The 72,089-nt window shown below is 35.8% G+C and overlaps 6 protein-coding genes across 8 annotated transcripts; 4 read left to right on the plus strand and 2 right to left on the minus strand.

Moving 5' to 3' along the window:
• The first annotated feature begins 3,049 nt into the window (after positions 1-3,049).
• Positions 3,050-7,065, plus strand: LOC114166217 (TMV resistance protein N-like). Of its 2 annotated transcripts, none has more exons than XM_028050911.1 (5): positions 3,050-3,634; positions 3,728-4,802; positions 4,901-5,131; positions 5,242-5,973; positions 6,445-7,065. In XM_028050911.1, the coding sequence occupies exons 1-4, from the start codon at positions 3,150-3,152 to the stop codon at positions 5,680-5,682; spliced, it is 2,232 nt and encodes a 743-aa protein (XP_027906712.1). In that variant the 5' UTR covers positions 3,050-3,149; the 3' UTR covers positions 5,683-5,973; positions 6,445-7,065. The 2 variants fall into 2 exon arrangements, with proteins under 2 accessions (XP_027906712.1, XP_027906713.1); XM_028050912.1 differs by having other exon boundaries at positions 3,168-3,634; positions 3,805-4,802.
• Positions 7,066-17,809: 10,744 nt separating this feature from the next.
• On the plus strand, positions 17,810-18,785 carry LOC114165131 (disease resistance protein RLM3-like). The gene is made up of 2 exons (XM_028049798.1): positions 17,810-18,258; positions 18,362-18,785. The coding sequence occupies exons 1-2, from the start codon at positions 17,810-17,812 to the stop codon at positions 18,783-18,785; spliced, it is 873 nt and encodes a 290-aa protein (XP_027905599.1).
• A 4,647-nt stretch (positions 18,786-23,432) lies between these two features.
• Positions 23,433-26,111, plus strand: LOC114167129 (TMV resistance protein N-like). The gene is made up of 4 exons (XM_028052093.1): positions 23,433-24,016; positions 24,095-24,322; positions 24,448-25,173; positions 25,527-26,111. Exons 1-4 carry the CDS (start codon positions 23,489-23,491, stop codon positions 25,989-25,991), a joined length of 1,947 nt encoding a protein of 648 aa, XP_027907894.1. The 5' UTR covers positions 23,433-23,488; the 3' UTR covers positions 25,992-26,111.
• An 18,964-nt stretch (positions 26,112-45,075) lies between these two features.
• LOC114167153 (protein SUPPRESSOR OF npr1-1, CONSTITUTIVE 1-like) lies at positions 45,076-49,036 on the plus strand. Of its 2 annotated transcripts, XM_028052135.1 has the most exons (5): positions 45,076-45,655; positions 45,747-46,830; positions 46,930-47,154; positions 47,273-48,001; positions 48,499-49,036. In XM_028052135.1, exons 1-5 carry the CDS (start codon positions 45,171-45,173, stop codon positions 48,961-48,963), a joined length of 2,988 nt encoding a protein of 995 aa, XP_027907936.1. In that variant the 5' UTR covers positions 45,076-45,170; the 3' UTR covers positions 48,964-49,036. The 2 variants fall into 2 exon arrangements, with proteins under 2 accessions (XP_027907936.1, XP_027907935.1); XM_028052134.1 differs by having other exon boundaries at positions 45,747-47,154.
• A 4,043-nt stretch (positions 49,037-53,079) lies between these two features.
• Positions 53,080-56,912, minus strand: LOC114165057 (TMV resistance protein N-like). Its single transcript, XM_028049704.1, has 5 exons — positions 56,321-56,912; positions 55,148-56,231; positions 54,849-55,058; positions 53,998-54,723; positions 53,080-53,611 (listed from the first exon to the last, which is right to left on the minus strand). Exons 1-5 carry the CDS (start codon positions 56,803-56,805, stop codon positions 53,159-53,161), a joined length of 2,958 nt encoding a protein of 985 aa, XP_027905505.1. The 5' UTR covers positions 56,806-56,912; the 3' UTR covers positions 53,080-53,158.
• Positions 56,913-61,957: 5,045 nt separating this feature from the next.
• Positions 61,958-66,357, minus strand: LOC114166592 (putative disease resistance protein At4g11170). The gene is made up of 5 exons (XM_028051341.1): positions 65,741-66,357; positions 64,624-65,650; positions 64,442-64,513; positions 63,763-64,206; positions 61,958-62,449 (listed from the first exon to the last, which is right to left on the minus strand). Exons 1-5 carry the CDS (start codon positions 66,232-66,234, stop codon positions 61,967-61,969), a joined length of 2,520 nt encoding a protein of 839 aa, XP_027907142.1. The 5' UTR covers positions 66,235-66,357; the 3' UTR covers positions 61,958-61,966.
• Between the last annotated feature and the right edge of the window lie 5,732 nt (positions 66,358-72,089).

Consider the following 72,089-nt stretch of genomic DNA (forward strand, 5'->3'; position numbering starts at 1 on the left):
TTGTTTAAAATTGACCAATTTTGTCCCTCTAAAAAATTGAAACCAAATTTAATTTTTATATCAAAGTTATAATGATGTGAATTTTAATATATTATATAAAAATAGTTAATGAAAAATATTTTAGAGCACTTGATTATGTTGAGAGGACTTGGGTTCAAGTTCTGTGTATGTCATTAGTATGTTTATTTAATTCTGTTTTATTTTGAAAATATATTGTGAATGCGGAAGCCTGATTTAAGCTCGTATGAATGGGTGAATTGACATGAATAATGTGATGGTTTGTTGGTCTGCATGTGTTTGATGGGTTGGAAGGATGTGGGTTTGAATCTTGGCTAAAGAAAGTAGACCCTTTATATTTTTATATTTTTGTTAAGTGATGGAAAAATCTAGAAACTGTAGAAATCCCCTGAGAAACTAGAGAGGTGTCAGTTTGGGTGCAGTAATCAAAAGTAATGACCATTAAACTCTGAATTTAAGTTAATTTCGTTTTATTATTTGTATTATTTATTTTGGGCTGAATTTGTGGGAGAGAGAGAAGATGGGGTGAGGAAACAAATGCTGAGAATTGATATCCAGAGAGGGAATTGGAGTGGAGGTAAGGAAGAATTCATTGAAAATTGGTTGAAGCTAGGAAACCAGGTTAGGGGAGCTAACTTGCTTGTCTTTGAAATTGTTGTGTGATTATTCATCTCTGTGATTATTTATCTGTGTGATGATACTTCCATGTTAGCGTCACATATGCATAATGTGGTTGTTGGATAGAAATCGCATGCCATGATGTGTTGGACTCATCTTCTGTCTCTATCTCTCAAGCATGAATTAATTTACCAGAAATATATGTTTTTCATTAATTTTGGGTATTTGATTGCACATGCTATTCTATTTGGCAACAACCGATATGCTTTTGAATCTATACAATTTCATAAATTCAAATACTGACTCATTGTTTTCTTCTCACTCGTAAAAGTAATGTTTATCTTTTTTTTCCTTGTTACGTTACTCAACCTGGATAAGGATTATGTTAAAAAATAAATCAATCATGAATTTCATGTGAAGGACGAGAAAAACACTTTTATATGTTATATGAATTTGGAGTTTGGTGGGATTGTTTATTTGATTAAGGTTTGCAGTATTATTATATATATTATGTATAGCAAAGTTAAAAAGTCATGAATTTAGGGTTTTGATTGTAATGATTTCTCATGGATTTTAAATTGTTATAAGTTATTAGTTTATAGGAATGGTGAAAAGTTGGGGTTGTTGGGTTTCGGAGTGAAAAGAAAATTTATTTATATTTTTTTTTAGTGTTAGGTGTGGAACGCTGATGCATAATGACAGAGTGGGGCAGACGATGGGGGATTTTTCTCTAAGTTTTATTTTCATGCATTTTGTAATAAATTTGTGATGCTTTTCTCTATTACGAACGTGTAATAAAGATGGAGTAGTATGATCTAACACAATGAGATAAGTTTTAAATTTTTCTGGACTTGGGATCTTTATGTAATGTTTTAATTCCAAAAGAAATTTTATGATATATGCTTTATCTAGTAATATCCATCTAGGGTGTTACAGCAATCACTATTTATGACTGTTAATGATTTAAATGGAATTAGCAAAAGAGGACCCAATTAAATAAAATTGATGAAAATTGGGACCTATTTGAACACAAAACCAAAATTAGGATTTATTTGACAAAATTAGACAAAAATTGCGACAAAAAAGGTATTTTCACCATTTATAAACTCCTAAACTCAATGAACCCGAATTTACTACTGTTTTGATTGTTAATTACACAAAGTGCACATTGCATATACACAACAATGATACAACAATATCCTTTAATGTGGAAATTCTGTTTTTTTTTATATCATATTTGAGACATTGTTTCAGTCAAATAACAAATACTAAATATGCAATTTGTATCACCAATTTGGCAAGCATAGATATAGATGCGTAGAGAAGCAGAGACACATAGAACAGATAGCAGAGAGCACAGAGAGGAGGATTTTCCAAAAAATGTGTTGAGTGGTATAAACGCATATGCGTGAGACGTCAAAATTAGTGATTCTTTTTATTTCCTCTTTCATTGTTCTCGTTAATTTGTCAATTACTATAACTTTAACTTTAGGTTGTCACTTACATAATTTAGTGACAATTGTGAACTCTTTTTACACATTTATGCTTCGGTGGTAGTTGACAATATAAGAACAACATAAATAACAGTACTTGATTAAGGAAGTTGCGTAACATGACCAATGAAGATAAGGAGAGATACTTTTATAAGATGTATTTGTACTTTACGATATTTAATGTAAAGTTTATACATACCTCTTATGCATAATATGTTTAGCCGTCAGGAGTTTTCATATAAAAAACGTGGAACCTTACTCAATTGTAAATTAATAAAATTAAAATTATTGTATGTGATTGTTTTTTTCTCAAAAATGTAACATGTTAATAATTATTCAACTAAACTAATTATTTACTCTATATTAAAAATAAGTTGAGTTGTCTTGATGTTTTCCAAAACTGCATTTTAACTTTCTACGCTTTTTTTTTCATTATAAAAATAACCTCTTTCAGAAATATATTTGATGGGTTTATATGACATTAGTCTTAGTTATAGTAATTGAGAGATTATGATTTCATATGCTTATATGACATTAGTGTTACACTAAAGCATTTGATACCACTTTAACCCCAAAACCTTAATGAAATGGTGTTATAGGCCTTTGATCTTATACAGTGTTTAACTTTGTCTATATTATTCAATTTGAGACTTTTGACTCACACTTGACCATTCCCAACAATATGTATATCATGTACCGTGAAAGATGATCATGTCATTTAAAGCGATATTTGCATACTACAAAAAGAGACCCGATGATTTTAAAATAAAAGTAAAGAAAATATGTAATTTTAAATAAATAAAAAAATGTTTCATAGTGATTAGCGTAATATATTATTGTGTTTCGAAGTGGGTGGGTGTTGGTTCAAAGTAAAAACGGTTCTGCGATGGTCTTAACGTGCTTCCACGATAATTAAAAAGTATTTTGAATCGCTTTTTGTGTCTGTAAAGATAATCTCCTTTGAAGGGTTTCATATTGCATGCTCTTCTAACTCTTCACTACCTCTCATCAATTCCTTCCATGGAATTTGCATCTTCATCATCAAAACTCTCACGGAAGTACGATGTGCTCATCAACTTCAATGGAGAAGACATCCGCAGGAAATTTGTTTCTCATCTCGATTCTGCTTTCTCTGCTGTTGGACTTACTACTTTCCTCCCCCACGACAATGCAATGAAGTCAACGCACATACAACAACCTATTGTCGATCTCTGTCGTATAGCAATTGTTGTTTTCACCAAAACCTATTCTCAATCTGCCCGGTGTCTTCATCAGCTTCAACAAATCATCGAATGGCACGAAACTTATTGCCGACATGTTCTGCCTGTATATTACGAAACTCAGCCATCTGATGTACGTCTTCAGAAGGGTGATTTTGGAGAGGCCTTCAAAGCAACTGCACACCAAACATTCTCGGGACAAGAACTGGAGCATGGTATGTCCAGGTGGAGCTACGCACTCACCAAAGCTGCAAATTTCTTTGGATTGGATGACAGCAATTACAGGTAAATCACTCACTCAATCGAGCATATTTTATAAGCTTATGATTTAATTTTGTTAATACATGACTTGTTCTATAATTGCAATTGAACTTGAAGGAGTGATGCTGAACTCGTGGAAAAAATTGTTAAGAGCGTTCTTAATTTACCAATCTTGTCTGCTGCTAAATTTCCAGTTGGATTACAGTCCCGCGTGGAAGATGTGATTCAAATCATGGAAAAGAAATCCTGGAGAGTTTTTACGATAGTGATATTTGGGAGGGGAGGATCGGGTAAAACCACCCTCGCCAAGGCCATCTACAATCAAATTCATGGTACATTCACGGAGAAAAGTTTCATTGAAGATATTGCACAAGTTCGTCGAAACAGAGCGTATGCTCATTTACAAAAACTTCTTTCAGATGTCCTGAAAACAAAGGTGGAAATGCATAGCTTTGAGATGGGAGCAAATATGATTCGGGAAAGACTTTCTGGAAAAAGGATGCTTATTGTACTTGACGATTTAAATGAGTATACTCCATTTTTAGAACTATGTGCATGTTTCGGTGGAGGAACTGTAGTAATCATTACAACAAGAAATGAAAGCATACGGAACATATATCCAGTTGGTTCTGTATTTCGGATAAAGCTATTGAATGCAAATGAGTCACTTGAACTTCTTAGTTGGAACGCATTTAGAGAAGCAAAACCAAAAGAAGAATACAACGACCTTGCAAAAAGTGTAGCTTTTCATTGTGGAGGACTACCTCTAGCTCTTGAGATCATTGGAAATTGTTTATTTCAAAGTACAAAAGAAGAATGGAATAGTATATTGTGTAAATTAGCGAGAATTCCCCAGCACCATGTTGAACCGAAATTGAAAATAAGCTTTGAGGGATTACGTAATCAAATGGAAAAAGATTTGTTCCTTGATGTGTGTTGTTCCTTTGTTGGTGAAGGCAGAACCTTTGTTAAGAAGATCCTAAATGGCTGTGGAATATACGATGATGATAGCGGAATAAGAGTTCTCATAGAACGTGGTCTCGTAAAAGTTAAAAAGAACAACAAACTTGGAATGCATCATTTGCTACAAAAAATGGGAAGACAAATAATTCATGAAATTGATAAAGATGAAATGTGGAAGGAGCGGCAAATGCGGTTTGATGGTGCAGGATATGTGTTGACAAATAATAGAGTAAGAACATTCTTTACAAATGGTTTTAAAAGTTATCTTTGAAATGTTTGCTTTCTCACATTCAACACATTTGTTTTTATTTGCTCTTTTAATCACAGGGGACGAGAGTAACTGATCGATTGCCTGTTAAATTGCGTTCAACCAGAAGAGAACCATCAAGACTGCAGAAACTTGATGGAAATTCTGAGTACCATTCTAAGAAACTGAGATGGATCAGTTTGCAAGGGTTTCATGAAAATTACCAAATATTTAACGAGTTTAGTCTGCATGATGCAATAGCTATTGATTTAGATCACAATCTTCTTCAATTCGACTGGAAACAACCACAGGTTTTTACTACGTGCCACTTTCTTTTAAATTACAAAGCTTAACTAAAATCAAAATAGTAACCGGCTACTATTTTATTTTTTAATATTGTAACAGAATTGTCTTGGTGTAGGTTTTGAGGTGGCTAAAAGTCCTTAATCTTAGTCACTCTAAGTATTTAACAGAAACCCCTGATTTTTCCGGATTACAAAGTCTTGAACAGCTTTTTCTCAAGAATTGTCAAAGATTACGCAAAGTACACCGATCTATTGGATGTCTCTGCTATCTTATTCTGCTAAATTTGAAGAATTGTACAAGCCTAAGCAATCTCCCTCGAGAGATATATACGTTGAACTCTTTAAGAACTCTTATCCTCTCTGGGTGTTCCAAGATTGACCTCATGGAAAAAGATATTGTACGAATGAAATCCTTGATAACTCTAATTGCTGAAAATACAGTTGTGAAACAAGTGCCTTTTTCAATTGTAAGCTCAAAAGCCATTGGATATATATCCCTACGAGGATTTGAGAGATTTTCATGTAATCTTTTTCCTTCAATCATTATTCGGTCTTGAATCTCGGCAATAATGAATCCCATATCTTATATTCATTCAAGTTGTTTGGATATGGAGGATAATAGTTGGGATGATATTACGCCATTGTTTGGCTGCTTGGCAAATCTTCGAAGTGTTTTGGTACAATGTGACACAGAGTTTCAACTATCTAAGCAAGTAACAGATATTTTGATCGAAACTTGTTCAACTTTTACAGAATCAGGAATTTCAAAGAAGCACTTCAGATCTTCTTTGATTGGTGTTGGAGCATACCATGAATTCCTCGATGCTGTCAGCGATAACATATCTCAGGTTCTTCTTTGTTTATTACCTTCACCATCATTTTAGCTATTAATTAAGAGAACGTAAAATAATCCTAGTAAATTATATTATAGAAACTACAATTCTATACTTTTAGCACCCTTTGCTTCTACATCTACTCAACTTCATGCATAAGTATCTGATTTTAATAATCAAATAACCAAATGATCATGCTTATCCTAAGTTCTAGGAAATTGATTTCCTCTTTCTTGCTTGACTACTTTCTTACTCAATTATTGTATAAACTGAAAGAGAAGAAAACGGACGAAATGGATTCTAAATCTCTAACGACATGATGGGGATGTATACACAGCAAAACTACTAACCAAATTCATTTAAATTAATTACAATTGGTATGCTTTAATTATGTATTGCATTTTGTAATCTTTAACGACAAATAATGGTTGTAGAAGACAATGTGAATAGGAAAATTAGATAAATGACTAAGCTTTTTATCTACAGGTATTGGCAAGTAGTGAATCTTGTGATATCTCTCTTCCAAGTGACAATCATCCTTATTGGTTGGCCTATATGGGTGAGGGAGATTCTGTTTCTTTCATTGTGCCTCCAGATATTGACATGAAGGGAATGGTTCTGTGTGTTGTTTATGTCTCAACCACTGAAATTGTTGCAACTGAATGTCTTAGAAGTGTCTTAATTGTTAATTACACAAAGTGCACATTGCAAATACACATGCATGGCACACTAATTTCCTTTGAAGATATAGACTGGCAGGGTATAAGGTCAACTTTAGGATCAGGAGACAAGGTGGAGATTTTTGTGAGTTTTGGTCAAAGATTGGTGGTCAAGAATACATATGTCTATCTTATATGTGGTGAATCAAATTACTCGGAAAAAGAGCCTACGCCAAAGAAAAATTATCTCCATAGATTCATAAAAAAAATTGTAAAGTGACTTCTGGTAAGTCATTTATCTTCTTTAAGAACTGCAGGATCACGATCCCGATCCCGATCCCTTTAGTTATGGAATTAATCTGTGTCCTTGATTGCAGTTCATTTTTTTTTCATCATTTCCTTGTTTTTGGAGTATAGCTTATATATAATGAAATTCATGTTGACTTTATCATCATTTCCTTTAGCTATCGATATTTTGTTATCTGTTCTGTTTTGTTTCAACGTAGTAAGCACTGTAGCCTCGTCCATCCATTGAATTTAGACTAAATGAACCAAATTTTAATTTCACTTATCGTTGTTAGTCTGTTTTGAATTGTTTTAGGTATAATTTGTTGGGTATCAGAGTACCAGCACAAGTACTCACAACTAATATACAAGATGAAAATAAAGGAACAAAAATAGATAATAGGCAACGAATATAATTTATTCAAGAAAAGGAAAAATTACATATCATTCTCTCTAATCCCAAGGAGAAAACAATGACAACCTCTCTCTTGGAAATAGGAAAAACTAATACAAGGAGAACCTTAAAGGAGAAACTAACCTTCTCTCTTAGAGGAGAAACTAATATTCTCTCTTAATTCTTCTCTCAAGCAAGTAAAGTAAAAGGAATAGAAAGGGAGAGATGGGATGATTTCCTAAGGAAACACTGGACTCCTTTTATAACATTAAAAGTAAGCCCCAAAGTAAGTTCCCATCGATGTGGGACTTCTTTTCTCATAATCTCCCACTTGAAGATTTTGATGAAATTAATCAAATCTTCACACCATGCTTTATTCTCTGCCTTCATGTTGCTTGTTCTTCTGGTAGACTTCAGTAGGATCGAATCCACGTAGACTTCATTGACACATAATTCTGATCCTCCAAAACACAATGCAACACCTGAGGTTCCTCCTAAGGACCTCTTGTTAATACTTCACTGCTCTCCACCAAACCCGCCATGAACCTACTAACCACTCCCACTGCTTGTGCAATGTCTGGTCTTGTACACATCATAGCATTCATAAGGCTGTCCACCACCGATGCACTCGGTACTCGAGACTTCTCCATCCTCTCCGCTTCACTGCTAGGACTCATACGTGAGGAACAATTGATAGAAAGTAGGGTCGAAATTGGCTTGCAATCTTGCATGTTGAAGCGCCACAAGATTATCAGTAAGTATTTCTTTTGAGAAAGCCAAACCTTTCTATCTTTTTTGTCTCGGTAAATTTGCATCCCTGAAATCCTCGTTTGTTGGTTCCAAGTCCTTTTTCTCATACTTCCTAGCCAATTGTGCCTTCAATTCTTGGATCTGAACTTTGTTGGGGCCTACCTCCAACATGTCATCCACATACAACATCAATGGTCTAAACACCCAGTCTGTTGTAACTGAGGCTTATGAAGGAATCAAATCTCTTGTACGAACACCTGAGCGCTCTCTTTAAACCGTACTGAGATTTGTTCAACCATGCAAACCAAGTTTTCTTGTTCTTTAACGCCTTCTGGTTGGAGCATCATTTCATTTCTGCTTAACAATAACCTTGTGGGTAGTGGGACCCACAGGTGGTACCCCTTCACATTGTTAGCATAGCCCAAGCACTTAATTTTCCCCAGTTTCAAGCTCTACTCGTGCTTTGGATTCCTTGAACTGGTAACAACACATTTGACTTCCTCTTGATGTAGTACACCCACAATCTCCTGGAGTAAACTTTGATTCTCCTAGTGATAACTCTGGTGATTCCCTTACATCAGAATAAACCAAGTCTTCTTGTGTTTTCCTTTTTCTGGTAGTCAAACTAGCAATCTGCGATCTATGACTATGTTTGTTGGCTTACCACATAGTGCTCGCATAGAGGTAAAACAACCTTCTTGAGCCCGAGTAAGAGATTACGTTCCGCCTGGATTTGCAAATTTTGCTCTGACTTATACCCAAGTTTACGATGTCACATCAACATCGCTTCTTCTTGACTTGTCGATGCAACCATTGCATTAGCTTCCTGCAACGTATCTCCGCAAAAGCACATACACATCTGCCATGATCTTCTGAGCTTTCATGACCTACCAGATCTCTCCTCTTCTTCACAGAATATCTTCGTCCTCCGAGGTATTTGCCATACAACCTTGTGAGGTTGATGCCTCAGAGTTCTTTCCTCTATTCTTCAAATGCCAACAATCTTTCTTCACATGCCCTCTTTTGCCACAATGATAGCATTTGAGATGCTTCTTACTTTGATATCTATCATGAGACTGACTCCCACTAGATCCACGTTCTGTTGATCTACCTCTTGTCATCACCAAAGCTTCTATTTGCCTTGCACTTTCCACCATATCCTCTTTGTTCTTTCGCCTGGATTCTTCTTCAATAACAGCTTCGGCAACATCCTCAAAGCGTAGGAGGTCAATAACATTGTAATTTGTAATGTTGATGACAAGCTGATCATACGAATCAGGTAAACTCTGTAGTAGAAGCTCCGCACGTTCATTTTCAATTATGTTGAAATCTGCCGCTGAAAGTTGGGCAAACAATGTATTTAGATTGTTGATGTGGTCTGTCACCGATGTGGACTCACTCATTCGAAGAGTATATAGTTTTCTCTTCAAGAATATTCTTGTGTGAAGTGACTTAACCTCGTACAGGCTTGTGAGAGTATCCCAAATCTCCTTCGCTGTAGTCTTCTCCGCAATGCTGGATAAAACCGCATCTGCCAATGCTAAGTGAAAATTTGCTATAGCATTGTGATCTATTTCCTTCCACTTTTTATCTGTAATGCCCGCAGGTTTTTCTTCAATTGCTTCTAGACAATTGTCCTTTCTCAAAATTGCCTTCATCTTCAGTTTCCACAATGAAAATTTTTCCCATTGAACCTCTCTATCTCGTATCTTGTTGTCATGGCTTTAAAATCGACTTATGCACTTCTCACTATGAATAGTACTGTCTACTGGAACAATGGAAGCATACCGTGAATCAGTGCACCAGGTAATTCCCAGGAAAGAGAGGTGGGTCACTAATGGACACGCTTAAGTACCAAGTCTTTCCTAGCCAGAACTTTCTTAGACATGCACTTTCACACTACCACACTTTATCCACTATCACAGTACTATTCTAATGACAATAGCAGCGGAATATAATCATACGAACCAACAGCTCTGATACCACTGTTGGGTATCAGAGTACCAGCACAAGTACTCACAACTAATATACAAGATGAAAATAAAGGAACAAAAATAGATAATAGGCAACGAATATAATTTATTCATGAAAAGGAAAAATTACATATCATTCTCTCTAATCCCAAGGAGAAAACAATGACAACCTCTCTCTTGGAAATAGGAAAAACTAATACAAGGAGAACCTTAAAGGAGAAACTAACCTTCTCTCTTAGAGGAGAAACTAATATTCTCTCTTAATTCTTCTCTCAAGCAAGTAAAGTAAAAGGAATAGAAAGGGAGAGATGGGATGATTTCCTAAGGAAACACTGGACTCCTTTTATAACATTAAAAGTAAGCCCCAAAGTAAGTTCCCATCGATGTGAGACTTCTTTTCTCACATAATTTTCAATTGATATTCATTATAATTTTCAATAGTAAGTTTGTACCTAGTTTTTTTTTCAAATATAGGCATGATCTTACAATTTATTTTAATTTCTTAAGAAATGTTACAATCTTAATTCTTATAAATTAATATTCATTTGATATGTTATTCTAGAACGTATGTATGTCAAAAGCGTATTTTATGTTGTTACTTAAAACTGACTAATTGGGCATTTGTTTTATATCCTACAACAGAGATTAAGGACCTCTCAAAAAGTAACTGATTATTCAAGTTCATCAAAAACCCAGAAAATTATATATTACCCATAATAAAAATAATAATCATGCGAAATATAATTGATAAAAATAAATTATTTAATTTATTGATTAATGTTAATCCATAATAATCATAATAATAATAATAAAATAGAGAATAATAATTTTATATAATAAATTATATAAATACAACATCATCCCACTTGGATAACATTAATAAATTAATTAATTATATCAATTATAATACAAGCGTAAATCATAAATATGAATCACAAAGATAATATCCGATAAGGATACTTACCACATGCTTAGATTTCCTAAATAATGGATAATAAATAAAATAAAACCAAAACATAATAAATATGTGATCCCAAAATATTCATAAATTTTAATATGCTAAAAATGATGTAATGAAAATGATGTCATTAATAAATTTATATCTCACAAAAACCATAATAATATAAAATGTAAATCTGAAACTCCCACTAACCTAGTACATCAAAGGACTTAACCACACCCATATGAGTTACATGATTTTGAAAAAACTACAACAACTAAGCCTTTAGTAAGTTGGTCTACTAACATATTTTTTGTAACAGTATGCTCAATCTGAGTTTGATAATCCAAAACTTTCTCTCTAACAAATAGAAAATTTATATCAAAATGCTTTGAGCGAGTATAACTTCTATTGTTTTGAGATAAATACATGGAAACATTGTTTTCACAACATATCACAAGTGGCCTAGAAATACTTTCAACAATCTGAGTCAGAAATATATCAAATTTTTTCACATTATTTTTAATCAAATTTGAAAGTAACTTCATAACAAGCAACATACTCTACCTCCATAGTTGAAGTAGCTGTAAGAGTTTGTTTAACATTCTTCTAAGAAATGGCTCTTCCTGCCATCATAAAAATAAAGCCAAAAGTAGATTTTCGGTCATCGGGGCAACCAACAAAATCAGAATCAAAATAACCAATGACCTGAAGTTGATCAGACTTCTTAAAGGTCAATGTATGATCCTTATTTCCCTGCAAATATCTAAAGACCTTTTTAACGACTTTCTAATGATCCAAACCCGGGTCGCTCAAGTGTTCCCTAAAGCATTAACAACAAAAGCAATATCAGGACGATTACAAACTTAAGCATACATTAAACTACCAATAGCGGAAGCATATGAGACCTTTTTCATTTCAACTTTATCACTATCTTTTTGAGGACATTGAGATTTAGAAATAACCAATAACCTAAAGTTGATCAGACTTCTTAAAGGTCAACATATGATCCTTAGTTCCCTACAAATATCTAAAGACTTTTTTAACGGCTTTCCAATGATCCAAACTCGGCTCGCTCAAGTATCTCCCTAAAGCATTAACAATAGAAGCAATATCGAGACGACTACAAACTTAAGCATACATTAAACTACCAACAGCAAAAGCATATGGGACCTTTTTCATTTCAACTTTATCTTTATCATTTTGAGGACATTGAGATTTAGAGAGTTTGTCACCTTTTCGAACAGGTGTTACACATGAGAAGCAAGAATGCATATTAAACCTCTTGAGAACTTTATCAACATATCCTCTTTTAGACAATCCAAGAATGTCACGTGACCTATCACGAGAGATTTGAATGCCCAGAACAACAAAAGCATCACCAAGGTCCTTCATATCAAAGTGGCTATTTAACATAAATTTTGTCTTAGTCGAAATTCAACACTACTACTAGCAAGAAGAATATCATCAACATATAAGACAAGAATGATGAAATGACTCTCATTTTTCTTCAATTAAATGCATTGATTTGAGACATTTTCCTTAAAGCCAAAAGAAGTAACTACTTGATCAAATTTCAAATACCATTGCCTTGAAGCTTGTTTCAGTCCATAAATAGACTTCATGAACCTATAAACCAAATTCTTATCTTACTTGCCATTATTTTCACCTTTTCTTTCCCCTTTTTCATAGTATTGTTCCACTTTTGATGATAAAATGTCTTCTTGAAATTTCCTTTATGATAATGTCCACAACCATGATCCCTAGCACAACCATAACCACAACTTAGGCCATGACTATGATCATGAAAATATGAATAAGAAATATTGTTGCATTCACTAATGAGAATGAAGCATAACCAATTGGGCATATGTCATGATTTGTCATCAAAAGCTCATTTTTTTGTTCAGCCACAAGAAGACATTAAATAAATTAGGAATACTTGTGAAATCATTTTCACGGTATTGTTGTTGCAGGAGAAAAATAATTTCTCAAATGCTTTATTTATTTCTTTAATGGCATTATCAAGACTCATTGCATCTAAATATATTTCATCATATAATATCAACGTTAAGTAATTCTTCCTCATAATATCAAAGCTCACGAATTCAAAATTTTCAAGATTAGACATGTTTAGAACTAGCACACAAAATAATAATAATAATAATCACCACAATAATAATAATAATAACACATAGATGAAAATTGATAAAGCCAAACAATTCTTATAATAAAAATAAGAAATATAAGATAAAATTGTAAATGAATAAAATATTAAAAAGAGTCTAAATTGAGACATGTAGAGCATTGTCATTAGAGAGAGAAAACTCTCACTGACCCTCAACATTTGATTAGAGCATCATGCTGATAACGTGTTATTAAATAAAACTAATAATAGAGAGAAGAAGACAAAAAAGAAGAGAGAATGAGAAATAACTTTTCTTGTGTGTTTTTCTATATATCATTGCTAAAAGGAACCATCTTTATTTATAGATACAAAAGTCAATCTAAAGGATACAACGAATTATAATATCTAATGCATACAATTTAAATAACATCAATAATAATAAATCATGAATAACGGTTAACAAGTTGATGTACATACAGTTATTTCATAGCAATATCTTCAATTATGTTTCATAATTAATAATACTTTGCTTGAGCTTTAGTATTTTTTTTTGAATTTTTGTATAAGAAAAAAATTAATTTTATTGTCTTTGAAAAGCAAATATAATAATTAATTAATTAATTAATAAAAATTGTGGGATGTTACTTTTGATATCATCTTTAAAATATAATCTAAAAGACTTAAACGAGCTGATGAATATCTTTTAATATGCCATTGAACACCATAGTCATATTGGGATGGAGTTAATGGTAATTGTAAGATATAATTTATTCCTATATTTACTACTGTAGCTGGTGGTGGATTGAAGACTGATTTGACATATTAATAAACTTAGAGTGTTTTGGTCCTTAGTTTTATTTATTTTTTCTCTTAAATCAGACAAGACAATTAACGTATGTATTTATATATCACCACTTGTGGATGAAGAGTGATTTAACATATTAATAAACTAAGAGTGGTTTTATCTTTAGTTTTTTTTTCTCTTAAATCAGACACGACAATTAACGTATATATTTATATATTGGTGGTTAACAAAGGTTTTAGTCCATATATTTCTTTTTCATTTTAATTCTTGCAAATATAATACATTTGTTATATATGTCAATTTTTATTTTAAATCCAACCGCATTAGTTTGATGTTATCATGGTCTCTCACTTCAACAATTTCTAACATAAACTAAAAACAACACTCTAAAGTACAAAGATGAAAAAGATAAAAATAGAATTTCGGAGACCAAAAATAAAAATAGACAAGTCAGGGGAAAAACTATGTAGGAACGGGCAAAGTGATTGTTATAAAACTTTTGGGACATATAGTTAAAAGTTTGGAGATGATTAAGAAAGGAAATTTAGTACTCATAAGTTTCATTTTCTCTTCATTAATTTTATCGGTATTTTACATGCAAAGATGTAACAAAATTTTCACTAATTGTTTCAGTCTCACACAGTAACTTATTTTTTATGGCGGTATTAAATTAGTACACAAAAAATTCATTACATTGTTGAAAGTTATACAACTTTCCACGTTTTTCTTGAATTTAGATATGCTAGACTAGCAAGGTAGAATCAATATCGATACTTTAATTTAGACCACGTATCCGTGTCTGATACGTATCTGTGTCCGATACTTTAGGATATTTTAACGATACTTATCGATGAGATATATAATTTATGAAGTCATAGTACACTACAAGAAAAATCATTAAATAATGATTAATTTTATGATAAAAAATAATTATTCACTATATAGTGACCAATTTATGTACCAATTTAACTAACTAAATATTATTGGCAACTAAAATAGTTTCAAAAAGTTGTAATTAGTCTCTAAATTGATAATTAAAATAGTTTTCATTATGAATTGGTTTCTAAATTGGTCATTAACATTAGCTACAAAGGTTTTGACTACCAAAATAATTAGTTTCTAAATTGGTCAATAATATTAGCTACCAAGGCAACAAGTTTGATGAAGGCAACAAGTTTCTAAATTGGTCTACCTCCAACTCACTCATGAAGGCAACAAGTTTGATGACATCCAATCATGTGTGACCGGATGCTTTCAACGTGGAAAAGAAATTTATTTTGTCCCTTATGTTGTTGGGTAAGTCATTTTTGTTAACTTATGAATATAATTTGTCATTTTAATACATAATAATGAATTTATTTTCTTCTCAGACGTCATTGGCAATTACTTGTGGTTTCCCTGCAAGGGAGAACCTTGCTGTGTGGTTTTGCTCTTTGCACCGCCCTCCCCCCAACCATCTTACACAAGTGATAGATCGGTAAGAAACCTGAATCTCAATCTTATGAATATGACATGTTATATAAAATTATCCTAACTTATTTCCTTTATCATAGTTCAATTATTGGACATAACATGTTGTTAGGGAGATCAACGGCTAAGGCAAAATGTCTTGCATGGTGTTCCCTCTAGGTTTGATATTTCTATCCATATATTTATAATTGTTTGATTTGATTTTTTTCCTTAATTAATTTTAATGTTGTTGATATAACATAGTGTAATAGACAAACCGACTCATGTGAGTGCGGTTACTATATATGCAATGGATGACAACAATTGTGCATGCTCATATTACAACTAATTGGAAAACGGTAATATATATTTGAATTAAAACAATTACTTTGCAATATACTAAAGTTTGGTATACTAAAGTTGTCTTTCTATATACTAACTTAACTTAATGTCTTATTTTGCAGACATTCAAGAGTTTTTTGCCAATTCCCGCGAAGTCTATAAAGTTTGGTAGGATAGCATGTGCAATTCATAATTCAAATGTACAATAGTATTGATTAGGATATATGTATTTGGATTGAGTATATTTCAATTATCTTTTAAATGTTTTTGGATTGTGGATGTTTGAGAAAATATTATGTGTTGGTTTGTGCTGCTCTGTAAAAATAATATACATGTTTAAATGTGGGAATAATAATAAAACATAAAATTTATTTTAAAAAAAAGCAGTAGAATAGGCCTCGGTTGTTACCAAGACCAAAGCAAAAAACCACTATATGGCCTCGGTTCTTACCATAACCGAGGCCAAAGACCCTACAAAAATTTTAATTAAAAAAAATTATTTTAAACCTATGGCTTCGGCCCGAGGCAGAAAAGGAACCCTATTGCTCCAGTTTGTTTACAACCAAGACATAAAAGCGACTTTATGGCCTCGGGTGACAACCGAGGCCAACAGGCATCCCTTTTGGCTTCGTCTCAATATGCCTGGGTTCCAAACTCGAGGCAAAATGAGGAAAATAATCGGGACAAAAAGTTCTTACTGCACTGGTGTATACTCTCAACTACAAAATACACTTCTCCAACTACTACTTTCACACTCTACTATTTATACATTTTCTCTGTCCCTTCGTTATCCCTTTAACAACCTTAAAATACTAACATTATTAACTCCAATATACCTCCATAAACATTAATTATCCAAATAAACCGTTTTACTGTATATATGAAAGAAAGTGGTTTTTCTAGCAAACGAAAGTGTAATGTGCTTTATATTTTTGTTTTGCAAAACCCTACTTGAATTCGGCTCTTTGGGAGATGAATTCTAAGTAGTTAATTTTTTTATTAAAAAGTAAAAGAATTTAAAAAATTGTTCTTTTATTAAAATTTTAAAATTTTTGGTTTATTAAAAATAGTTTATTATAAATTTAAAATTTTGTTAGGCTGATGTGAATTTGAAATCAAAAGGATATATTTAATTTAATTTTTATTATTAAGTAAGGAGTAAATAATTTGAAGGAGAAAAATAATAAATAAGATAATTTAAATATATATGGTAATTATGATAATAACATATTATAGTGATGGTTGTTTTATGTAAAGTTAAATTTGAGAGATGTATATTTATTTGATTAAAATATTTATGTAATAAAATTTTTTTTGTTGAGTTAGAAAAAGAAATAAAATAATAATATGGTTGTAGGCGAAATTATTTAAAAGGAAAATTAATGCAAAATTAAAAATTAGGTATATGAATATACAAAACATTTAGAGTTATTTATATTAAAAAATATTTATAGAAAGTACAAAAATAAAAATTTAAATAGATATAGTAAAAAAATTATTTTTTATAGATATTTTAAATACAGAAATATATAGAAATGTTTAATAGAATTTAAAAAAAAACAAATAAAATAGAGAGAGTATAAAAATTTGTTAAAAAAAGTTATTTTAGACAAAAAAAAATGATGAAGTAGACTCGATGTATTTTTTAATATGAAAGTAAAGTTCATATATAATTTAAAAAAAGAAAACTAGAAAAACTTTCACATTCTTTTGTTGTTAAAGTGGGTGTTGGTCTAATTTCTTAATTGGCTAAAGTAAAAAAGGTTTTGCAATGGTCTTAACGCGCTTCCACTACTATTAAAAATACTACTTTTAATGCCTTTGTGTCTGAACATATCATCTATTTGATTGTGTTGTATTATTACTTTCTGTTCTAATACGTCATAGTTATTAGTGTAGGTCCAGTGGAGGAAAATTTTCTCAAAGTGAGTGTTGGCCTAATTTTTTTAACTGGCAAAGTAAAAAAGTTTTGCAATGGTCTTAATGGGTTTCCATGATTCTTCAAGAAGTGCTTTGAATGCTTTCGTGTTTTAGATATCATCGATTTGATTCTCTTCTTCTAACAGTTCATTACCTCAGAAATTCATTCCGTAGAATTTGCGTCTTCATCATCCAAACTTCCAGGGATGTATGATGTGCTCATCAACTTCAATGGAGAGGACATCCGCAACAAATTTATTTCTCATCTCGATTCTGCCCTCTCTACTGTTGGATTCACCACTTTCCTTCATCATGAGAATGCAGTGAAGGCAATGCACATCCAACAACCTATTCTCAATCTGTGTCGGGTAGCAATTGTTGTTTTCACCAAAACCTATTCTGAATCTTGTTGGTGTCTTCATCAGCTTCAACAAATCATTGAATGGAACGAAACTTATTGCCGACATGTTCTGCCCGTATATTACGAAATTCAGCCATCTGATGTACGACTTCAAAAGGGTGAGTTTGGAAAAGCCTTCAAAGCAACTGCAGAACAAACATTTTCAGGACAACAACTGGAACATGGCATGTCCATGTGGAGCCACACACTCACCAAGGCTGCAAATTTATTTGGATGGGATGAGAGCAATTACAGGTAAATCACTCACTCACTCACTTACTCAATAAGCATATTTTAAGTTTGTACTTTAATTTTGGTTATACATGACATTTTCTATAACTGCTATTTGAACTTGAAGGAGTGATGCCGAATTACTGGAGAAAATTGTAAAGAGTGTTTCTAATTTACCAGTCTTGTTGGCTACTAAATTTCCAGTTGGATTACACTCTCAAGTGGAAGATGTGATTCAAACTATCAAAAATAAATCTACGGAAGTTTGTACAATAGGGATATGTGGAGAGGAAGGATCTGGTAAAACCACCCTTGCCAAAGCCATCTACCATCTCGTTCATGGTACATTCATGGATAAAAGTTTCATTGAAGATATTGAACAAATTAGTGAAACAAGAGGGTATGTTCATTTACAAGAACAACTTCTTTCGGATTTGCTAAAAACAAAGGTAGAGATACTTAACGTTGAGATGGGAAGAAGTATGATTCGCGAAAGAGTTTCTGGGAAAAAGGTGCTCATTGTACTTGACGATGTTCCTAATGTTAGATAAACTTAAATGTGTGTAGTTGGTAGTTGGAAGGTGTGTAGTTGGTAGTTGGAAGGTGGGTAGTTAGAAGTTGTTGTATTAATTGTGAGTTTGGTAGTAGTTATATTTAATGAATGTAGTTGAAGGGTAATGTCCAAAGGCCTATAAAAGGACCATGTAGTGTTTCATTTCAAGACACAACAAATCTGAATACAAAGAGTGTTTATCTAGAGAGACTTGTTTGACAACAAATTGGTATCAGAGCTTGAGAGCCTGAGTGTTTGAGTAAGTTAGAGAGTTTGATCGAAATGGCCAGCTTAGCTAACAGCATGCCCCTGCCGAAGTTATCAAAAGGCGTCAGCTATGATAACTGGAGTCTACAAATGAAGGCTCTCCTTGGTTCCCAAGAAGTATGGGAGGTGGTCGAAAATGGGCACCAAGAACCAGAGGATGTTGGAGAAATGACGATAGCCCAGATTGCTACGTTAAAAACAACACGAGCAAAAGACAAAACGGCTTTGTACGTGCTGTACCGAGCTGTTGATGAGTCCGGCTTTGAGAAGATAGCAAATGCTACGTCTTCAAAAGAAGCGTGGGATATTCTGGAAAAGGCATACAAAGGGGATAACCGTGTGAAGCAAGTTCGGCTTCAAACTCTCAGAGGCGAGCTTGAAAGGATGAGGATGAAGGAAGATGAAGGGGTTGCCGAGTACGTCTCCCGAGTTGAGACCGTAGCGAATCAGCTCGGTAGAAATGGAGAGACGCTGCCCGCTTGCCGAGTGGTGGAGAAAATCTTGAGGTCGTTAACCGACGACTTCGAGAATATAGTTTGCGCAATAGAGGAATCAAAGGACTTGACAGCGCTCTCGGTGGAAGAGCTTGCTGGGTCGCTTGAAGCGCATGAGCAGTGGAGAAGGAAGAAGAAGGAAGAGTCCCTTGATCAAGCACTCCAAGCAAAGGCAACCATTAGGGAGAAGAAGGTTCCTTATACTCAGAACACTCGAGGCCGAGGTGGTAGAGGCAGAGGAGGATATGAAAGAAATCAAGAACAGGTCGGCCAACAAAACTGGCGTGGCCGAGGACAAGGTGGAGGTCGTGGTGGTAGAGGCCGAGGAGGCCAGTCGAACAACTCAGGAGTTGAGTGCTTCAAATGCGGTAAGTACGGTCATTTTGCTAAAGACTGCTACTCAGGAGTCAAATGTTACAATTGTGGGAAGGTTGGACATTTCGCGAAGGACTGTCGATCTGAAAGCAAGAAGGAAACGAACTTCCTTTCTGAGGATGCTGAGGAAGAAGGAATATTGATGATGTCCAGGAGATCAGGTGCCGAGCTAAGTCCGAGCTGTTCTGACAACTCAGTTTGGTACCTTGATACAGGAGCAAGCAACCACATGTGTGGGGATGAGAATCTTTTTAAGGAGCTCACCAAAGTTGACGCTGGACACGTATCATTTGGAGATGCATCAAAGGTGGCAGTAAAAGGCCGGGGTACAATCTGGTACCTGCAGAAGAACAACCGAGTTGGAGAAATCAGAGATGTGTACTATGTACCCGATCTCAAGAGCAACATATTGAGCATGGGCCAGCTGATGGAGAAAGGCTACTCGGTTCTGATGAAAGACCGAGTACTATACTTGAAAGATAAGTCAGATCGATTGATTGCTCGAGTAGAGATGAAGAAGAACAGGATGTACAAGCTGGACCTAAAAATAGTCCAAGAAAGGTGCTTGAAACTTGACGTGAAGGATGAAGCTATGATGTGGCACTTCCGGTTTGGCCACTTGCATTTTGGTGGACTAGCTGAGTTGGTAAAAAAGGAGATGGTGCGAGGACTCTCGACGGTGGAGTTTGAAAAGAAATTTTGTGAAGAGTGCGTACTCGGGAAGCATCCAAGGACCTCATTTCCGAGGACTGCCGAGTACCGGGCAAAGGAACAACTCAGATTAATTCACACAGACATTTGTGGACCAATTACCCCTGAATCCTTCAGTGGGAAAAGGTATTTCATTTCTTTCATAGATGATTTTTCAAGAAAAACATGGGTGTATTTTTTGAAGAAGAAATCCGAGGTGTTCCAAGTGTTTAAAAGGTTCAAAGCAATGGTTGAAAAGGAGACCGGCATGCCTATCAAATCTGTTAGGTCTGACCGAGGAGGCGAGTTCATCTCATCCGAGCTCATGAAGTATTGTGAGGAGCAAGGAATAAGAAGATTTCTGACAGCACCATACTCACCCCAACAGAATGGAGTAGCTGAGAGGAAAAATCGAACCATACTTGACATGGTTCGTACAATGTTGAAAAGCAAGAACTTGCCTAAGGAGTTCTGGGCGGAAGCAGTGCAATGTGCCATCTATGTGCAAAATAGATGTCCACATGCTAAGTTGAATGAAAAGACACCACAAGAAGTCTGGAGTGGAAGAAAGCCGAGTGTGTCTCACCTCAAAGTGTTTGGCAGCATTGCTTATGGTCATGTTCCAGCTCAACAAAGGACCAAACTTGAAGATCGGAGCAAGAAGTATGTGTTTATTGGGTACGATGAAAAAACCAAGGCGTATAGGTTGTTCAACCCAATAACAAAGAAGGTGATTATGAGCCGAGATGTTCAAGTTGATGAAGAGAGTGAGTGGAAGTGGAACAACTCGGAGAAAGAGTCTAGAAGCTTGGAAGTAGATACACCACCAGCTGTGAGAGATCATGAGACTTCTGATGAAGAAGATGAACCTCTACAGCCTAGAGCACGAAGCTTGCAAGACATATACAACTCGACTGACGAAGTACATGTTGTATGTTTCTTGGCAGATTCGGAAGACTTGAACTTTGAAGAGGCCGTGCAGGAGGAGAAGTGGCAAATTGCAATGAATGAAGAGATCGGAGCAATCGAACGAAACAACACGTGGGAGCTAACCGATTTGCCCAAAGGAGCTCGGCCTATTGGCGTAAAGTGGGTGTACAAGAAGAAAACAAACGCTGAAGGAGAAGTTGAGCGATATAAAGCTCGACTCGTAGTGAAGGGGTACAAGCAGAAGGAAGGAATAGACTATGACGAAGTATTCGCTCCAGTGACGAGGATGGAAACAATCAGATTGTTGATTTCCTTAGCAGCTCAACACAGATGGACAATCTTGCAGATGGATGTGAAGTCAGCATTTCTGAATGGAGTCTTGGAAGAGGAAGTATATGTTGAACAACCACTTGGATACATGCGAAGAGGCGAAGAGAAGAAAGTCCTGAGATTGAAGAAGGCACTTTATGGCCTGAAGCAAGCTCCACGAGCATGGAATGAAAGAATCGACACTTACTTCAAGAAGAATGGGTATGAGCAGTGCCCTTATGAACATGCTCTTTACATAAAGAAGAAAGGAGGAGATGTGATGTTCATTGCCCTATATGTCGATGATCTTATCTTCACAGGGAATAATGCTGAGTTAATTGAAGCATTTAAAGAAGTGATGAAGAAGGAGTTCGAGATGACCGACTTAGGTCTTATGAAGTATTTCCTTGGTTTGGAAGTCATTCAAGGGAAGGACGGTATCTTTGTGTCGCAGGAAAGGTATGCTGAGGAGGTCTTAAAGAAGTTCAAGATGACAAGTTGCAACCCGGTTTCCACCCCTATGGAACCTGGCACAAAACTTTCTAAGTATGCAGATGGAGACCGAGTTGATGCAAGCAAATACCGAAGTCTGATTGGAAGTCTCAGGTATCTTACAAATACTAGACCAGATTTAATGCTGAGTGTTGGAATAGCAAGTCGATATATGGAGGAACCAAGGTATACTCATTGGAAGGCCTTAAAGAGAATTCTAAGGTATGTGAGAGGAACTGTGTCACTTGGTCTGATGTATACTAGGACGGATGATTACCGACTAGTTGGCTACTCAGACAGTGATTGGTGTGGAGATGTTGATGACCGGAAAAGCACGTCTGGATATGTATTCTTCATGGGGAGCACAGCGTTCACCTGGCTTTCAAAGAAACAGCCCATTGTAACACTGTCAACATGTGAAGCAGAGTACGTTGCAGCATCCTGGAGTGTCTGCCATGCAGTTTGGCTTAGAAACCTTCTAAGCAAACTGGAATTGAAGCAAGAAAAGGGGACTGTGATCCGAGTTGATAACAAGTCGGCCATTGAATTGGCAAAGAACCCGGTCAATCATGAGAGAAGCAAGCACATTGACGTTCGATTTCACTTCATCCGAGAACAAGTGAAAGAAGGAAATGTAGAGTTGGAGCACGTTGAAAGTCGTGCACAAGCTGCAGATATGTTTACAAAGCCGCTGCCATCCTCTCTGTTTGAGAACAACAAGATGATACTTGGAATGAAGGACAAGAAGAGCATTTAAGTTTATGGGGGGATTTTGTTAGATAAACTTAAATGTGTGTAGTTGGTAGTTGGAAGGTGTGTAGTTGGTAGTTGGAAGGTGGGTAGTTAGAAGTTGTTGTATTAATTGTGAGTTTGGTAGTAGTTATATTTAATGAATGTAGTTGAAGGGTAATGTCCAAAGGCCTATAAAAGGACCATGTAGTGTTTCATTTCAAGACACAACAAATCTGAATACAAAGAGTGTTTATCTAGAGAGACTTGTTTGTCAACACCTAACGTTTATGAGTTATTAGACCTTTCGGAATGTCGTGAGTGGTTTGGTGAAGGAACTGTAATAATTGTTTCAACAAGAGATGCAAACCTACTGAGGATACATAAAATTGATTCTATCTTTAGGGTAAAGGTAATGAACCAAAAGGAGTCTCTTGAGCTTCTCAGTTGGCACGCATTTAGAGAAGCAAAACCAAAAGAAGAATATCATTACCTTGCAAGAAGCGTGCTTTCTTATTGTAGAGGACTACCTTTAGCTCTTGAAGTCGTTGGAAGTTGTTTATTTGAAAGGACCGAAGAAGAATGGGATATTGTATTGTCAAGATTACGAAAAATGACATATCATATATGGAAAATAAGCTTTTACTGTTTAGGCAATCAAATGGAAAGGGATTTATTCCTTGATGTATGTTGTTGCTTTGTTGGTGAAGACATAGCCTATGCTACGAGGATTCTAAATGGCTGTGGAGTAGACGCTGATAGTGGAATAAGAGTTCTCATAGATCGTAACCTCATAAAACTTAAAAAGAACAATAAACTTGGAATGCATCCTTTGCTACAAGAAATGGGAAGACATATTATTCGTGAAATTCGTCAAGAGGAAATGTGGAAGGAGCGGCGACTGCGGTTTGATGGTGCAGAATATGTATTGACAGATAATACAGTAAGAACATTCTTTTCTCGGAAACGTTTTCGTTCTCATGTTCAATGTATTTGATTTTCTTTGCTCTTTTAATCACAGAAGACAGGAACCATTGAGCGATTGCCTTTGAAACTGCGTTCAGGTAGAAGAGAACTATCAAGACTGCTGAAAGCCGCTGTAAATTCTGATTACCTTTCTCCGAAACTAAGATGGATCCGTTTGCAAGGGTTTTCTTCACAACACCTATCTAATAGCTTTAATGTGGATCATGCAATAGCGATTGATTTAAAACACAGTCTTCTCCGATTCGTCTGGACAGAACCACAGGTTTTCATTACGTTGCATTTTCTATGAAATACAAAGCTTAACCAAAATAAAAATAATAACTGACAACTCTTTCACTTTTATTTTCTTTTTTAATATTTGCCAAATAAAGAATTGTTTTGGTGTAGGTTTTGAGGGGGTTAAAAGTCCTTATTCTTAGTCACTCCAAGAATTTAACACAAACCCCTGACTTTTCTGGGCTACCAAGTCTTGAAAAGCTCATTCTCAAGGATTGTTCAGGATTGCGCAAAGTTCATCAATCTATTGGATGTCTCAGCCATCTAACACTGCTAAATTTGAAGGACTGTACAAGTCTAAGAAATCTCCCTAGAGATATATGTAAGTTGAAATCTTTAAAAACTCTCATTCTCTCTGGGTGTCCCATGATTGACCTATCGGAAAAAGATGTAGTGGAAATGGAATCTCTTATAACTCTAATTGCTGAAAATACAACTATGAAACATGTGCCTTTTTCGATTCTAAACTCGAAAAGCATTGGACATATCTCCCTACGTGGATTTGAAGGATTGCCCCGAAATCTTTTTCCTTCTATCATTCGGTCTTGGCTATCGCCAGAAATGAATTCCATATCTTATATTCATTCGTCGTTCATGGATATTGATAATTGTTGGGATGATATTGCGTCATTGCTTAGCAGCCTGAAAAATCTTCGAAGTATTTTGGTGCAATGTGATACCGACTTCCAACTATCTAACCAAGTAAAAAGTATTGTGGTCGAATATTTCGCAAATTTTACCGAATCAGGAATTTCAAAGCAGCAATTCAGGTCTCCTTTGATTGGTCTTGGAACATACCATGAATTCTTCAATGCTGTTACCGATAACATCTCCGAGGTTCTTCTCTAGCTTTCCCTTTGTTTATTACCTTCACCACCATTTTAGGTATTGATTAAGAGAACAGAAAATAATCCTAATGAACTATATCTAATAGAAACCAATTCTAAACTTTTAGCACACTTGGCTTCTACAGCTGCACAACTCAACTCACTCAAAAGTGTATGATTTTAATAATCAAACAACCAAGTGAATGTGCTTCATGATTGTTTTTTTTCCCAGTGATCGATATAGAAAAATAAAACTAAGAAGAAAATAGAAATGCATTACTGACCAAATTTATTTAACTTAATTACCTTTTATAGGTTTTAATTATGTACTAAATTCTGTAACTTTTATCTCTCATGGTACAGGCATTGGTAAACAGTGAGTGTAGTAATGTCTCTCTTCCAGGTGATAACCTTCCTTATTGGTTGGCCTATATGGGTGAGGGATACTCTGTTTCTTTCACTGTGCCTAGAGATCGTGACATCAAAGGATTGGCTTTATGTGTTGTTTATTTGTCAACCCCTGAAATCGTGGCAATTGATTATCTTAGAAGTGTCTTAATTGTTAATCACACAAAGTGCACATTGCAGATACACAACCATGGCACAGTAATTTCCTTTAATGATACAGACTGGCATGGTATAATGTCAAATTTGGGAGCTGGAGACAAGGTGGAGATTTTTGTTGCTTTTGGTCACGGATTGGTGGTCAAGAACACAATACTCTATCTTATATGTGATGAGTCAGATTACTTGAGAAAAGAGCTAGAGTCAAAGATGAATTCTCTTCTTAGATTTATAATGAAAATTGTAATGTGTGACTTCTCATAAGTCATTGATCTAGATTAATAGTTTATCTCTCTAACATGTGTGTCTGTGTAGTTGAAGATCTCTTGGACAATTGACTTTTGTCTCTGATCAGACATCTATGAAACCTCGTCTAGTGCATTATCAAACAATGTCTGACTTCAAAATTTTTCATGTATCCAAATCTAATGAACTTAATCAAGTCATAGTGATAAAAAATATTTGTAGATAATCAAATATATGTCAAAGGATTTCATAAACAATTTATATATATTTGTAAAATGAAGTGTTTTAAATTATGAACCATCTCTTTATTTCTGGACAAGGAAACACACATTTTTTTTAATCAAATTATCATATACGTGTTTGATTTCACTTAGTTGTGTACACCTACATATATTTTTGAATTGTTTCCATCAACATGAAAGAAGGCTAGATCTACAAAATGTATAAAAAATCTTATCAGAGCTTTCCCTTTTGAGCATCTACCATGCAGAAGATGAAGATGTGATTTAAAGCTTATACATGGATTTAATGAAACAAGAGATTTCAAGTTTAAAGCTCCAAAATTCATTTTCCAAAATATATAACCAGCTACAATAATAAATTGCAGGGAAACCAGATTCACAATGTTTCTTAAATGTCTTTTTATTAGTCGTGTAGTTTGTTCTTTGGTGGGAGTGAGAAAATCAATGTAATATTCTTCAAGCAATGATGTTTGTCTCTTTTGAGCTTAAACTGTGTTCTCTGTTGAGAGTTTCTCTTTTTTATTCTTCAAAGATTTTAATCTCAAGAGAAGATTAAGAAGGTATAATCTAAAGAGGTTTGTGTGCCCGATTTAACCTAAAGTGGTTTGTGTACTCGGTATAACTTAGAGACACCGTGTACTCATTGTAAATTTCTTTGATTAGTGGAACATCGTAAGTATGTCTAAGAGAGAACTAGACGTAACTCAAAGTTGCGATAAACTAATAAAAGTGTTTTTATATCATTTATCTACTTGGTCTCTAATGGGTCGCCATTAATGGCTTGAAGTCACTGTCCTTTACCGCAATTTCTGCGGACAGTTGTTGGACATCAATAGCAACCTCTTTCAAGCGTGATAACTCAGTGAAAATCTCCTTCAAACAAGTATTCTCCGCCATTAAAATGAAAGCACCAATGAAATATGGTATTTCAATAGAACAGCAATGAAGCAGAGAAAAAATATCTATAGAGAATAAAAATTATGTGATGGCTATTCTAGTACACTTGTTCAACCAAAAGAACAATAGAGAATAGAGTCAGAGAGAGAAAGAATTCTAGTACACGAACCCCCTTTCTCTAAAAGGTTACCACTTTTTAAACTAACGAATACCCCACTGAAAATCTTTAATCCTTGTGTTGACGCTCTTGGGTCATGTGTGCTGGGGAGTTCGGTTTGATGACAATTTGTCATTAACTACAACTTTAAATTTAGGTTGTCACTTACAGAATTTAATGACAATGTTCAACATGATATTGTAGTTGTATTTGTTGGGATGTAGTGCAGGAGATTGTAGAGTATATTGTTCGGGTGTACTTAGTTTGATGCTGTTGAATCTGTCATGTATAAGTTAAGTTTATCAATTAATGGTCACTTCTGGACTTGATCCTAATGCACTTAGTTTTCTCGTTTGTTTTACTTCTATTATCATATTTCAAATCACGTTTCATATCTTCTGAAACTGCAAACTTCTCAGCATCCTTTATTAGTGTATCTCATAGGTGCAACAATTGAAAAAGAAATATGTTGGTAAGTCAAAAATATTGTTGACTTCTATGAAATTAGTGCATTTATTAATTATATATGCTAATTAAGTCATCTTTATATATACTTAGTGTTATAAATGAATATTCAATATACCTCTATATTTATAGTGTTATAAATGGATATTTAGTGTTACACATCTACCTCTATCTATAGGTATTCCATATCTCTTAAATGTTGTCTCTCTTACGAACATCCTTCACCATCTTTTCCGTCACTTTCTTTCATAATAACGTCTTTCATCACTTAGATTGGTGCTTATGTTTGTTTACATAGTATCAAATAATCTTTTGAGAAGAAGGCCAAAATATGCTATATATGGGAAAAAAAATATAAGAAGAACAACATAAGGAAAAGGAAAAGTAGTTGAGTAAGGAAATTGCGTAACATGACCACTGAAGATACGGGGAGAGACTTTTATGAGATGTCAAAAGTTTGGCCTGAGGCAGATGGTCTCTCCCTAGTTAGAAGGTTTTGTTTATGGAGTCAACTTTCTACACCATCGTTGAAAAAGGAGACACCTTAACGAAATCATCTAGTTGTTCGTAGGATGCATCCTCTGCTTTTGCCTTATCATCAACTATCAAACAAAGTCAACAAAGGTCGTCTAAAGGACAGAGACACACGTTATCTTCAGGAAACCTAAGCACCTAAATTATATTTTGCTTTTTTTACTATGCATAGGCACAATTGTATCATGTTAGCCTCGTTTATCTATTAGTTGTGTAGGGGTGGACAAAAGATCCATTTATGCCAAAACTTTTACTCTAATCCGATTCATTTGAAATATATTTTATTAAATATTCAATTCATTTAAAGTCTATTTTATTAAATCTAGAATTTAATATGATCCAATCTAAAAATTTATTTTATCCGCCTTAGACCGAGAGTCAAAATAGGTTGATCCGAAACGAATGTTAAGATGGTTGGATCTAGACCAAGTATCTAGATGGATTCGCCGAGTCGAAGGCTGAGATGACTATCCTGATTGAGACAAGTTACGTTGGATCGACAACACAAATTTTACAAAATTTAATTTAATTTGTTTTTATTAAAAAAATAAATTTTAGATTTAAAACTTGATCCAAATATTTGAATCTTAATTTAATATTTAATCAAAATATTTTGATATAAATTTAAAAAAAAATCAAAAACTAGTTCTACAAGAAAAATATATTTGGATCCAAAATTCGAACCATAAATTATTTGGATTTCTATTGGATCCGAATTGGATCTTTAAAATTCCAATTCATGCCCACCATTTGCATTGTACCTATTTATTTTCTCTATGGCTTTACTTTTACGGTGTGAGAAAAATATGCAACACTATGGGCATTTTAGAAACACACCATCTACCCCTTTTATCGTTAGAAATATATATGGTGAATTTGGCAAGGAAAAGTTGCGCATAACAAGATTTCTCTTTTTGGTTATATATTGAAATTCTTCAAAATCCAATTTGAAATTAAAATTATTTACTCTCAATTTGAATTTCCCACATTATTATATGTCAAAAGGAAAATTGAAATCATTTCATATATGTGTATGAACACTGAAAATAAGAGCAAAGCATTAAAACCCATTTTCCACCCGTCCTTCTCCTTAGTTTTTGCTTATACATGGGACCATCTGTAATGTCCCATTTTAATAAATAAACTTAATTAAATGACACGTCATACATAAACAATATTCCGAGCAAAGGTTTGGACTATAACTCACTCCTTAAGAATATCCAAGAGTTTTAAAAGAAAATCCTAAGGCACATCACGATGCCAATACGCACAGGATACATAATCCAACAGTAATACAATTAAGATTGAAAACAAGTTAATACATAGGCCATATCCCTAAGAGAAAATCCACTAAGCGGGAACCAACCTAGGCGAACTAAGCAGCAGAGTCACAATTTCCATGTTGACCGCGAGAACCTCTCGCATCTGCTCACATCAATAAATTGATGATCATCGCAAGAGGAGAAGAACCGCATACAAGGCAACCAACAAGAAAACAAGGTAAGCTAGAGTAGAAAACAGTTTATCATACAGTCACATGCTATTACACAATCCAAGCAGTCTATATCATCCAAAACATGTTATGACTTCTCAAAGAATACACTAGACTCAGACTCGACTCATCCGGATACATATAATCTAGACAGATTCAGCGGATGCTTACACTTGTGGTGGATTATCCTGCTCACCTCCGAGCTAAGTGTTACAAGTGTTACAATGTCTCAATCCCCCACACACAAGGTTAGCCCTTAATGAGTTTCAGGCCTCTTGCTACTCTTACCACAAGAGTCAGTCCGCTCTATGTGAGACTAACTGACTCCTTAGAGCGTCAGGATGCAACCTTACCATGAATCCTTACCAAGTTATATACATGGGGCACCACCATGAACTCCCACTAACAAGGATCATGGAATTACGTTCCGACCACTAAAGCACCACCATGGGGTCTCACCTAGAGGCTCATGGGATTACGTACTGACCACAGACCAATCATACTCAATCAATCAAGTAATATTTATCATGCACATAAATCTCATGTCAACCTCTATAACCAATCCTCATTCACATCACATGTTGAGTCCATACCAACTCATCCTTCCCAAACCATGAATATAGAATTTCATCTCATACCAATATCATGCCACTTTAATTACCAACCATCTCATACATGCCACATGCCAAGGTCATGTTAAACTTATCAATCACAGACCATAAACAATTCTACTCATACCCATTCGCCCAATTCATGCTTTTAAAAGTAATTGAATCAATCCACAAGTTCAAGTTAAAGTAAGGAATTAAAATTCTGCAGCAATTCTCGCTTAAGCTAGACTGATCTCGCTTAAGCTAGAAATTCTCGCTTAAGCTAGACTGATCTCGCTTAAGCTAGACTGGTCTCGCTTAAGCTAGAAATTCTTGCTTAAGCTAGACTGATCTCGCTTAAGCTAAAATCTCTCGCTTAAGCTAAACTAACAGCTTTTCACTAGTTTCAACATGTAAGAAAACAAAATACCAAACAATAAAAACTAAAGAAAACACAAACACGTTGCAAAAAACGTTGGCATCATATTTTCATACTTTAAAAGGGTAAACAAATCAATCATGGGAGCATACAAGTATTTAAACAACTTTGTTATCAATCTCGTTTAAGCTAAGGAGATCTCGCTCAAGCGACAGGGGTCTTTCGCTCAAGCGAAAAGCTTTCGCTTAAGCGAGTCTGAAAATAGAGAGCACTTCGAGTTCTCGCTCAAGCTAGCCCATCTGACTCAAGCGAGAGGCCTTCGCTCAGACGAGCACTCGAAACCAGAGGGGGGCGAGTTTCTGCCATTCTCGCTTAGGCGAGCGTGTCTCGTTTGGGCGAAAAACAACTCACTTAGGCGAGCATAGCAGATCTCTCCTGCTCTCACGCATGCCAAGCCAAAAATCCATCCATAAACAATCACTAGTGCAGATTTGATAATTTACCTCGCCTTATAGGCTTCGGTTATGGCGGAATCGAAGCCTATAAGTAGGCGGTGGTAATTTTGCAATTTCAGCAACCTATATTGGTTCGGTTCTACAAACAACCGGTGCCGTAAGCAGCTTTAGGCCTCGATTCCTTAAGAACCAAAGCCTATTAGGCAGCCCAGAAATGAAAATTTTAAAAGTGGCACCAGCGAGAACACATTTGGCCTCGGTTGCTTTTCGATCGAGGCAATATTGGGCAGTTTTAGGCCTCAATTGAAATAGAATTGAAGCCTATAACCCTGCCCAGAAACCCTAATTTATAAATTTTATCAGCGCCGCCCCCTTTGGCTTCGGGTCCCCTTCGACCAAGGCCATTGATCCTGTTAAAATCCCCAAATCGCGAACCTCGATCACTATTCATCTTCTTCCCCAATTCTCTTTGCGCGAACCCCAAGTGTGATGGATTGCCTGTTGCTGTTGCGTTTGGGTGGTGGTGTGGAAGCTATGTTCGCTGCTGCTACTGTTGTCAATGGCTGAATGATGGAGTTCTCGTCACTACTTGGTGGACTGTGCAAAGGATTCGCGATGGGTGTTGCCGACGAGATGAAGAACGAAACTGCAGTGGCTGAACTCACGTCTCTGGTGTTTGCTCGCGTGATTGTTGTTGGCGCTGTTCTGGTTCGCTGCTGCAATGGAGGATACGTCTCCGCTGCTGCCATGGTGGTCATGAATCTGGTTCGATGTGCAAAGGTGGAGCTCGCGCCGGCGTTGCAGTGGAAATGATGGTGGTGATGCTGCGTGTTCAATGGTTATGGTGGCAGCGTGAAGATGAACTCTCGATGGTGATGGCAGCGTCGAGATGATGCGCGGCTGCGTGGCTGAAAGGTTGGATGCAGTGCAGATCTGTGTCACAGTGATGTTGGTGTTGCGTTCGCGTTTCCGCAGTTGTTTCACTACTGCAACTGTTCCGGTGTGATGGTTCATTCTCGCTGCTTCCATGGTGGAGCGTTAATGGTGTTTTGTGTAACATCCCAAGGGAATATTACTTAAAAATAAATAATAAAATAAATGAATTCATTAAATGACCATCTCGATAAAAATCCCAACGCGGGAAAACTTTTAATTTGACAAGATAGCGCTCCAAAATTTATAACTGAATCCAAAAACTGATTACAAGTTCCAAAATTGTATTTAAAAACATAAATTACATTTCATCATAAACCCTAGTACTACTCCCAGGCTAGCCCCTCACTCCGCCATCTGAGCATCCTCAGCACCACCTGTATCAACATCTGCTCCCGTGTAACGAATTACACGATCATCGCCACATACAAACAAGCAAGGGTGAGCTGAGAAAATAAAATAATAAGCATATAACACAAAATAGTTCATTCACCCATCTTGCACATTATCTATGAATCTTGGCCAAGACCCTAACCCCAAGACTTAACAGTCTTCAAATCATACATTTTGTTAGCCTTGGACTCGGGAATCTGATGCTCACACGAACCTGCCCGCTCGTGGTCCTGCCTCTACGAACCTCCCCGCTCGTAGTCCTGCTCTACGGACCTGCCCGCCCGTAGTCCAACACATGTGATCCACAAGCCCCCGTACCTCCCCGCACGTGGCATCTCTCAACGTGAGCACGGAACATACGAACCTCCCCGCTCGTATCCCCACGTGAGAGTAACTTGATATGAACCTCCCCGCTCATATCATCACATGTCACACCATCCATGAACCTACCCGCTCATGGCACAGCATCTCCCGATCCAAGCAAAGCATCATTGTCAATTAAAATATCACACACAACTCATAACCTGCCACGCAGGCGCCTGGCGCACCAACCAGAACTGCCTGGCGAAACAGGTCCAGACCGCCTGGCGGTTCACGTCCCACCGCCAGGCGCCAGCGCCCTTCCAGCGCCACTGGATTCCACACACCGCCTGGCGGAGCACTTCCTTGCCGCCAGGCGCTCCACGATACAGGGACCTCTGTAGTGGTTTCTATCGCCTGGCGCACACACCCGTGCCGCTAGGCGCTGTACCAGTGTCTACACACTGGCTGATGTTCTTACATAGGTCAGTTTGCACGAATTTACACCACTAATAACACAAAGTTAAGCTTGTTCCCTTACTATTCAATTTTAAATGAAGAATTAGTGGCACCCCACTCTTGATCCATTACTATTGTCCACATCCTAATACACTCTAATCATGGCTTGACATTCAAACACTTTGATATCACCTGCTCTTAGGTCTGTTTAGTTAATGCTCTTTTCACTTAATCTGGCACTCTCATTCTGGGATTCTTTAGCATCAAACTGTTATTACCATTTCATCACAATACTATTTTCAATTCAATCATGGTAGTTCAACTTACTCATCTACTTGTACCTCTCAATTCCCAATCCATCTTTCCCAACAACCTAATATAGTGAAAGACGCCTAATCCAGTCCTCGCTGAGTCTGCTCCACACCCACCTCAAAGGCACTCCCACTCTGAATGTCATTGAGTCACAATCATTTCGGCCCCCATAGTTGGTCAATCCATATATTCTTACCTCAACCAATTATTCCAGATCCAACAATTCCAACTTCCTATTTTAATTACTGTTTCATGTCTATTTCATTCACAATCCAATAACAGCTACGTTCCTACCTCAGACCACCCTACCAACTCCCTATCATCCTTGTAACGCCGCTACCGCCTGGCGGTCAGTAAGAAACCGCCGGGCGGCGCATCAGATTAAGGTTACAGCCCCAATTCACTTTCCTACTCGCGAACCCTTTCTCCCCACTCACAGATTCAGTCATCTTATTCAATATGGCTTCGCACTAATGCATTCCCAGACTGTCCAACCCCAATACTCACGCACCCATCAAATGGTGAAATTACACATTTTATTAATAATTCTCCATGTCTGACTCACTCTATATAATCATCAACACTCAATACCAAGCATATCATTCAAAAGAAAACAACCACCCATCGCAAAATCTACAATAAAACGTCAGAAACAACATCATACCGCATGCACCGCCTGGCGGGTCGAACTGACCGCCAGGCAACTCAAACAACAACACCCAGAATTGGGTTAACTCTGATGCACCGCCTGGCGGCACATACATGCCCGCCAGGCGGTTTCTGGGCAGATTTCCCAGAATTCGCAAACAGCAGCATAATTCATCACGAAAACTCATCCAATTCAATCGTTTTCAGCACAGTACATCATTTATGAATTAAAAACATCAAAAGCAACTCCCCTTACCTGAATTCTTGCCCAAATTCGAATAGTGCGCTTATCCCTTCACAAAACCCCTCTAGCTTTGCTTCCCTCTTCCTCTTTTGCGTTTTTCAGCCCCTAATACCTTACTGTATCAGTCCCAAATTCTCAGAAAAGTCTCGGTTTATGTGTACCACGAACCCTAAGTGTTATTTCCCTCTCTTTTAACCCTTGCTCTCACTATCTCACTCACTTATTACCCAAATTAAAGGTACTAAGTGCTAAAAACGAAAATGCTTTAAGTGTCCTAGCTAATGACCACTCATGAATTATTATGGAATGATTTCCTACCCATTGGGCTGCCTTCATCTGCAGCTAGGTTTTTCTACGTCCCTTCAATACCATGCAAACCCAAAATTGCCAAAAAAAGAAAATTAGTTTTGTTCTTAGCAAGGATTGAACCCACAACCCCTCAATCACCATTCAAATGTATAACCACTTCATCCAACACATATTTCATGCTAAATCCTACAATTTTAGGAGTTTATCATGATCCATACAATTCAATATATAATCGCACAAAAACATATAATTTAAATAACATTCAAGTGACACACATAGGACTCGAACCCAAGTCCTCACACATAATAAAGTGCTCTCAACCACTTGAGCTAGCACCTTTCCATGTCATAGCTCCTCACATTTATTGCTTTAAATATTCTCATTATCCGTCTTAATTAAATAATTAATTAAATAACTATTTAATTTTCCCGGATCTTACATTACACCCCCCTTTTTAAGATTTTCGTCCTCGAAAATAAGACTTACCAGGAAATAGGTGCGGATAGGATTGCTTCATGCGATCCTCCATCTCCCAAGTCATCTCCTGGGTAGCCTCATCCCACAACACTTTCACAGTCTTAATTTCCTTCCCCCTCAGCTGCTTCACCTGTGAATCTAGAATTCGCACTGGTCCAGTGCTCACCGTCAAATCCTCCCGAATCTGTATGTCATCCGACTCTAGTATGTGTGACGGATCTGCAACATATTTCCTCAACTGAGAAACGTGAAACACATTATGCAGATTCGTCAGGTGTGGTGGTAGGGCTATCTCATAAGCTGCAACCCCAATTCTCCTCAAAATCTGATAAGGCCCAACAAACCTCGGTGTTAACTTCCTCGATTTGATGGCCCTCCCAATACCAGCCGTCGGTGTCACCCTGAGGAACACATGATCTCCAGCCTCAAACTCGAGAGGTCGTCTCCTCTTATCCGCATAGGACTTTTGTCTGCTCTGTGTAGCCCTCATTCTCTCCTGGATGACCCTAACCTTCTCAGAGGTTTGCTGTAAAAACTCAGGACCCAACACCACTGATTCTCCATCCTGGTTCCAACACAGTGGCGTCCTACACCGCCGTCCATACAATGCCTCATACGGAGCCATACCGATGCTGGTGTGATAGCTGTTGTTGTATGTGAACTCCACTAAGGGAAGCATCTCACTCCAACTACCCATGTGGTCTAATACACAAGCCCTCAATAGATCCTCCAAAGACTGAATGGTACGCTCCGACTGACCATCAGTTTGAGGATGGTAGGCAGAACTCATCCTCAACTGAGTCCCCAATGCTGCCTGTAATGACTGCCAGAAACGAGATGTGAATCTCGGGTCTCTGTCTGACACTATGCTGGCCGGCACACCATGCAACCTGACCACTTCTCTCACATACAACTCCGCCAATTTGTCCATTGACCACTTCTGATTAATAGCAAGAAAGTGGGCACACTTTGTCAATCTGTCTACAATTACCCAGATAGAGTCGTGCCCCTTCACAGACTTCGGCAAGTGAGTGACGAAGTCCATGGCAATACTATCCCATTTCCACTGAGGAATGTCCAATGACTCAAGTGTACCCCCTGGTCGCTGGTGCTCAATCTTGGCCTTCTGACATACCAAGCATGATGCCACAAAGTCTGCAATGTCAGTCTTCATCCCATTCCACCAAAAAGACTGTTTCAAGTCATGATACATCTTAGTCATACCTGGATGTATGCTAAGACGGCTTTTATGGCCTTCCTCTAGAATCTGTTTCCTCAACCTCCAATCCCCAGGCACACAGACTCGATCTCTAAACCTCAGAATACCATCAGTCCCAATCCGGTAGTCTTTCCCCTTCTCAGTCCCTATCCAACTCACAAATTGCTGTAACTCAGCATCATCCTTCTGTCCATTCCTGATAGCTCCCAGTACATCACTAGTCAAGGTAAGCACTCCACATTGGATGCAATCTTCACTCAGCTGCATACCCAGATTCATATCCCGGAGCATCTCAATTAATTCCAATTCCTTCACCATCATAGCTGAGATGTGCATCCGTTTCCGACTCAAGGCATCCGCAACCACATTAGCCTTACCAGGGTGGTAAAGCAACTCGAAATCGTAATCCTTGAGATACTCCATCCAGCGCCGCTGTCTCATATTTAGCTCCTTCTGATCAAATAAGTATTTCAGGCTTTTATGATCACTGAATACCTGAAATTGGGAGCCATATAAATAGTGTCTCCACGTCTTAAGTGCGAACACTACAGCAGCCAACTCTAGATCGTGGGTAGGGTAATTTTTCTCGTGCACCTTCAACTGTCTAGAGGCATAAGCCACCGGCCTCTTCTCCTGCATTAGTACACAACACAGACCCTGATAGGATGCATCGCAGTATACCTCAAACACCTTGCTGGTATCTGGAATAATCAGAATCGGAGCGGTAGTCAACCTCCTTTTCATCTCTTCAAAGCACTCGTCACACTTATCAGTCCACGAGAAGGGTTGATCCTTCCTAGTGAGTTGAGTTAATGGACTCACCATCTTGGAAAACCCTTCCACGAACCTCCTGTAATACCCAGCCAATCCCAAGAAGCTTCTGACTTCTGTTACAGTTTGAGGTCTCTCCCACTTCAACACTGTCTCAATTTTACTCGGGTCCACTGATATACCACGTGAAGAGATTACGTGCCCCAGAAATTGCACCTCGTCCAACCAAAATTCACACTTGGACAATTTACCGTACAGCTGATGCTCCCTCAATACCTCCAGCACAGTTCTCAGATGATCAGCATGCTCTTCTTTAGTCCGGGAGTAGATGAGTATGTCATCTATAAACACCACCACGAATTTGTCCAGATACGGTCTAAAGATACGGTTCATGTAATCCATGAAGACAGCTGGGGCGTTCGTCACTCCAAAGGGCATCACGACATACTCGTAATGTCCATATCTCGATCTAAATGCTGTCTTCTGAATGTCTTCTGGCTTGACTAAGATCTGATGATAGCCAGACCTCAAGTCAATCTTGGAGAATACTCCTGCCCCTCTGAGCTGATCAAGCAAATCGTCGATTCTAGGCAGTGGGTATTTGTTCTTTATCGTCAACTTATTCAACTGACGATAATCGACGCACAGCCGAGAACTACCGTCTTTCTTCTTCACTAATAACACTGGGGCTCCCCACGGTGATGCGCTGGGTCGGATGAATTTCTTCTCTAGCAGATCTTCTATCTGACTCTTCAACTCTGCTAATTCAGCTGGTGCCATTCTGTATGGCGCTGCCGACACTGGACCCGCTCCAGGGATTAGATCAATTGAGAAATCTATATCCCGGCTGGGTGGTAACTCGGGTATCTCGTCTGGGAATACGTCGGCATATTCATCCACCACCGGTATCTTACTGATCTGCTCTTCTGTACTCATCTTCTTCTCTTGGGCCACTATCACAAAACAAGTCGACCCATTTTCCATCTCTTTCACTACCTCTCCAGATGTCACCAACTCTATCCCCTCTGTTTCTGGGAACACAATTCTGCGCCGTCCACAATCAAGTACCACGTGGTTGATAGACAGCCAGTCCATCCCCAGTATGACCTCCAATCCCTCCAAGGGCAAACAGACTAGATTCACCTTGAAACGTCTGCCCTCCACTTCCATCAAGCATCCAATACAGGCTATATTTGTTGAAACCTGTCCAGATGCGGGTGTCGAGACTATCAACTCGCATCCGAGGTCACGAGTGGACAACCCCAATCTCTTCACACAGTCATGGGATATGAAGGAGTGCGAAGCTCCTGAGTCAAACAACACTAGCACACTGTTACCATAAAGCAAGCAATGGTCTAGAATCAGGTTACCTGACCGGGTGGCCTCTGTGCTGGTCATGGCAAAAACCCGGCCTGCGGCCCTCGACCTGTCTGAAGAGGATGGCTGAGGTCGTGATGCTGGTGCAGTCTTCCTATTAGGACACCTATCAGCAAAGTGTCCTGGCTGGTCACAGGCATAGCACTTACGAGTGCTCATGCCACTACCTCCGATGCGGGCGGGTCTAGTACAATTCCTCTGCAGATGTTCACCCCCGCAGTTATAGCATCTGGGTTTCCATGAAGACGCAGTGGGTCTACTGTAGGGCTTCTTCTGGAATCTGCCCTCAGTACTACTCCTCTGTGTACGGTTCACCTGACTGGGTCCTTTCTCCAGCTGCTCCACACTCTTGGCCTGCTCCACCAAGATAGGGAACTCTCGCACCCTCAGTGGCACGATGAAACGCCTCAGTTCATGCCTGAGACCGCCCTCAAATTTTCTACAGCGCCATTCCTCTGTCACTGTCTGGGAGTAGAATCTTGAGAGGTACTCAAACCTCTCCACATAGTCCTGCACGGACAAGTTCCCCTGCTGCAGGGTGAGAAACTCTGCCTCACGCTCATGTTTAGCGCTGTCCGGAAAGTATTTTTCCAGGAACCTCGTCCTGAAGCTAGTCCAAGTCACTTCTTCAGCTCGGTTTGTCATCTGCTGCTGCATACCTATCCACCAATACTCAGCCTCGGTCACCAGTAGGAAGGTGGCAAAATTCAACTTCTGTGCTTCAGTGCACTCTATTACCCTGAATATCTTCTCACATTCTCGGAGCCACGCATCCGCCTCATCCGGGGTGGCTTTCCCAGTGAATTTAGCCGGTTTGTGACGCATGAAGTCCTCCATGGTCACTGGTCTGACTGGTGGGATCATAGCCCGCGGGGGCGCTGCCACGGGCTGCATAGCATCCACCATCCTGTGGATTGCGTTAGCAATCTCGTCAGCTCCGACAGTGTTTCTACGCCTCCTGTTTGCCATTGCCTGTGCACGCCACATATTTCAGCTGTTAAAATCAAACAGCTAAGGATTAAATCATGCTCTATTAATTCTAGCAACTAACACACATCAATCAATTTCACACAACAAACGTAAGCTCACTCCCCAGTTTGCCCCAAAAGCATCAAAACGTTTGCTCTGATACCAAATGTAACATCCCAAGGGAATATTACTTAAAAATAAATAATAAAATAAATGAATTCATTAAATGACCATCTCGATAAAAATCCCAACGCGGGAAAACTTTTAATTTGACAAGATAGCGCTCCAAAATTTATAACTGAATCCAAAAACTGATTACAAGTTCCAAAATTGTATTTAAAAACATAAATTACATTTCATCATAAACCCTAGTACTACTCCCAGGCTAGCCCCTCACTCCGCCATCTGAGCATCCTCAGCACCACCTGTATCAACATCTGCTCCCGTGTAACGAATTACACGATCATCGCCACATACAAACAAGCAAGGGTGAGCTGAGAAAATAAAATAATAAGCATATAACACAAAATAGTTCATTCACCCATCTTGCACATTATCTATGAATCTTGGCCAAGACCCTAACCCCAAGACTTAACAGTCTTCAAATCATACATTTTGTTAGCCTTGGACTCGGGAATCTGATGCTCACACGAACCTACCCGCTCGTGGTCCTGCCTCTACGAACCTCCCCGCTCGTAGTCCTGCTCTACGGACCTGCCCGCCCGTAGTCCAACACATGTGATCCACAAGCCCCCGTACCTCCCCGCACGTGGCATCTCTCAACGTGAGCACGGAACATACGAACCTCCCCGCTCGTATCCCCACGTGAGAGTAACTTGATATGAACCTCCCCGCTCATATCATCACATGTCACACCATCCATGAACCTACCCGCTCATGGCACAGCATCTCCCGATCCAAGCAAAGCATCATTGTCAATTAAAATATCACACACAACTCATAACCTGCCACGCAGGCGCCTGGCGCACCAACCAGAACTGCCTGGCGAAACAGGTCCAGACCGCCTGGCGGTTCACGTCCCACCGCCAGGCGCCAGCGCCCTTCCAGCGCCACTGGATTCCACACACCGCCTGGCGGAGCACTTCCTTGCCGCCAGGCGCTCCACGATACAGGGACCTCTGTAGTGGTTTCTATCGCCTGGCGCACACACCCGTGCCGCTAGGCGCTGTACCAGTGTCTACACACTGGCTGATGTTCTTACATAGGTCAGTTTGCACGAATTTACACCACTAATAACACAAAGTTAAGCTTGTTCCCTTACTATTCAATTTTAAATGAAGAATTAGTGGCACCCCACTCTTGATCCATTACTATTGTCCACATCCTAATACACTCTAATCATGGCTTGACATTCAAACACTTTGATATCACCTGATCTTAGGTCTGTTTAGTTAATGCTCTTTTCACTTAATCTGGCACTCTCATTCTGGGATTCTTTAGCATCAAACTGTTATTACCATTTCATCACAATACTATTTTCAATTCAATCATGGTAGTTCAACTTACTCATCTACTTGTACCTCTCAATTCCCAATCCATCTTTCCCAACAACCTAATATAGTGAAAGACGCCTAATCCAGTCCTCGCTGAGTCTGCTCCACACCCACCTCAAAGGCACTCCCACTCTGAATGTCATTGAGTCACAATCATTTCGGCCCCCATAGTTGGTCAATCCATATATTCTTACCTCAACCAATTATTCCAGATCCAACAATTCCAACTTCCTATTTTAATTACTGTTTCATGTCTATTTCATTCACAATCCAATAACAGCTACGTTCCTACCTCAGACCACCCTACCAACTCCCTATCATCCTTGTAACGCCGCTACCGCCTGGCGGTCAGTAAGAAACCGCCGGGCGGCGCATCAGATTAAGGTTACAGCCCCAATTCACTTTCCTACTCGCGAACCCTTTCTCCCCACTCACAGATTCAGTCATCTTATTCAATATGGCTTCGCACTAATGCATTCCCAGACTGTCCAACCCCAATACTCACGCACCCATCAAATGGTGAAATTACACATTTTATTAATAATTCTCCATGTCTGACTCACTCTATATAATCATCAACACTCAATACCAAGCATATCATTCAAAAGAAAACAACCACCCATCGCAAAATCTACAATAAAACGTCAGAAACAACATCATACCGCATGCACCGCCTGGCGGGTCGAACTGACCGCCAGGCAACTCAAACAACAACACCCAGAATTGGGTTAACTCTGATGCACCGCCTGGCGGCACATACATGCCCGCCAGGCGGTTTCTGGGCAGATTTCCCAGAATTCGCAAACAGCAGCATAATTCATCACGAAAACTCATCCAATTCAATCGTTTTCAGCACAGTACATCATTTATGAATTAAAAACATCAAAAGCAACTCCCCTTACCTGAATTCTTGCCCAAATTCGAATAGTGCGCTTATCCCTTCACAAAACCCCTCTAGCTTTGCTTCCCTCTTCCTCTTTTGCGTTTTTCAGCCCCCAATACCTTACTGTATCAGTCCCAAATTCTCAGAAAAGTCTCGGTTTATGTGTACCACGAACCCTAAGTGTTATTTCCCTCTCTTTTAACCCTTGCTCTCACTATCTCACTCACTTATTACCCAAATTAAAGGTACTAAGTGCTAAAAACGAAAATGCTTTAAGTGTCCTAGCTAATGACCACTCATGAATTATTATGGAATGATTTCCTACCCATTGGGCTGCCTTCATCTGCAGCTAGGTTTTTCTACGTCCCTTCAATACCATGCAAACCCAAAATTGTCAAAAAAAGAAAATTAGTTTTGTTCTTAGCAAGGATTGAACCCACAACCCCTCAATCACCATTCAAATGTATAACCACTTCATCCAACACATATTTCATGCTAAATCCTACAATTTTAGGAGTTTATCATGATCCATACAATTCAATATATAATCGCACAAAAACATATAATTTAAATAACATTCAAGTGACACACATAGGACTCGAACCCAAGTCCTCACACATAATAAAGTGCTCTCAACCACTTGAGCTAGCACCTTTCCATGTCATAGCTCCTCACATTTATTGCTTTAAATATTCTCATTATCCGTCTTAATTAAATAATTAATTAAATAACTATTTAATTTTCCCGGATCTTACATTTTGAACGCTGCTATTGCTGCAAGTGCGGTGGTGATGGTTCAGCTGCTGTAAATTTGAACTGCGGGCAGCTTGCTCATGGTGGTTCAATGGGGTATGGTGCTGCGGTGGCTGCGCGTTGCAGAGAAGATGGAGAAGCGGTGGCTGCCGACAATGGTGGAACGTGAACTGCCATGGTTGGTGCGCGAGGAAGCTTTGCGGAGGCTGTGATTTTTTTTTATAAAAAAATATTGAATCTATGGCTTCGGTCTCTCTGCAACCGAGGCAGAAAAGAGATCTATGGCTTCGGGTAATGACCGAGGCCAAAAGGGGTGCCTTTTGGCCTCGCTTTAATATGCCTCGGTTCTTAAACCGAGGCAGAATCTCGAAAATAACCGGGGCCAAAAGGGGTACTGCACTAGTGAATACACAAATTATTTTCACACCATCAAAAGCACATCAAATCATCAAGAGTACCCAGCAGAACCAAAACAGGCACATTATTTATAAAAGCATAAAAAAATACTAGCCCTTGACATCTTATGGGCCAGCCTTTAGGCCCAATTGATTAGGGTGTGCCTTTAAAAATAAGAGCAGAAAATAAAGTTCCTTCTCCTTAGTTTCTGCTTGTACATGGGACGATCTATCTCACCACCTTTCCCTTTCTTTTTGTCCTATTTTAGCATAAACAAAACAGTGATGATGCGCACTCCCCATCATAAACAATATTCTATTAGAAACAAATGCAACGTTCATGCTTTTTAGAGTTTAGCATATACCAGCAACCTAGAATTTAAAGTGAATAGAAGTAATTACAATGACCTCTTTTAAAGATTTTCTTTCAAAGATATATCAGTAATGTCAAAAGAGAATGCCTTTAACACTTAGAGGGATATGTCCATAATGTAAAAAGAGAGGCAGTGTATTAAAATGGCTAAAGTAAAATGGGTTATGTGATGGTCTTAACGCGCTTCCATGACTGTAAAGAAGTATTAATCTTCCGCTTGATTTGATTGAATGTGTCCTTAACTTAAAGATCATCAATCTCACTGTACATGTCTCATTGATGATTTCTCTTCTAACACTTGTTTCATGAATGCTTTATTCCCAGTGATCTTAGAAATATAACCTGAAAGAGATGAAAATTTAAATGCATATTAAACCACTAACGACATGATGGTGATATGTACACAATAAAACTATTAACCAGTTTTGTTTAGACTAATTACCGTCGGTATATTTTAATTATTTATAACATTATTGTTGATTACAGATGCTCATTTTGTAGTTTTTTAACGACAAAAATAATGATTGCACAGATTGGAATTCGAATAACAAAATTGGATAAATGAGTAAGCTTTTTATCTCATGATACAGGTATTGGGAAGCACTGAGTCATGTGATGTTTATCTTCCAGGTGACAATTATCCTTATTGGTTGGCCCATATAGGTGAGGGACATTCTGTTTCTTTCACTGTGTCTCAAGATCGAGACATGAAGGGAATGGCTTTCTGTGTTTTTTATTTATCAACTCCTGGAACGTGACGACTGAATGTTTCACAAGTGTCTTAATTGTTAATTGCACAAAATGCATATAAGATTTTGGGGTTAAAGTGGTGTCTAAGGTCTCATATGTGTAAGACTAAAGTCATATAATCATATAGAGGTCTTACATGTGTAAGACTAATATCATATAACCATATAGAGGTCTTATATGTGTAAGACTAATGTCATATAACAATATAGAACCACGATATATCAGAGTAATTTCCTTTAATGATGAAGATTGAGATCGCATAATAATGTCAAATTTAGAATCTGAAGACAAGGTGGAGACTTTTGTCTCAGTACTTTACGGTATTTAATGTAAAGTTTACACATATGCATAATATGTTTAGCCGCCTGGAGTTTGGCATATAAAAAAGGTGGAACCTTATTCAATTATAAATTAATAAAATTAAAATTTGTATGTGATTGTTTTTTTTCCCAAAATGAATAAATATTAATACTTATTCAACTAAACTAATTATTTACTCTAATTATTTATTGAAAATAAAATGAGTTGTCTTGATGTTTTCCAAAACCGCATTTTTACTTTCTACTTTTCTTTTTTAATTATAAAAATAAGAGATATATGCGTATCGTGCACTGTGAAAGAGCACTGTGAAAGATGATGATGTTATTAAAAGCTATATTTGCATACTATAATAAGAGACTCGATGTTTTTAAAAGAAAAGTAAAGTTAATATATTTTAAAGAGAATAGTGTAATATATTGTTTGTTGGTTCAAAGTAAAAAATGTTCTGAGATGGTCTTAACGCGTTTCCACCACGATGATTAAAAAAGTATTTCGAATCGCATTTGTGTCTGTACAGATAATCTCTTTGAGAGTGTTTCATTATTGCTTTCTCTTCTAACACTTCATTATCTCATTATTTCCTTCCATGGAATTCGCGTCTTCATCGTCCAAACTACCACGGAATTATGATGTGCTCATCAGCTTCAATGGAGAAGACATCCGCAGGAAATTTGTTTCTCATCTCGATTCTGCCCTCTCCTCCGTTGGACTCACCACTTTCCTTCACTATCAGAATGCAGTGGAGTCGATGCACGTCCAACAACCTATTCTAAATCTGTGTCGTGTAGTAATAGTTGTTTTCACCAAAACCTATTCTCAATCTGCTTGGTGTCTTCATCAACTTCAACAAATCATTGCTTGGCACGAAAGTTATTGCCGACATGTTCTGCCCGTATATTACGAAATTCAACCCTCTGATGTGCGTCTTCAGAAGGGTGATTTTGGAAAAGCCTTCAAAGAAACTGCACAACAAACATTTTCAGCACAACAACTGGAGGATGGCATGTCCAGGTGGAGCCACGCACTCACAAAAGTAGCAAGTCTCTTTGGATGGGATGAGAGCAATCACAGGTAAACCACTCACTCACTCAACCATATTTCGGGCTTGTGATTTAACTTTGTTAATACATGATTTCTTCTCTAAATGCTACTTCATTTGAAGGAGTGATGCTGAACTAGTGGGCAAAATTGTTAAGAGCGTTCTTAATTTATCAGCTTTGACTGCTACCAAATTCCCAGTTGGATTACAAGACCAAGTGGAAGATCTAATTCGAACTATAAGAAATAAGTCCACGGATGTTTGTACAATAGGGATATGTGGAATGGGAGGATCAGGTAAAACCACCCTTGCCAAAGCCATCTACTATCAAATACATGGTACATTCATGGAGAAAAGTTTCATTGAAGATATTGCACAAGTTAGCGAACCGAGAGAGCGTATTCATTTACAGCAACAACTTCTTTCGGATGTCCTAAAAACAAAGGTGGAGATACATAGCGTTGAGATGGGAAGAAGTATGATTCGAGACAGACTTTTTCGGAAAAGGGTGCTCATTGTACTTGACGATATAGATGACTATTTTCCATTATTAGATCTAAGGAAAAGTCGTTCATGGTTAAGTGAAGGAACTGTCATAATCATGACAGCAAGAGACGAAGACCTACTGAGGAAACATCAAGTTGATTCTGTTTTTCGGATAAATCTAATGAATGAAAAGGAGTCCCTTGAGCTTCTTAGTTGGCACGCATTTAGAGAACCAAAACCGAAAAAAGAATACGATTACCTTGCAAGAAGAGTAATTTCTTGTTGTGGAGGACTACCTCTAGCTCTTGAACTCATTGGAAGTAGTTTATTTGAAAGGAGGGAAAAGGAATGGCATAGTGTATTGGTTGGATTAGAGGGTATTCACATGGATGATGTTGAACAGAAATTGAAAATAAGCTTCGATTTATGCAATCAAATGGAAAAGGCTTTATTCCTTATTGTTTGTCGTTATTATATTGGTAAGGACAGATCCTATGCTATGAAGATCCTAAATGGCCCTGTAGTAAACGCTGATAGTGGAATAAGAGTTCTCATGGAGCGTAACCTCATTAAAGTTAAAGCGAACAACAAATTTGGAATACATCGTTTGCTACAACAAATGGGAGTAGAAATTTTTCGTGAAAATTTAAAAGAGGAACCGTGGAAGCACGGGCGACTGTGGTTTGATAAAGGTGGAGAATATGCATTGGAAGTGGATACGGTAAGAGCATTCTTTATATGTGGTTTGAAACTTCCTTTGAAAGTATTTGCTTTCTCATGTAGTCAATACATTCGCTTTTCTTTGCTCTTAAATTCACAGGGGAGAAATGCCTCTCAGACATTTCCTCCGATATTGATTCCAAGTAGAGAACCATCAGGTTTCCCAGAAGTTGTTACAGTTTCTAAGTACATTTATACGAAACTGATATGGATCAATTTGCAAGGGTTTTCTTCAGAACACCTACCTAAAGACTTTAATATGCATGGTGCAGTAGCAATTGATTTAAAACACAGTCTTCTTCGATTCTTCTGGAAAGAACCCCAGGTTTTATTACGAGCCATTCTTCATTAAAACACAAAGCTTAATTAATATAGTGACTTGCTACTGTCTCATTTTTTATTTCCGTCACTAATTTTTATAAAAAAAAACTATTTTGGTGTAGGTTTTGAGATCGCTAAAAGTACTTAACCTTAGTCACTCCATGTACTTGACAGAAACACCTGACTTTTCTAGACTACCAAGTCTTGAACAACTCATTCTAAAAGATTGTCCGAGATTACGCAAAGTACACAGATCTATTGGACATCTCTGTTATCTTATACTGCTTAATTTGAAGGACTGTAAATGTCTAAGCAATCTCCCCAGAGAGATATATAAGTTGAAATCTTTAAGAACTCTTATCCTCTCTGGGTGTTCCAAGGTTGGCCGAATGGGAAAAGATATAGTGCGAATGAAATCCTTGATAACTCTAATTGCTGAAAATACAGCAGTCAAACAAGTGCCCTTTTCAATTGTAACTTCAAAAGCCATTGGATATATGTCAATACCAGGATTTAAGAGATTGTCATGTAATCTTTTTCCTTCAATCATTATTCGGTCTTGGATGTCGCCAACAATGAATCCTGTATCCTATATTCATTCATTGTGCATGGATATCAATAATAGCTGGGATGATATTGTGCCATTGCTTGGTAGCGTGGCAAACCTTCGAAGTGTTTTGGTACAATGTGAAACCGAGTTTCAACTATCTAAGCAAGTACAATACATTCTGGCCGAATATTTTTCAAATATTACAGAATCAGGAATTTCAAAGCAGCACTTCAGGTCTTCTTTCATTGGTGTTGGAGCATACTATGAATTCTTCAATGCTGTCAGCGGTAACATATCTGAGGTTCTTCTCTAACTTTTCCTTTCTGTATTACCTTCACCATCATTTTAGCTATTAATTAAGAGAATGTAAAATAATCCTACTAAAGTATCTAATAGAAACTACTGTCCTATACTTTTAGCACTGTGTGCTTCTACAGCTACACAACTTCATACAAAAGTATCTCATTTTAATAATCAAGTAACCAAATGATCATGCTAATACTAAGTACCAGGAAATTGATTTCTTCTTTCTTGCTCGATTAGTTTCATACTTGTTTTATACTCAATGATTGTATAACCGGAAAGAAACGACAACAGAAATGGTTCTAAATCCCTAACGACATGATGGTGATTTTTACACAACAAAACTATTAACCAAATTTATTTAAACTAATTACCATTGGTATGCTTTAATTATGTATTGCATTTTGTAATCTTTAACCACAAATAATGACTGTAGAAGACAATTTGAGAAGGAAAGTTAGATAATGACCAAGTTTTTTATCTCATTGTATACAGGTATTATTGGCAAGTAGTGAATCCTCTGATATCTCTCTTCTAGGTGACACCCATCCTTATTGGTTTGCCTATATGGGTGAGGGAGATTCTGTTTCTTTCACTGTGCCTCCAGATATTGATGTGAAAGGAATGATTTTGTGTGTTGTTTATTTATCAACGCTTGAAATTGAGGCAACTGAATGTCTTAGAAGTGTCTTAATTGTTAATTACACAAATTGCACATTACAGATATACAAACATAGCCCAGTAATTTCCTTTAATGATATAGATTGGCATGATATAATGTCAAATTTGGGACCTGGAGATAAGGTGGAGATTTTTGTTACTTTTGGTCACAGATTGGTGGTGAAGAACACAATACTCTATCTTATATGTGGTGAATCAAATTACTTGAGAAAAGAGCCAGAGTCAAAGATGAATTTTCTCCTTAGATTTATAATGAAAATTGTAATGTGTGACTTCTAGTAAGTGATTTTATCTTCTTTGAGAACTGCAGGATCCCTTTAGTTATGGAATTGATCTGTGTCCTTCATTGAAATTCATTTTTTTGCATCCTTTCCTTGTTTTTCTTTAGAGTATAACTTATAGTTTAGAAATTCATGTTTAGTTTATCCTGTTTGTCACTCCTCACATTGTGTTTCCTCGGCTTCACTTGAGCTGTTAATTGTATTTGTTTTCTTGTTACTTTTTCTCAATTCTTTTCCCTTTAACCATATAAGAATTCCTCTTAAAAAAAAGACATGCATTATGAAATAAAGGCAGACGGTGTTCGATATTCTGTTATGTGTTCTATTTTTGTATCTGCTAGGTAGTCTCTGTTTTCGTTTCAACATTATAAGCACCGTTGGAGGATCTGTTTTCGTTGTTCCTCTGTTTTTATTTGTTTTATGTATAATTAAATATATCAATTTTTTTAATTGTCATTCATTATAGTGTTCAGTTGTAACTTTTTAATTTTTAGTTTTTAACTATTGTTTTTTCAAATATAGTCATGATCTTACAAATTATTTTAATTTTGTTAAAAATGTTTTAAACGTAATTCTTATAAATTAATATTCATTTGATATGACCAAATTAATATAATCTTTTAAAAAATCCACTATTTCTACAAGTAAAACTAATATTTATACTATCGACGGGAACATTTTCATTGATATTTTAGACTTTTTTCCGGCGGTAAAATTCACTCATGCTATGATAACTGAAAAAAAAATGCTTTTTCGAATGTTGTTTGCATAGAAAGTTCATTCACTGTAATTTGTTCTTGTAATCCCTTTTAGAAGTAAGGTATCAAGCTTCTCTTGTAATCCTTTTGAAGATCGAATAAACTTTAATTTTGCTAAATAATCTTAGATTATGAGATTGCTTTTATTTAACAAAGTGATAGGTAGTCTATATTTGATGAATTAGATTTAAATTAGTTAGTTAGAATATTTAAGATTTAGTTTGGTTTGTTAATATTTGATTTGTATGTAACTATTTAATATTCTCTATCAATGAAAATATCATAGTGAATTACTTGCATATTCTTCTAGTGTGCTTAAGTTTTTTTTCAACACCTTCATGCCTTTCCTTAATACACTTTCCATTATTTTTCCTACATGTGCTTGTTTCTTCATTGTTTTCTTGTATGAACACCATGACTACATGTTTCTGCAACATTCTTTGTTCGATCATGATTGTTTTGTCTTGTCCAACACCTCTTAAGTTGATCAAGATCCTCTCATCTTCTTAATGATGCATTAACTACAAGGGCTCAAGGAGGTGGTTGCTAAGATGAATATATTATATAAAAATGCCGAAGAGGGAGTCTTACAAAATGATTGATGACCAAGAAGGTGTTGCAAAGCATTTGGGGAATTTAGAGAAGGTTTATGAACGTGTTTTTGATATGCTATTCTTATGCATTTTTGTCACCAAGAGAAGGTTTATGGAAGGTTTATGAACGTGTTTTGACATTACTATCTATGATGGACTTAAAGAAGGTCTATGAACTCGAGTGATTTTTTTCATATAAGTTTTTATGATAATTTAGTTTTTTTAACAAATTTTGTTTTCCATAAAATATTATCTTTTAATAGTTTTTTTATCAACAAAAAATAAATATAATTAAAGAGAGCCTTTGAATGGTACCCTAACCCATATACAAAAAAAGCACAACCTGTATATATAGATGCAAAAAACTTAGTATCATAGTCTCATCAAAACAAAAAGTCCTCAATCAACCTAATAAACACAATCAAAAGCATCACAAAGATAACATACAACAAAAACTCTAGATACTACTATATGATCCAATCAACATAAATGGGTTAACCCCCTTCTCCTTCCATCAGATCCTAAATGGGTTAACCCCCATTTTGTTGAGAAAATCTTCGTTCAACTTTTTCTATGCCACCCTTTTTTTCTGACGTGTTCTTCTAAATTAAAGCTTAACTTAAGATTTCGTGACAGAAAAGCTTGAACATTTTGCTCGAATTCAAAAACATTATATTAAAAACCTGACTAATGTCTTCATACACTATAAATTTTATAATTTAATCATTAAATATAATTGATATAAAATTCTAACAAAACTATTGCATGAAAATAAAGAGTTCTTTTAAACTAATTTTAATAAATTTTACAAGAAAATTTTTCAAACGTATAAACATTACATAGCAAGAGTTTGAACTGATGAGGTTTGAACTGTTACAAGAGAGAGCAATAATGCAACACGGTCAAAGAGATGATCTCTACAGACGCAAAAGTTATTCAAAGTACTTTTCTAATTATCGTGGAAGCGCGTTAAGACCACTACAGAACCTTTTTCACTCTGAACCACAAAAAATATATTACACTAATTACTATGAAATATTTTCCATTTCATTTAAAATTACTTATTGACTTTACTTTTATTTTAAAAACATCGTGCCTCTTTTTATTGTATGCAAATATCCCTTTAATTAACATAATCATCTTTCACAGGACACAATACACGTATATGTCTGAAAGCATTCACAGTACTTTTTTAATAGTGGTGGAAGCGATTTAAGACGATTGCAAAATCTTTTTGACTTTAGCCAGTTAAGAAATTAGACCAACACCCATTTTAACAACAACAAAAAAAATGAAAGTTTTTCTATAGTAAAATTACATATAAGCTTTACTTTCATATTAAAAACATACATCGAGTCTATTTTTATTTTTATATTATACAAATATTCCTCAAGGTTTTAAAAGCTTATAAAATCATAATGTTTCACATTACACATATATCTAAAAGGTATAAATACAGTTTAGAAAAATCACGACAGCTGAATTTATTTATTTTTTTAAATTATAACTTTTATTTCAATACCATTTTTATATTAACTAAACAGTTTTTTTTTATTTATTTATATGGATTTTGAATTCTATCTTTTTCATTTTCTAATTTAGTCATTACTTTATAGCGGTAAAAAATTACTTACACTAAGACTGAAGCAATTAGTGAAAAATTTACTGTAAACTCAAATGCATCTTGAAGTCATAGCAATTGTGCTTGTCAACCGACAGTTAAATATTCCCTTAACTTATCTATTTTTATTATTAATCCATGTATATATTTAGTCCCTGTACTTTTAAAAATGTTGTTTTAGTTTCTGTTAAAATATATCACTTTCAAAATTTAGTTCCTAATAACATTGTCATAATGTTATCATTACTCAAAATTAATTAAAAAAATAATATTTTACGGAAAACAGAATTTGTAAAAAAAAACTAAATTATCATAAAAACTTTTATGAAAAATATCACTCATCATAGATAGTAATGTCAAAACACGTTCGTAACTTTCTTGTTGACAAAAATGCATAAGAATAGCATATAGATCTTCATAGCAAAATGAAATAGAAACGTTTATCACATCGCTTCATGAAAGCCAAGTCTTCTAAGCATTTAAGGAAGAAATCCACAAGGAATCGAATTGTAGAGTTACACATAAAAATGTTACCGTCGGATAGTATAAATATTAGTTGTACTTGTAGAAATAGTATTTTTTTTTGGATTTTTTAAAAGATTATATTTGGTCATATCAAATGAATACTAATTTATAAGAATTACGTTTAAAACATTTTTAACAAAATTAAAATAATTTGTAAGATCATGACTATATTTGAAAAAAAAATAGTTAAAAACTAAAAATTAAAAAGTTACAACTGAACACTATAATGAATTTCAATTAAAAAATTGATATATTTAATTATACATAAAACAAATAAAAACAGACGAACAACGAAAACAGATCCTCCAACGGTGCTTATAATGTTGAAACGAAAACAGAGACTATCTAGCAGATACAAAAATAGAACACATAACAGAATATCGAACACCGTCTGCCTTTATTTCATAATGCGTGTCTTTTTTTTAAGAGGAATTCTTATATGGTTAAAGGGAAAAGAATTGAGAAAAAGTAACAAGAAAACAAATACAATAAACAGCTCAAGTGAAGCCGAGGAAACACAATGTGAGGAGTGAGAAACAGGATAAAGTAAACATGAATTTCTAAACTATAAGTTATACTCTAAAGAAAAACAAGGAAAGGATGGAAAAAACAATGAATTTCAATGAAGGACACAGATTAATTCCATAACTAAAGGGATCCTGCAGTTCTCAAAGAGGATAAATGACTTATCAGAAGTCACTCTACAATTTTCTTTATGAATCTAAGGACAGAGTTTTTCTTTGACATAGGCTCTTTTTCGTAGTAATTTGATTCACCCCATATAAGATAGAGTATTGTGTTCTTTACCACCAATCCATGACCAGATGTCACAAAAATCTCCACCTTGTCTCCATATCCAAAGTTTGACATTATACCTTCCCAATCTATATCATTAAAGGAAATTCCTGTGCCATGCATGTGTATGTGGAATCTGCACTTTGTGTAATTAACAATTAAGACAATTCTGAGACATTCAGTTGCCTCAATTTCAAGGGTTGATAAATAAACAACACACAAAATCATTCCTTTCAAATCAGTATCTGGAGGCACAGTGAAAGAAACAGAATGTCCTTCACCCATATAGGCTAACCAATAAGGATGGTTGTCACCTAGAACAGAGACATCACAAGATTCACTACCTGCCAATACCTGTACCATGAGATAAAAAGCTTAGTCACTCATTTTTCTATCCAATTTGTCTCCAGCAATCAATACTTGTCGTTAAAAAATTCAAAATGTAATACATAATTAAAACATACCAAGAGTAATTAATTTACATAAATTTGGTTAGAAGTTTTGTTGGGTTCATACATCATCATCATGTCGTTAGGGACTCTGTCTCTTTCAGTTTATACAATCATTGAGTATGAAACAATCATGAAACTAGTCAGGCAAGAAAGTGGAAATCATTTTCCTAGTATTTAGTATAAACATGATCACTTGGTTACTTAATTATTAAAATCAGATTCATTTGGATTATTTTATGTTCTCTTAATTAATAGCTAAATGGTGAAGGTGTAAAGGGAGAGAAGAACCTGAGATATGTTATCGCTGACAGCATTGAAGAATTCATAGTATGCTCCAATACCGATTAAAGAAAACCTCAGGTGCTGCTTTGAAATTCCTGATTCTGTAACATTTGCAAAATATTCGACCAGAATATTTTTTACTAGCTTTGATAGTTGAAACTCGGTGTTACATTGCACCAAAACACTTCGAAGATTTGCTAGGCTGCCGAGCAATGGCGCTATATCATCCCAAATATTATCGATATCCATGCCAATCGAATGAATATAAAATATGGGATTCATTGTTGCTGACATCCAAAACCGAATGATAGAAGGAAAAAGATTAGAGGACAATCTCTCAAATCCTCGTTGGGACATGTACCCAATGGCTTTTGAGCTTAAAATTAAAAAAGGAACTTGTTTCAAAGCTTTAGTTTCTGCAATTACAGTTATCAAGGATTTCATGGGCACTATATCTTTTTCCACGAGGTCAATCTTCGAACATCCAGAGAGAATGAGAGTTCTTAAAGATTTTAACTTATATATCTCTCGGGGGAGATTGCTTAGACATTCACAGTCCTTCAAATTTAACAATGTAAGATAACAGAGAAATCCAATAGATGGGTGAATTTTGCACAATCTTGGACAATCCTTGAGAATGAGCCGTTGAAGACTTGGTATTCCGGAAAAGTCAGGGGTTTCTGTCAAATACTCTGAGTGACTAAGATTAAGGACTTTTAGCCACTTCAAAATCTGCACCAAAACAGTTTTATTTTGACAAATATTGAAAAAGAAAAATAAAAATGAAACAGTGGTCAGTTATTATTTTTATTTTAGTTAAGCTTTGCGTTGTAATGAAGAAGGGCTCATAATAAAACCTGGGGTTCTTTCCAGACGAATCGAAGAAGACTATGTTTTAAATCAATTGCTACTGCACCATGTACGTTAAAGTCTTCAGGAAGGTGTTCTGAAGAAAATCCATGCAAATTGATCCATCTCAGTTTCGCAGAAAGGTACCCAGAATTTACAGCAACTTTCGGCCGACTTGATGGTTCTCTACTGGTTGAAATCAATTTCACAGGTAATGTCTGAGCAAAGAAAAGCAAATGTATTGCGTACATGAGAAAGCAAACACTTTCAAAGGAAGTTTTAAACCACATATAAAGAATGTTCTTACCGTATCCACTTTCAATGCATATTTTCCATCTTCATCAACCCACAGTCGATTGTGCTTCCAAGGTTCCTTTCTCAAAATTTCACGAATAATTTCTATTCCCATTCCTTGTAGCAAATAATGTATTCCAAATTTGTTATTCGCTTTAACTTTAATGAGGTTACGCTCCATGAGAACTCTTATTCCACTATCAGCGTTTATTCCAGAGGCATTTAGGATCTTCGTAGCATAGGATCTGTCCTTACCAACAAAGTAACGACATAAAACAAGGAATAAATCCCTTTCCATTTGATTGCATAAATCGAAGCTTATTTTCAATTTCTGTTCAACATCATACATGTGAATACCCTCTAATCCAACCAATACACTATGCCATTCCTTTTCCCTCCTTTCAAATAAACTACTTCCAATGAGTTCAAGAGCTAGAGGCAGTCCTCCACAACAAGAAACCACTCGTCTTGCAAGGTAATCGTATTCTTTTCTTGGTTTTGGTTCTCTAAATGCGTGCCAACTAAAAAGCTCAAGGGACTCGTTATCATTCATTTCATTTATCCGAAAAACAGAATCAACTTGATGTTTCCTCAGTAGGTCTTCGTCTCTTGTTGTAATGATTATGACAGTTCCTTCACTTAACCATGAACGACTTTTCCTTAGATCTAATAATGGAAGATAGTCATCCATATCGTCAAGTACAATGAGCACCCTTTTCCGGAAAAGTCTGTCTCGAATTATACTTCTTCCCATCTCAACGCTATGTATCTCCACCTTTATTTTTAGGACATCTGAAAGAAGTTGTTGCTGTAAATGAATATGCCCTCTTGGTTCACTAACTTGTGCAATATCTTCAATGAAACTTTTCTGCATGAATGTACCATGTATTTGATGGTAGATGGCTTTGGCAAGGGTGGTTTTACCTGATCCTCCCATTCCACAAAAACCAATAATGCAAACATCCGAGGACTTATTTCTTATAGTTCGAATTAGATGTTCCACTTGGTCTTGTAATCCAACTGGGAATTTGGTAGCAGACAAAACTGATAAATTAAGAACGCTCTTAACAATTTTGTCCACTAGTTCAGCGTCACTCCTTAAAGTTAAATAGAATTTAGAAAAGAAATCATGTATTAACAAAGTTAAATCAGAAGCCTGAAATATGGTTGAGTGAGTGTGGTTTACCTGTGATTGCTCTCATCCCATCCAAAGAGACTTGCTACTTTTGTGAGTGCGTGGCTCCACCTGGACATGCCATCCTCCAGTTGTTGTGCTGAAAATGTTTGTTGTGCAGTTTCTTTGAAGGCTTTTCCAAAATCACCCTTCTGAAGACGCACATCAGAGGGTTGAATTTCGTAATATACGGGCAGAACATGTCGGCAATAACTTTCGTGCCAAGCAATGATTTGTTGAAGTTGATGAAGACACCAAGCAGATTGAGAATAGGTTTTGGTGAAAACAACTATTACTACACGACACAGATTTAGAATAGGTTGTTGGACGTGCATTGACTCCACTGCATTCTGATGGTGAAGGAAAGTTGTGAGTCCAACGGACGAGAAAGCAGAATCGAGATGAGAAACAAATTTCCTGCGGATGTCTTCTCCGTTGAAGTTGATGAGCACATCATAATTCCGTGGAGGTTTGGACGATGAAGACCCGATTTCCATAGAAGGAATTTATGAGATAATGAAGTGTTAGAAGAGAAAGCAATAATGAAACACTCTCAGAGATTATCTGTACAGACACAAATGCGATTCGAAATACTTTTTTAATCATCGTGGAAACGCGTTAAGACCATCTCAGAACCTTTTTTACTTTGAACCAACAAACAAGATATTACACTATTCTCTTTACAATATACTAGCGTAACACAGGCCCGAGTGGAAACGCGTTAAGACCATCTCAGAACCTTTTTTACTTTGAACCAACAAACAAGATATTACACTATTCTCTTTACAATATACTAGCGTAACACAGGCCCGACACATTAATATTTATTAAAATAAAGTTAAATATATCATAACAGATAAAAGAATAAATATTGATAAATAAAGAATAAGAGAAGAAGTAGAGACATATATAAAAAGTTTGTAAAAGTAACGGTCAATTTTTAAAAAATAAAGGGTAAAATCGGTATTTTTGAAAAGTGGACACAAAAAGGGGAATCCCCTTTATATATTATATATTATTATAGATTATAGATAAAATAATTAATTTTTAAAATAACTAAGGATAAAACGGGTATTATGAAATGTGGACACAAAAAGAGGAATCCCCTTTATTGTTATAGATTATTAACTTTACTTTTATTTTAAGAACTTCGAGTCTCTTATTATAGTATGCAAATATCGCTTAACATCATCATCTTTCACAGTGCACGATACGCATATATCTCTTATTTTTATATTGATAAAAGAAAAGTAGAAAGTAAAAATGCAGTTTTGGAAAACATCAAGACAACTCATTTTATTTTCAATAAATAATTAGTTTATTTGAATAAGTATTAACATGTTTCATTTTGAGAAAAAAAAATCACATACAAATTGATTTTAGGCTTAAATACCTTTTTCATCCTCATTTTCGTAGTATTTGTTGCAGATGGTCCTCATCTTTACCAAATGTTTAAAATGATCATCATTTTTACCTAATGTTTAAAATGATCCTCATTTTTACCTAATGTTTAAAATGGTCCTCATTTTCGCAATTTGTGTTTTATTTGGTCTTTTTTTGTGATGCCGTTTAAATCAATAATGGAGCACTGTATAGGTGGCATTGTTTGTATTATGGTGTGTTACGTGTATTATACAAGTGTGATAATTAGATATTTGAGGATAAATAGGTGAACTAGGATTTTGGTAAGGAATGTTTGGGCAGTTGGTGAGTTTTGGCAATCTTATTCCTCTATTCCCAATTGGTGTTGCTGCAATCTTCTTCTTCCTGTAATCCCATTATATAGGTATGTCACGGCCCCAATCTTCTTCCTTTACCTCTTGTTGTAATCGTTGGAGGCAACCGTGTTGTATCACTTCGTGCACTGTTAGTGGTTCAACGAGAAATGGATTAACCCCGATTTGTAGCTGCGGAGAGATGGCAGCTTTGAGCAATGGCGGATCTTGATTAATTTTTTAGGGGGAGCCAAAATAATAGAATCAAAATTTATATATTTAATTATTGTAACTACGGTAAAGATAATAAATACATAATTTAGTATAACCATAACTATATAAAGAAATAATAATTATTGTCATTCGTTTTTTTATATTTTTGAACTCATCAATAATTGAACCATAACTAAAATTTCCAGTTATTTCTTTTTTAATGTAAATAAACAAATTGTCAACAAAAAAAATCCACCTTCCATCTTTATTCAATAATCTTATTTTAATAATTTTCATTACAAAAAATATTTTTTCTATTATAGTAATGGCTCACCTGTAATTCTTTGAACTTTAAGAAAAAAAATTTATAATTGGACAATTAAGTGAGGTATCATGGTTCAGAATATATGTGAAAAAGTTGAATTTGTCTTGTTTTCATCACACAATTTCCTTTTTTATCATTTTTAAAATATAATTTGTTCTTTTATTCTTTACCAATATATATTTTTTTAAAGACTAAGACTAAAGAATAATTTGTCATAATCTAATACAAAATTGCAACATAAATACTAAAATAAAAATTCATGATAATTAAGCTACAAGTAAAAATTAGTTATGAAAAAAATACATAGTATAATATTTTTTTCTTCTATATTCTTAAAAATAGATATACAAAAAGCTCGTTAGATAAAAAATAATTTTAACTATTAAACTAATATTTTATTATTAAATAAGACAAAAAAGTATTTTTTTTCAAGAAAAGAAGAAAACATATATAAGAGATAAGAGTAGAGACAACGATTACTTTTTCTCTTTAAAAATACAAAAAAAACAAACAAGTAAAAGTAAAAGATGATAACAATATGTGAAAACTCATGAGACAAAAAAAAATATCTAAATAATTTTTTTTATTCTTTATTATATTTGATTTCAAATTTTATTATCAATTAATATTAAATATTATGATTTATAAGTCAAATAAAAAAATTAATTTAATTTTCTTTGATTTTTGATATACTACACATAATTTTAAAAAATTTAAATACTATACATAATTTAAAAAGTTTAAATATTTTTAATTGCATAAATTATAAAAAAAATTAATTTTTTTAGCATATATAATTTAAAAACTTTAAAAAATTTAAATACATAAATTTTAAAAAAATCAAAATTTGATGGCCCCCCGCCCCTATAATAGTCCACCACTGGCTTTGAGAATGACAAGAACTCAAGAGAATATTGGTAGAAAATTTTGGGTACAATTTGTTTTTATTTTTGTGTCAATAATAAATTGGTTTTAATTTTTGGTTTATTGATTTACAGAGTGGTGGTTCCAATAATGTGGGCTGCAACTTTTTCAAATGGTGGTGTGAAGAAGATGTTGATGAAAAGAATGTCATCATCATGACACAAAGGAGGCAGATTAATGATTTGGAGAAGTCATTGAAGATTGAAGGTTGCTGAAAAGAGGCTGCAATTAGTAATAGGGTTCACTTATGTTGTTATTGTATTATTCGTATTGTTATTGTGTGTAATCTTTTAAAGTCCAATATGTTTTGTACTATTGTTAAATGAAGAAATGAATTAGTTTGATTATATTGTTATTAGTCCCAACCTATTCAAAATGACATCTTAATCTGTTCAAAATTAAATTGATCTAAGTCTGAAAGAAGTTAAATTCATAACATTAATTCATCCTCATCAAAATGCACTACATCAATGCAGTACATCAATAATGAACGAAGTTTAAGGAAAGTTAAAATACATATAATTGCCTACATGGCCTCTTCCAAAAATGCAGTACATCAATAATGAATCCTACATTAGAAATTCCAAAAAATAACTAAGACGTTTGTAGCTGTTATCACGGCCTCCTCCTAAGCTGTAATTTCATCCTAAACTGCTGAGATGTTTCGTCTGGTGCTGGTAGTGGTGTTGCTTGACTCTCCACTTTATTCCTTGATTGTTGAGTTGTTTGAGTTTCAACAGTTGGTGCATTCTCAACAATTTCAGTAGTTGGTGCATTCTCAGCAGTTTGGGCATCTGATGCAGTCTCAGTAGGTCTTGTAGTCTGCTCATCCACAAGCTTATATGGGCAATTGTTCCTGTTATGTCCAATCTGACGACATATGCTACATTTTTTTCTATGACCTCCTTTGCTGATTTGTGTGTTATCCTTTCTCAACCCCCACTCTTCCAACCTTCTTTTTTTCTTGGGTCTTCCTGGTAAGATCCTCTTACGTGGTGGATGGACGTTAGGGTAGGGAGTTCTTTCCCATAAGACTTCACCATTGTCTAGAAAGATGATGGATTGATATATTTCTTTGTAGGTGGGTCTCTGAACAAGATTGGTATGAAGTCCTCAACATTGACATTGATGAAATTCATTGTTGCAATAGCATGGCAGCAAGGGATAGCAGTCAGAAGCCATTTCCTGCAGTTGCAATGTTGAGCATCCACATTCACTGTGTACTTATCTTCAACCATGGATATGTGCCTCACTTCGAATAGTTTTTCTTCTGATCAGCTAAAAATATCATTACACATATCAGTACACGAATAAGTTGATTGTGTTAAAAAAAAGACAAAAACCTAACCTTGGGATCCAATATTTGGTTAACTCCTTTTTCTTATGTAGTCTCTCAAGGTCCTTGGGGTAGATTTTCCTTCAAAAGTTGTAACATTTTTTCTCTTGGTGGCCCACCTTTCTATTAAATAAACTTTGATTTCCTCGAGCATGGTGATTATGGGTTTGCCTCTTGCATCCACTATGACACTATTAAAAGCTTCACTCATGTTGTTGACAATTGTGTCGTATATGGCTCGACCACTAAAATAATACCCCATTGAACCCCACCTACGGACACAAACTACACAAAAATCAGGGAAGTAATTTAGAAACCATGCAGAACATCACAACAATCCAAGCAAAAACAAACCCCAAAATAGAATTACGAAAACCCTAACCCACGAGCAAACACAACCAAATAAACCCTAAACCCACTTACCTCGTTGATGATGATAACTGGAAAATTGAAATGAAGAGCGTGACTGCAATCCAACGATGAAATGACAAGTATTAATTGCTTCCTTTGCAAATCTGAGTTCAAGAAAGATGAAGATGAAGATGAAGAAATCGCCTCCGACGATGAAGAGCGCGACTGCAATATCCAACTCAAGCCCTAATTGCAAAATTTCCCCAAAATTGAAAAGTTAACGTTAATTAGTCATTTGTACAGTACATGTAACACACCCCAATGCAACGTACTACCTGTACAATGCTTCGTTACTCATTTAAATGGCGTCACAAAAAAGGACCAAATAAAACACAAAATGCGAAAATGATAATCATTCTAAACATTATGTCAATGCCTTATTTTATGAAAATTTCTTAATAAAACATCATATGCTAAAACAGAAAAGAATCAAAAGAAGTAGCATCCAGAAAAGAAATGCAATAAACAGCTCAAGTAAACATAAGGAAACATGAAATTGTTCACTATAACCAGCACAGGAGAACAAACAAAGAAAGGAAACAAAAACTTAAAAATTCTTTAATTACTGATAGAATTTTACCGATCCAAGTAAATCTATTGGCAAAACAATATTTGTCAACAAAACTTTAAACGTTAAAGACAGATTTCATAATATCAATTTTTCTTGAAGTAAAATAAAAAAAGAAATCAAGGACACCAGAATTAATTCCATAATTAAAGGGATCTTGTTGTTCTCAAAGAAAATACATGAATAAACAGAAGTCACACATTACAATTTTCTTTATGAATCTAATCAGGGAATTTTCCATTGGCGCAGGCTCTCTTTCCAAGTCATTTGATTCACCATATATCAAATAGACACCTATGTTCTTGATCACCAGCTCATGGCCAAAAGTCACAAAAATCTCCACCTTGTCTCCAGATCTTAAATTTGACATTATGTTATCCCAATCTTCATCATTAAAGGAAATTATTGTGCCATGGTTGTGCATCTGTAACGTGCACTTTGTGTAATTAACAATTAAGACACTTGTGAAACACTCGGTCGTCACGATTCCAGGAGTTGATAAATAAACAACACAGAAAGCCATTCCCTTCATGTCTCGATCTTGAGGCACAGTGAAAGAAACAGAATGTCCCTCACCTATGTGGGCCAACCAATAAGGATAATTGTCACCTGGAAGATAAACATCACATGACTCGTTGCTTCCCAATACCTGTATCATGAGATTAAAAGCTTACTCATTTATCCAATTTTGTTACTCGAATTCCAATCTGCAATCATTATTTTTGTCGTTAAAAAATATACCGATAGTAATTAATCTAAAGAAAACTGGTTAATAGTTTTATTTGTACATATCACAATCATGTCGTTAGGGGTTTGATATGCATTTTTGTTTTCATCTCTTTCAGGTTATATTACTAAGATCACTGGAAATGTCGGCCCAGCCCATCCGAGTCTATGGGCCCGTTTAGTCCGTTCGGATCATTGGATTTTCCCGACTTTTTCAGGTCGTCAGGTCTATGGATGTCAAACAAATCCATACCGACGAGTATCCGTAGATAAAATCTGTAACAAGTAGGGAATAAATATTGTAAATGGATACTCACGGGTAACGGATACGGATATTTTTAATACCCCATGTTAACGAGACAGGTGCGGTATCATAATATCCATACCTGTGGATACCCGTACCCGCTATACTCTAATTTAAATTAAATAAAAAATAAAAAAAACATGATTAAAATATTAACATATTGATTTTTAATGATTTATTTTTTTATCAATTAATTTAAAAAAAAATCATTTCTTTGTAAACTTGTCATTCAACACTATTTAAATAGGTTATTTGGACTTTATTTAAAATTTATGAATGTTATGTATTGTATTTTATTTGAATTTATGATTAAAATATGTTCTTAAATATTTATTTTTATTTTTTGTAAATACCTGCATAACGGATACCCGATGGATATGGATACGAGTAAGGGGCGGATATATATCCAGCGGATAGGATACGGAGGAGCTACTACCTATATTCTACCGCCCCGTTGACATCCCTAGTCAAGCCAGACTGACTCGTCCAGGTCGTCGGGCCCTCCCGACCCGTTTAGGTTGTTGGACGCAATGAGTCGTCCGAGTCGTCGGGCCTACCCAACCCGTGGTGGTCGTCGGGCCTACTTGGTCAGTACAGGTAGTCGAGCACGGCCCGTTCAAGTCTGGATTTGGCCTAGTTCATCTCAACCTTTAGCCTAACCCAACTAAAAATTTAAATTTAAATTTTGGATTGGATTTTTTGGATTATCCATATTTGAAAATCTTGATTTAGAGGATGAATATGCAATCCATAAAATATATAAAATGTAGATTAGATTAAAATCCAAATTCATTAAAATCGATTTTAAATGAATTGAATTTTTAATAAAATTGATTTAAAATGAATTGGATCGAAACAAAAGTGTGGATGGAATTAAGAAAATTAGATTTTTTGTCGACCCCTAGTAAGTGAAAAGAGAGTTAAATAAGTACCTCAGATATGGTATTGCTGACACTATTTATGAACGTATTGTATCTTCCAACACCGATCAAAGAAGACCGGAAGTGATGCTTTGAAATTCTTGATTCTGAAATATTTACACCATATTCGACCAGAATAGTTTTCACTTGCTTATATAATTGAAAGTTGGTGTCACATTCCACCAAAATACTTCGAAGATTTGCAAGGCTGCTAAGCAATGGCGCAATATCATTCCAGCTATTATCCTCCATATCCATGCAAAGCGGATGAATATAAGTTAGTGGATTCATTGTTGGTGACATCCGTGACCGAATGATATAAGGAAAAATAGTAGGCCACAATTGTTCAAATCGACGTAGGGATATGTATCCAATGTTTTTTGACCTTACAATTGAAAAAGGCACTTCTTTCACAACTTTCCATTGATTAAGATGGACTTTTAGCCACGAAAAAACCTTCAAGAAGATAATTTTATAGATTATTAAAGAAGAAAATAAACAAAAAAATGAAATAGTTATAAGTAGAAATAGATAATATTTTTATTTTAATTAAGCTATGAGTTTTAAAAGAAAATGACACATTTTAGAAACCTGTACTTTTTTCCAGTGTCGAAGACAACTGTGTCTTAAATCAATAGATATCGCACCATACAGATAAAAGATGAAACTTAGGTGGGTATTCTAGTTTCACCTGTCTTGATCTGCGTCTTATCTCTGAGAGATAAAGTTCGAAGCAACATCTTCTCGTCGCAGGAAATGTAATCTGGGATGAAAAGATCAAAGATAAATAAATCTATTGCGCATAAGAAAGCAAACACTTCAAAAAGAAGTTTCAAAACCGTATATAAAGAATGTTCTTACAATAATCCTTACCAGTGCATCCTCTCTTGTGTAATACATAATTTTTCTTCCCATTTCTTGTAGCAAAGGATGTACTCCAAATTTGTTGTTTGCTTTAAGTTTTATGAGGCAACGCACTATGAGAACTCTTATTCCACTATCAACGTCTACTACAAAATCCTTTAGGATCTTCGTAACATAAGCTCTGTCTTTACCAACAAAGAAACAACATATTTGAAGGAATAAATCCTTTTCCATTTGCTTGTCTAAACCGTCGAAGCTTATTTTTAATTTCTGTTGAACATCGTGCTGGGGAATTTCCTGTAATTTAGACACTACAATTTCCCATTCTTCTTTCGTCCTTTTAGATAAATAAGTTCCAATGACTTCAAGAGTTAGAGGTAGTCCTCCACATAAGGTAACTACTTTTTTTGCAATGTAAATGTAAGTTTTTTTTGGTTTTGCTTCTCTGAATGCATGCCAACTAAGAAGCTCAAGGGATTCGTTTGCACTCATTGGCTTCAGCCGAAAAACAGAATCAACATGATGAATCCTCAGTAGGTCTTCATCTCTTGTTGTAATGATTATTACAGTTCCTTGACTGAACCATGCACGACTTTTCCTTAGGTCTAATAATGGTGAGTAGTCATTCATATCATCAAGTACAATGAGAACCCTTTTACCAGACAGTCTTTTCCGAATCATACTTGTTCCCATTTCATCGCTACGTATGTCCACCTTTACTTTTAGGACATCTGAAAGAAGTTGTTCTTGTAAACTAACATGACTTCTTGTTCGACTAACTTGTGCGATATCTTCAATAAAACTTTTCTCCGTGAATGTATCATGAATTTGATTATAGATGGCTTTGGCAAGGGTGGTTTTACCGGATCCTCCCTCTCCGCATATCCCTATTATACAAACTTCCCCGGATTTATTTTTTATAGTTCGAACAAGATCTTCCACGTTGGGTTGTAATCCAACTGGAAATTTCGTAGCAGACAACACTGATAAATTGAGAACGGTCTTAACAATTTTGTCTACTAGTTCAGCATCGCTCCTTCAAGTTAGTAGCCATTGCAGAATAAGTCATCTAATACCAAAATTAAGTCACAATCTTAAAATACGTTTGATTGAATGATTTATTTACCTGTAATTGCTCTCGTCCCATCCAAATAAATTTGTTGCTTTGGTGAGTGCGTGGCTCCACCTGTACACGCAAGCCACCTGTTCTTGTCTTGAAAAATTTTGACCCACAGTTGCTCGGAAGGCTTTTCCAAAATCACCCTTCTGAAGACGTACATCAGATGGCTGAATTTCGTAATACACGGGCAGAACATGTTTGTAATAAGTTCGGTGCCATTGAATGATTTGTTGAAGCTGATCAAGGCACCAGGCAGATTGAGAATAGGTTTTTGTGAAAACAACAATTGCTACCCGACACAGATTCATAATAGGTTCTTGGGTGTGCATTGGTTCATGGTGAAGGAAAGTGGTGAATCCAACACTAGTGAGGGCAGAATCTAGATGGGAAACAAATTTCTTACGAATGTCGTCTCCAGTAAAGTTGATGAGCACATCGTACATCCATGGAAGTTTAGATGATGAAGACTCAAATTCCATGGAAGGAATTGATGAGGTCATGAAGTATTACAAGAGAAATCATCAATGAGAGTTACACAGTGAGATTGATGATCTTTAAGTTAAGGACACATTCAATGAAATCAAGCGGAAGATTAATACTTCTTTACAGTCATGGAAGCGCGTTAAGACCATCACATAACCCATTTTACTTTAGCCATTTGCCAAATTATACCAACACCCACTTATACCACTTCTAACGACTATGAAATTTCTTTTCCCTTTTTTTTTAAAAAAAGTACATATTAACTTTACCTTTTATTTTAGAATTAATACACTGCCTCTCTTTTTACATTATGGACATATGCCTTTAAGTGTTAAAGACATTCTCTTTTGACATTACTGATATATCTTTAAAAGAAAATATTTAAAAGAGGTCATTGTAATTATTTCTATTCACTTTGAATTCTAGGTTGCTGGTATATGCTAAACTCTAAAAAGCATGAACGTTTTGCATTTGTTTCTAATAGAATATTGTTGATGATGGTGAGTGCGCATCATCACTGTTTTGTTTATGCTATAAAATACGACAAAAAGAAAGGGAAAGGTGGTGAGATATATGGTCGCATGTACAAGCAGAAACTACGGAGAAGGACGGGTGGAAAATGAGTTTTAATGCGTTGCTCTTATTTACACTGTACATACACAGATATGAAATCATTTCAATTTTCCTTTTGACATATAATAATCTGAGAAATTTAAATTGAGAGTAAATAACTCTAATTTCAAATTGGATTTTGAAGAATTTCAATATATAACCAAATGGATAAATATCGTTATGCGCAACTTCTCCATGCCAATTTTAAAAGAGGTAGATGGTGTTTTCTAAAATGCACATAGTGTTGCATATTTTTCTCACACCGTAAAAATAATTATTGGAATGAATTAGAATTTTAAAGATCCAATTCGGATCCGATAGAAATCCAAATAATTAATGGATCGAATTTTGGATCCAAATATATATTTTTTAAACTAGTTTGATTTCTTTTTAAATCTAGATCAAAATATTTGAATCAAGTTTTACATACAAATTTAAATATTTAGATTCAGTTTGAAATCTAAAATCTTTTTTTTTATAAAAGTAATTTAAATTAATTTTGTAAATTTTTTGTTGTCAATCCAATAGAACCCATCTCGATTATCCGTTCAAGACAATTCATCTCGACTTACGACTTAGGCTAATCCATTTAGACACTCGATCTAGGTCCTATCATCTTAACATTCGATTTGGATAGGTCGTATTAACCTTCGGTCTAAGACGGATAAAATAAATTATTTGATTGGATAATATTAAATTCTAATTTAATAAAATAGATTTTAAATGAATTAAATATTTAATAAAATAGATTTCACACGAATTGAATCGGAGTAAAAATAGATCGTTTGGCATAAATGGATCTTTTGTCCAACCCTACAGGACTAATAGATAAACGAGGCTAACATGATACAATTGTGCCTATGCGTAGTAAAAAAGCAAAACATGATTTAGGTGCTTAGGTTTCCTCAAGGTAACGTGGGTCTGTGTCCTTTAGATGACCTTTGTTGACTTTGTTTGATAGTTGATGATAAGGCAAAAGCAGAGGATGCATCCTACGAGCAACTAGATGATATCGTTAAGGTGTCTCCTTTTTCAACGATGGTGTAGAAAGTTGACTCCATAAACAAAACCTTTTAACCAGGGAGAGACCATCTGCCTCAGGCCAAACTTTTGACATCTCATAAAAGTCTCTCCCCGTATCTTCAGTGGTCATGTTACGCAATTTCCTTACTCAACTACTTTTCCTTATGTTGTTCTTATATTTTTTTGCCCACATATAGCATATTTTGGCCTTCTTCAAAAGATTATTTGATACTATGTAAACAAACATAAGCACCAATCTAAGTGATGAAACACGTTATTATGGAATAGGATGTCCGTAAGAGAGACAACATTTAAGAGATATGAAATACCTTTAGATAGAGGTAGATGTGTAACACTAAATATCCATTTATAACACCATAACTATAGAGGTATACTGAATATTCATTTATAACACTAAGTATATATAAAGATGACTTAATTAGCATATATAATTAATAAATGCACTAATTTCATAGAAGACAACAATATTTTTGACTTACCAACATATTTCTTTTCCAATTGTTGCACCTATGAGATACACTAATTAATGATGCTGGGAAGTTTCCAGTTTCAGAACATATGAAACGTGATTTAAAAAATGATAGTAGAAGTAAAGCAAACGAGAAAACTAAGTGCATTAGGATCAAGTCCAGAAGTGACCATTAATCGATAAACTATACATGACAGATTCAAAAGCAGCAAACTAAGTACACCCGAACAATGTACTCTACAATCTCCTGCACTACATCCCAACAAATACAACTACAATATCATGTTGAACATTGTCATTAAATTATTTAAGTGACAACCTAAATTTAAAGTTGTAGTTAATGACAAATTGTCATCAAACCGAACTCCCCATCAAGCTCGTAGGTCATAACATGTTTACCCAACACACATGACCCAAGGAGGCACAAAAAACATGAGAGGGTCAGAGGATCATGACCCAAGAGCTTCAACACAAGGATTAAGGATTTTCGGTGTGGTATTCGTGTTAGGAACAAGGCAATAAAGGAAAGAATAAAGGAGAGAAAAATAAACATAGATAATTTAATGTGGTTCGGCATACAATGTGTATGCCTACATCCACGACTAAATTAGGAAGTATTTTTATTTCTGTTGTATCTCAAAGTTTTACATAAGGTCTCTTATATAGTAAAACAGAGAATCACATCTCACAATTCTAAGCAATGTGGGACTAAATCAAGCACCATAATACTAACAGTTCTCTCACTTGGGGTTTGATTTACATTACCACCTAGTGTAGTGCCTTCATCATCAATTTTCTCGAAGGCTAGTTGATGCAATGCAAAGCTTCAACTTAGTTGTTGTGACAATCTTGGTCAACATATCAGTTGGATTCTCTGCACCTGGAATCTTCAACAAAAACAAGTCTCCATCATTTATCAAGTTTCTGATAAAATGATACTTCAATTCAATGTGCTTGCATCTGGAATGAAGAATTGAATTTTTAGCAAGACAAATGACACGTTGACTGTCACTGAACAACGGATAGTCATCTTGTTATTTTTCTAATTCTTTTAGAAGGTTCTTCAACCATATCATCTCCTTCGCTGCTTTTGAGATAGCTACATACTCAACTTCAGTGGTTGAAAGGGAGACTCTTCCTTGAAGTTTGGACTTCCAACTAATAGTTGTTCCACCCAACGTAAAAATGTAACTTGTTGTGCTCTTTCTACCATCCAAATCACCTCCCAAATCTGCATTAGAAAACCCCTGTAAAGTGAGATTACTTTTTCTAAAAGACAAATGCATCTTTGAAGTGCCCTTAAAATATCTCAATATCGACTTCACACCTTCCCAATACTCATTTCTGGGATTTGATAGAAACCTCATCACAACTCTCACTGCGTGCAAACCATAACATACATCAAGCTCCCTACTGCAGATGCATATGGCACTTTAGACATGTGACTTTCTTCTTCCTCTACCTGAGAAGATTGCCTTTTTGAGAACTTTAAGTGAGTTCCCAAAGGTGTATTCCTGGTTTTAGCATTTCCAACATTAAACCTGCTAAGTAATTTTTTTATATATTTTTCCTGAGATAAGTTTAGAATACCTTCAGATCTATCCCTGGATATTCTCATACCAAGAATTTGCTTGGCTGGACAAAGATCCTTCATTTCAAAATTTTTTTGTCAATTATTTCTTCAACTTGTCAATTTTCTGTCAATTGTTTCTTCAACTTGTCAATTTCAAAATAAACCAAATTTATTTAAATTAATTATTATTGCTATGTTTTAATTATCTATTACATTTTTCTTAATTTTTAACGACAAATATTGATTGTAGAAGACAACTTAGAGAGAAAAATTAGATAAATGACTAGGCTTTTTACTTTATGGTACAGGTACGGGCAAGTCGCGAGTCTTGTGATGTTTATCTTCCAAGTGACAACCATCCTTATTGGTTCGCCCAAGTGGGTGAGGGATATTTTGGTTCTTTCACTATGCCTCTGGATCGCCACATGAATGGATTGGTTTTGTCTGTTGTTTATTTATCAACTCTTGAAATCGTGACCGTTGAATGTATTAGAAGGGTCTTAATTGTTAATTACACAAAGTGCACATTGCATATACACAAGCATGGCACAGTAATTTCCTTTAATGATATAGATTGGCATGGTATAATGTCAAATTTTGTTACTTTTTATCACAGATCGGAGGTCCAGAACACAATACTCTATCTTATATGTGATGAATCAGATTACTTGAGAAAAGAGCTAGAGTCAAAGATGAATTCTCTTAGATTTATAATGAAAATTGTAATGTGTGACTTATGGTAAGTCATTTATCTTCTTTGAGAACAATAGATCCATTTGTGAGTATAGTTCTGTTTTGATATTTCTATATTGTCTGATAATTGAAGACATCTCATATATCTTGTTAAGATCAAATAATCGAACATTGTGTACATTAGACAATAAAATAATATTAAGATTAGACAACTTATCAAATAATGTCAAATAATGTTAAGATTAGACAACTTGATGTCATTGCAATAGTTGATTTATTGTCACAGTTAGAGTTAGTAGGCCCACTTTGTTTTTCTCCCATATCTTTGAATATCTTTCAAATCCATATAGCCTCACTCGTTGCTTCAGCAGTTGTCATGTATTCTGCTTCAGCAATTGATTATGCAATTGTGGCTTGTTTCTTTGATAGCCAAGAGAATATTCCCGATCCAAGTGAAAAGTATATCGGTATAACCAAGCAACTTGGATTCCTATGGATTTATAACATATTTCGTACTATTTTGTTCCGTGTAGATATCTTAAAATTATTTTGCCTATGCCAAAAATGACTTGGTTTTTGCATGAATCTAAGCGAACATGATGTCTGGTTGTGTAGCTGTTAGATAAAGTAGACTTCTAACTAGATTCTTATACCGAGATGAATTGCTTTTGGTGCTCCGACCACCTTGTAGTTTGTCGTTTGTCACTAGTGTTGTGCTTACAGGTTTGCACTGTTAAGATAATCTTTAAGTGGTTTTTTTATTTGCAATATAGGGTAGTTAGTTTTATTTTAGTTGCAGTTTTGTTTTAATAAACTAAGTCAGATTTGGTTTGTTGTTTGCTGAAATATCGCAAATATTGCTACTGAAATAACGCAAGTGATATACGCACTGAAAGTAGTTATTTTGTTGTAGTGCATACGGCTACTTAAAATCCTATTCTCATTCAATATAATATACAGTGAAGCATAGTGTTTTCATTCTTCCTATTCCAGAGTATGCGTCATGTCCCCTCGATATTTTATTCAACAATCACGTTTTATGTGTACTGCATGTCTCGTAGCATTCTATTGTGTGTGTGCGTGAGTGTATTTCCCAACAAAGTGGTATTAGAGCAAGCTCTGAGTATCGAGTGAGAAAAAAAAGGGAGAGAGAGTGAAACAGTGAGAAAAAAATGGTGCGCTTGAGTGCTTTGGGAGAAAAAAAAAGAGGAGAGATGGCAAAAGTTGTGAATGGCATGACAGTGCCGCAATTGAAGAAGAAAACCAATTATGATAATTGGTGTCTACAGATGAAGAACCTCCTGGATCCCAAGACATTTGGGATATAGTGGAGAGTGGATACGAAGAACCCGCGGAGGACGCAAATCAGACGGTGGCCCAGATTGTCGTGTTGAAGAAGATGCGAGTGAAAGACAAGTCAACTTTGTATTTTTTGTACAATGTTGTGGACGAGTCAGGCTTCGAGAAGATTGCAAGCGTTG

This window comes from Vigna unguiculata, chromosome 10 (genome assembly GCF_004118075.2).
Source record: "Vigna unguiculata cultivar IT97K-499-35 chromosome 10, ASM411807v1, whole genome shotgun sequence".
Lineage (NCBI taxonomy): Eukaryota > Viridiplantae > Streptophyta > Magnoliopsida > Fabales > Fabaceae > Vigna > Vigna unguiculata.

Coding starts and splice junctions, on each gene's coding strand:
- LOC114166217 (XM_028050911.1), top strand. CDS start 3,150: ATGGAATTTGCATCTTCATCATCAAAACTCTCACGGAAGTACGATGTG. Junction 4,803..4,900: donor ATGTGTTGACAAATAATAGA/GTAAGAACATTC, acceptor TTTTAATCACAG/GGGACGAGAGTAACTGATCG. Junction 5,132..5,241: donor TCGACTGGAAACAACCACAG/GTTTTTACTACG, acceptor GTCTTGGTGTAG/GTTTTGAGGTGGCTAAAAGT.
- LOC114165131 (XM_028049798.1), top strand. CDS start 17,810: ATGTATGATGTGCTCATCAACTTCAATGGAGAGGACATCCGCAACAAA. Junction 18,259..18,361: donor TGGGATGAGAGCAATTACAG/GTAAATCACTCA, acceptor TTGAACTTGAAG/GAGTGATGCCGAATTACTGG.
- LOC114167129 (XM_028052093.1), top strand. CDS start 23,489: ATGAACCAAAAGGAGTCTCTTGAGCTTCTCAGTTGGCACGCATTTAGA. Junction 24,017..24,094: donor ATGTATTGACAGATAATACA/GTAAGAACATTC, acceptor TTTTAATCACAG/AAGACAGGAACCATTGAGCG. Junction 24,323..24,447: donor TCGTCTGGACAGAACCACAG/GTTTTCATTACG, acceptor GTTTTGGTGTAG/GTTTTGAGGGGGTTAAAAGT.
- LOC114167153 (XM_028052134.1), top strand. CDS start 45,171: ATGGAATTCGCGTCTTCATCGTCCAAACTACCACGGAATTATGATGTG. Junction 45,656..45,746: donor TGGGATGAGAGCAATCACAG/GTAAACCACTCA, acceptor CTTCATTTGAAG/GAGTGATGCTGAACTAGTGG. Junction 47,155..47,272: donor TCTTCTGGAAAGAACCCCAG/GTTTTATTACGA, acceptor ATTTTGGTGTAG/GTTTTGAGATCGCTAAAAGT.
- LOC114165057 (XM_028049704.1), bottom strand. CDS start 56,805: ATGGAAATCGGGTCTTCATCGTCCAAACCTCCACGGAATTATGATGTG. Junction 54,724..54,848: donor TCGTCTGGAAAGAACCCCAG/GTTTTATTATGA, acceptor GTTTTGGTGCAG/ATTTTGAAGTGGCTAAAAGT. Junction 53,612..53,997: donor TCAGCGATAACATATCTCAG/GTTCTTCTCTCC, acceptor CTCATGGTACAG/GTATTGGCAGGTAGTGAATC.
- LOC114166592 (XM_028051341.1), bottom strand. CDS start 66,234: ATGACCTCATCAATTCCTTCCATGGAATTTGAGTCTTCATCATCTAAA. Junction 64,207..64,441: donor TAAGACGCAGATCAAGACAG/GTGAAACTAGAA, acceptor ATCTTCTTGAAG/GTTTTTTCGTGGCTAAAAGT. Junction 62,450..63,762: donor TCAGCAATACCATATCTGAG/GTACTTATTTAA, acceptor CTCATGATACAG/GTATTGGGAAGCAACGAGTC.